We start from the raw sequence: 62,161 nt of genomic DNA, 5'->3' as shown, positions 1-62,161 counted from the left end.
TTATTGTCATTTAACACAGACTAAAGGGCAAACAATGCATTAATGTTAAATAAAATAAGACATTAAGACACCTGGAGCTCTACAGGTACATGCTTAGATTATCGTTTGCATTTATTACAGTTGTTTAAGGTGGAGGTACTAATATTCTACTTAGTGTAGTTATGAATTTAGTACCTTTCAAAAATCCAAAATTGGTTTATTTATTTTTTTACTTAGGGTTTTGGGGTGGCAAAATCAATCTCGTCTTGTTCAGATCCACAGCCAGAGCTAAGTTTTGTGGGGGTTGTGGTCATAGGGCATTGGAGGGGGTCCAGCTTGGGATATTTTGTCCATTAACTCGACGGGGGGGGGGGGTGGGAGCGAGTAATTGGCTACATAGCTATGTGTCTGGTCTTGTTTGTATTAAGTTATGCATGATCATCTCTGATTTTGGCTCAGTCAGTCACTTAGAAGAACATTTGACACTGACTTTTCCTGTCTCACACAAAAGCGCTGCTCACTAAATGGTCAGACTGGGGAAGCCCGTCGTAACCGGCGATGGGACCAGTGCCGATGCTCCCAAATGCAGCTTTTGCTTACTACTTGATACCACATCCAAAAATATGCTCACCTGTCTGTAGTAGCTAGATTAGATTTTAAGTCAAAGAACACAATTAGCACATGGAGAAAGATGTCCACACTACAACAGATCCTCTTAATGACCCCTATTTAGTTAGCAGGATAAAACTGCCCTTTCGCTCCACACCATGCCCTCCTCCTCAAATCTTCTTCCTGCGGCTACACGAGACACAGGCTCTGGTTCTCCTGGTCCACGGGCCTGCAGCTTTAGGGGTTCCGCTGTACCTGAAATGCGACATGTCAAACTTTTGTCCAAAGGATGACCTTGGTCGTGCCACTCAAAGCTGAAATCGTTTGACAGAATCCCGATCCTGGAGCGGCCACCAGTACCTATGTCCTGGCATACTGGCACACATCAGCGGCCCCTGAGCGATGGGAGAGGCCGCTCAGCTACCATGGTGGGTATGTGCACCTACATGCAGAGACTCTGCATCTGTAATACTGCCGTTCATCATAAACGAGGCCAAAACGTCATATGGTTTGAGTTCATCTGTTCTCTCTTCACTCTCCGCTCCATCATCGGAATGAACTGAGGGGAGTGAAGGACACCCTGACTCAGGTGACTCACTCGTATTTGGAGTTTGCCAATATCACCAAAAACATAATGCGAATAATGAATGCGTGTCCACTGCTGCCGTCTTATCGAAGCACTCGTCATAATGCTGCTGATCATGCCCTCTGGTGGTGGTGCCGGGGTATTGCTGTTCTTTGTTATGTAAATACACAACAAATGGCGCACAGGGGTCGCCTTGAGTGGGGACAGACCGCAGTACCATGAATTCACGGGGGTGGCGCTGTCCAAATGAGCGGTACATGCTACAGCAGGCTGCAGAAATCCCCGGCGTTCACATCACTTTCTGTGGTTACATATTAAACATGTTCAGTGTCACACTGGCAGTGTCATAGAATGCAGTTTTTATGACCTTGGAAGTATCATTATTATTACTACTATTGCTATTTAGCAGATGTTTTATCCAAAGCAACTTACACCGGTTACAGTTATATCCCTTTAAACACATTAATCATTATTATTTCAAACTGAAACTTCAGGTTCTTCAATTGCGCAATAGCACTGCTCTTCCTGCAGCTCGACCGACCATCCATGTGTCTCACCTGCCGCTGCGTTCGCACGCCTGCCGCTGCGTTCGCACGCCCGCTGGAACCCGCTAGTGCTGACAGCCCTTTACCATCAAGCTCAAGTCCATCTTTTTATACAGAAATATTATTTTGTTACGACAAATGCCTCTTCTGTGATCCAGTCAAAGTGGTTAATAACCCTACAAATGTACGGTAAACAGGAGATAGTAGGAAGAGTGATTAAAAATACAATTGAATAAATAATAAAAAAAGACAAATGGATGTTATCAGATTCTAAGCCCATCGGGCTGTTTCAGGCCTTAGCCTGAGCACTTAGAAAGTCGGAGCCATTGGTAGCTTTTGCAGTCTGTCCTGTACATTCACGAGAAAAGGGGAGAGGAGTTTGCTGAGTTTAATTGCCACACTGAAAACCAACATTCTCTTGCTCACCCAGTCAAACTAAAGGCAGCCTCCACAAAGGGAGACCCACCCATTCAGTTTAGGCTCTTCTGGCTAGCTGGCTAGCTAGGAGCCGGGATCCGGGAGCCGGGAGCCGGGCCAGAGGACAGGGAGTCTTTCAAAGCCTTGGTTGTTTAGGACGTGGACTTGGCCGTGCCTGCACTGAGCGTGGGGGTGCTGGAGTGGAGGTGCGCGCATTCAGCCTCGGCGATGCCGGGCACCCGGCAAGATGTTCTGGGGGGGGCGGTGAGGAGGACACGGGTGGGCTGGGGAGATGGACGGGAGTCGGGGGTCACTTGTTGCAGGGGCTGTTCCTCAGATTGTTGAGCTCGAGCTCCAGCTGGCGGATTTTAACGTCCTTCTGTAGCAGCTCGTCCTTGAGGCGCCGCAGCTCGTCCTGCTGCCTGAAGAACATCCGCAGGAGCTGCCAACAGCAAGAGCGGCACAGAGCAGAGTCACACGCCGCCCGCCGCGGTGCCCGCCCTGCACGGGTGACTGCTGCGGGCGGTCGCGATCTGCCAGGACGTGTGGCCATTACCTCACCCCGGCTTCGTCTTCAAACATACACACATACACACTCACATAATCAGACGTATCTATTAGGTATCTATATCTTTGTGGGGACTCTCCATTCATTTCAATGGCAGAACCCTAACCCCAACATGCTGACCTTAACCCCCACCCAGCCATAACCTTAACCATAAGTGTCCAAACAAAATACTTTTGGCATTTTTAGTTTTTTGATTGCTGTCAGGTTTTTATAAAATTGAATTTCCCCCATGTGAGGAGTATAATGAGGACATTGGTCCCCGCAATGTAATTTATATCTGACCCACCCAAACACACAGGTATACTATCTGACATGTGGCACGTCTCTATCTGTTTCTCGCACAAGCACACACACACAGACACACACATTCACACACACATACAGTCGAACCTCGTTACTACGTACAAGACGGTATATCAAAAACATGTACGTTATAAGCATAAAACGTTGTAACCACTTAGTGCAAGATGGATGAAAGAACTCACGAAATATCCATGTAAATGATAAAACTTTAATAGAACAGACCCTTAAGTTGACTACAAAACAAACGAACACATTATTACTTGTTAAATAATTCAACAAAGCTCATCTGGATCCTTGAAATTTTCCTTAAATTACTCACGATTACTTAGTGCCGGCCGGCGATAAACGGCAACGAAAATACACAACGGCTGGTCAAAATGGATTTTTAAAATAAACATTCGCATCCAAATTGGCATTTGGCCTGAAAATAGTAATGAAATATTGGTCAAATTAAATCAACGCAATAGCCAAGCAACGCAATAGACAAATGTGCATTGTCGGGCAAAGATCAGGTAGATACAAGTAGATGTAGCGACACAAGTTGTGATGGGCGGGGAGAGCGCTGTATGTTGTAACGGTGGTTAGTTTTCGTATTTTCTCTAGAAATTTGGATGTTGTATCGAAGTTTACGCTGTAAGGGTGTACGCTGTAAACAATGGCTACTATTGGAATAACACATAGGCTAAAAACGGGAATTAGAAACCTGTACGTTGAAAAGATGAAAACGTTGTATCCGGGGTACGTAGTAACGAGGTTTGACTGTACCCACACAAACACACACACGCACGCACATGCATGCACAGACCTCATTCTCTGTCCTGGGTGGCACGTTCTCCAGCAGGTCGATGCCATTGACCACCACACTCTTCTTTTCCTTCACGGGAGCCTTGAAAACCAGCTGGCTGGATCTCCGATATCCCTCCTTCAGGGACATGAGCACTGGATCTGCACCCACACAAAAGAACACCTGCAGCTCAGCCATTTGGTGTCATACCCTAGGTGAGCCTGGCCAAGCTGGGCTGAGCGTAGCCTAGGTGAGCCTGGCCAAGCTGGGCTGAGCGTAGCCTAGGTGAGCCTGGCCAAGCTGGGCTGAGCGTAGCCTAGGTGAGCCTGGCCAAGCTGGGCTGAGCGTAGCCTAGGTGAGCCTGGTATAACAAATGCTGCGGCTCAGCCATTTGGTGTCATAGCATAGGTTAGCCTAGCCAAACTGGGCTTAGCTTAGGTGAGCCTAGCCTAACAGCTGGAGCTTAGTTTCACTTTTCATATAAACCTTTTGTACCACTTGAACATCCTCATTGAAATATGAGCATAAAACAGGCAAAACTCTGGGTCCTGTTTGTGGCATGAACCAATAACCACTCGGTCTCAAGTAATATGCTGACTGCTGAAATCTTGGAAGAGAAGGGGGGGGTCGGCACCTCGGTCGATCCCGCTGAGCCACTCGTCGGCTGTGAGGGCGGGTTCTGTCCCTGCTGTCATGGGGTAGATATCTTCCTGGTACGTCTCCGACTGGGGGGATATGAATCAGGCACTGTGAGCTGCACAGCAAATCCAATCTGCACAGCCTGACCGTTAAACCCTGGATCCTGTTTTAATGAACTGGTAGTATTATTTGTGCAATGTTTAAACAGCGCGACCCAGTAGGATAAGCGGTTTGGAAAATGGATAAATGGATGGATGTTTAAACAGCCTTCCCGCTTTGTGGAAAAATGGCTGATCTCAGAAACAGCATCGCCATTGCAGGTAGGTGTGTGTGAGGGACGCCTGTGAGTATGTGTTCATTTCTAAAGAGGAAGAAAACTGGATACAATTAGGCGTTTTGTCTGAAGAGAAGAGGTCCACAGTCTGCATTCCTGAATAGGCATTAGTGCACGGACAGGAAAGCTTACTGCAGTCACAGCACCTTAAACAGTCCATTACATTCAGATTGGAAGCTGTGAAATTCATGCAAATGGACAAGTATGCTGTGATTTTCCAGAGCTGAATAAATGTTGTCTCACAAGGAAGTTCTAATCTGTACCTTGGTGGTAACTAGAGCAAAGCACCTTCTGGGACACCTACAGGTTATCTGTGTGCTTAACCGCTTTGATATTCGCTGCCTGCTTCATTCGTACATTTCGTTATATAAACCTGGCGGCAGGTTCCAAGGATCTGCTGCCAGGAAGCTGATTATTCAGGTTGGCGTTTGCCTGCCAGCTAGCCCCCTCCACAGGGACTGTGGGCAATTTGATAAATGACCTCCCAGCAGTTACGCCGAAAGAGCAGCTTTTTCAGTGTATCATGTAAGCTCCGCCCACTGCACCAGGGGCACTGTGGGAATGAGCCTGAAGGCTGTGGGCATGATGCAAGGTGCCACTCACCCTCCTCGGGACGATCATGGAAATAGGCTCAATGAGACCTTTCAGTGTCACCAGCTTGTAGAATCGGAAGACTTCACAGGCCCCCACATCCAGCCCATGTTTTGGCATCACACCTTAAAAGGGGGGGGGGGGTGATTGGTATCATTTTAGGAGATGATGCTTCGTGTCAATGCTCGGTGTCGCTATGGGAGATGATGTTTGGTGTCGCTATGGGAGATGATGCTCGGTGTCGCTATGGGAGATGATGCTTGGTGTCGCTATGGGAGATGATGCTCGGTGTCGCTATGGGAGATGATGCTCGGTGTCGCTTTGGGAGATGATGCTCGGTGTCGCAATGGGAGATGATGCTCGGTGTCGCTATGGGAGATGATGCTCGGTGTCACTGTGGGAGATGATGCTCGGTGTCACTGTGGGAGATGATGCTCGGTGTCGCTATGGGAGACGATGCTCGGTGTCACTGTGGGAGATGATGCTCGGTGTCGCTATGGGAGACGATGCTCGGTGTCGCTATGGGAGATGATGCTCGGTGTCGCTATGGGAGATGATGCTCGGTGTCACTGTGGGAGATGATGCTCGGTGTCGCTATGGGAGACGATGATCGGTGTCGCTATGGGAGATGATGCTCGGTGTCGCTATGGGAGATGATGCTCCGTGACACTGTGGGAGATGATGCTCGGTGTCGCTAAGGGAGATGATGCTCGGTGACACTGTGGGAGATGATGCTCGGTGTCGCTATGGGAGATGATGCTCGGTGTCACTGTGGGAGATGATGCTCGGTGTCGCTATGGGAGATGATGCTCGGTGTCGCTATGGGAGATGATGCTCGGTGTCACTGTGGGAGATGATGCTCGGTGTCACTGTGGGAGATGATACTCGGTGTCACTGTGGGAGATGATGCTCGGTGTCACTGTGGGAGATGATACTCGGTGTCACTGTGGGAGATGATGCTCGGTGTCACTGTGGGAGATGATACTCGGTGTCACTGTGGGAGATGATGCTCGGTGTCACTGTGGGAGATGATGCTCGGTGTCGCTATGGGAGGTGATACTCGGTGTCGCTATAGGAGGTGATACTCGGTGTCGCTATGGGAGATGATGCTCGGTGACACTGTAGGAGATGATGCTCGTGTCGCTATGGGAGATGATGCTTGGTGTCGCTATGGGAGATGATGCTCGGTGTCGCTGTGGGAGATGATACTCGGTGTCGCTATGGGAGATGATGCTCGGTGTCACTGTGGGAGATGATGCTCGGTGTCGCTATGGGAGATGATGCTCGGTGTCACTGTAGGAGATGATGCTCGTGTCGCTATGGGAGATGATGCTTGGTGTCGCTATGGGAGATGATGCTCGGTGTCGCTGTGGGAGATGATACTCGGTGTCGCTATGGGAGATGATGCTCGGTGTCACTGTGGGAGATGATGCTCGGTGTCGCTATGGGAGATGATGCTCGGTGTCGCTATGGGAGATGATGTTCGGTGTCGCTATGGGAGATGATGCTCGGTGTCGCTATGGGAGATGATGCTCGGTGTCGCGATGGGAGATGATGCTCCGTGACACTGTGGGAGATGATGGTTGGTATAATGTCTGTCCATCCATCTTAAACGATTGATAGACTCGCACTCTTGGCCAGTGTAAGTTTTTTTTTACAGCTGGTAGCCTCTTCTGCTGGAAGTTTCAAATCAATAATCCCTGAGCTACCCACTGCCACTGCACTTTGGTTAATTTGGTCTTTTTTTAATATCATTGGTTCTTTGTAACCAGTACCACATCTGCCATACCCCTGCCTCTCATTCTGTGACCTGGCGTGCCCCTGCCTCTCGCCCTGTGACCCGGCGTGCCCCTGCCTCTCGATTCCTGACCTAGCGTGTCCCTGCCTCTCGACTCGTAATCCGGCATGTCCCTGCCTCTCGCCCTGTGACCCGGCATGTCCCTGCCTCACACCCTGTGACCCGGCGTGCCTCTGCCTCACACCCTGTGACTCGGCATGCCCCTGCCTCTCGCCCTGTGACTTGGCGTGCCCCTGCCTCTCGCCCTGTGACCCGGCGTGCCTCTGCCTCACACCCTGTGACCCGGCGTGCCTCTGCCTCACACCCTGTGACTCGGCATGCCCCTGCCTCTCGCCCTGTGACTTGGCGTGCCCCTGCCTCTCGCCCTGTGACCCGGCGTGCCTCTGCCTCACACCCTGTGACCCGGCGTGCCTCTGCCTCACACCCTGCGACCCGGCATGCCCCCGCCTCTCTCCCTGTGACCGGGCGTGCCTCTGCCTCTCTCCCTGTGACCCGGCGTGCCTCTGCCTCTCGCCCTGTGACCCGGCGTGCCTCTGCCTCTCGCCCTGTGACCCGGCGTGTCCCTGCCTCACACCCTGTGACCCGGCCTGCCCCTGCCTCTCACCCTGTGACCCGGCGTGCCTCTGCCTCTCGCCCTGTGACCCGGCGTGCCTCTGCCTCTCGCCCTGTGACCTGGCTTGTCCCTACGTCTCGCCCTGTGACCCGGCGTGCCTCTGCCTCACACCCTGTGACTCGGCATGCCCTTGCCTCTTGCCCTTTGCTTCCTGGCACATGCTCCACTTTCACCATGTGCTCGGTAGGTGGTTGTGGCAGGTGGGTATTTTTACATTGGTGTTTATTCTTTGCTGGCTTGTTCAGGTGCAAAGGGTTTGGAAAAGGAATGAAAGGAGCCCGATTGCTGGTGCAGAATATGCTGGCTCTCTTACCAAGGCCTTTCTGTGGTGCCGGTGACCGGAACTCCATGAGATAATGGAGGTAGGGCTTCTCAGTGCTTATCTCATAGTATCGAATGTTCCCGTCTCCCTGTGAAGAAGCCAGTACACCCATTGATGAATGCTGTACACACACACACACACACACAGCATAGACACACACTCACACACACACACTCACACACACACTCACACCTGCAGTGTCATGCATTGGCCCTATTGGAAGCCTTGTCCACCTTTTCTATTTCCACGCGCTTGCTGTGCCCCCCCCCCCCAACACGCTACCCACGATTCACCCCCACATGCTAGTTGCGATACCCCTCCGCCCCCCACTGCACTTACACGTTCACCAGAAATCAATTTAATCCTTTCAAATTTTTATGTGAAATTAGATTTTTTTGTGAGCCCAGAGGGGATTAATCAGAATTAATGAGCATTTAATTAGAAAGTCAGACTTTTTTGGAGTGATGGATGGATGGAGCTAACCTTGCCGGCCAGGTAGAGCATGTGTGTGTCGGGGTCGTAGAAGGGAAAGAGAAGTCCGGAAAGGCCATCTATCTCCTCCTCGATGATGGGCATGGACAGGTCCTCCTGCCCCGAGAGACGAGCGATCAGTACACAGCTCAGTGTCCGAGCTCTCGCTCTCGGGGACGTGGGTGGGGGGGGGGGGGGGCACTCACCTGGTCCCACAGGGCCACCTGTCTCGTGTTCCAACGGGACACGCCTGTGGTCAGGAGTCGTTTCATGTTGCCGAGGAACACAACTCTGTTCACCTTGTGGTTCTTGCAGTTTGCCTCCTGAGAAAGAGAGACATGCATGTGAAGGATGAGCAGATGGATGGATGGATGGATGGATGGGACATTATGGGAGCTGTGGTGGCTCAGCAAGTAGCATCACTCATGTGTGTGTGTGTGTGTGTGTCTGGATTATGTGCCCTGTGATGGACTGGCACCCTGTCCAGCGGTTTGGAAAATGGATGGATGGATGGAGTTTACACTGACGATAAACTGGACTGGGTTAAAAACACAACTACACTGTACAAAAAGGACCAGAGCGTCTCTGTCTTCCGCAGCAGTTAGGGTCTTTTAACATCTGCCAGACAGTGCTCACGTTCAGTGAGAGACTAACATTACCCATATATACCCATAGACTAACATTACTACAAGTATGCACTGCACTACAAGTATACATTGCACTACCAGTATTACACCTCAATTCAGCTCTATCTATAGTTAATTTTTCTGTAATATATTAGGATATTTGTATATTGTTTGTATATTGAGTTTGTAATTTTTGATAATTTGTAATATTTTGTATTATTTAATATTGGTAATATTGGTAACTTGTTAATTATTTTCTTACTGTCTTGGAGCAACTGTAAGCACATAATTTCCTCAGGGATTAATATAGTATTCTGATTCTGATGTATCCATATCTGATGTGTCACGTAGTACATTTTTAATTTAATGCACATTTCCAGTGTGTTCAGTTCATTTGCACAAGGCTGCTGTGCTCGTACTATGACCAAGACCCCAGACAGAAAAAAAAGTTTTTTGGCTTTTTGATTGCTTTCTGTGTGCATTTTTAAAATTGATTTTTATGATCTTTATCTTACTTTGAATTATACTAATATACATGTTAATTATGCTAATGTCATCTGCATTGGTATGTATCTAGAGTAAGTATGTGTGTGTGTGTGTGTGTGTGTGTCTAGATTATGTTTATATTACATGTGTTACCAAATGTTCCCCATGTTCCCACAATGTAATAAATCCTGTTTTATTGATGTTGTGAGGACCATTTTTCTGTGAATGCAATCAAAACCTAAAAATGCTTACTTATGGTTAAGGTTAGGGCTGGACAGGGGTTCAGGTCGTCAGGCAGGGATTAGGCTTTTCCCCCACAACAATATAATTACCAACCTGTTTGTGTGTGTGTGTGTGTGTGTGTGTGCGTGTGTGTGTGTGTGTGCGTGCGTGTGTGTGTGTGTGTGTGTGTGTGCGTGTGTGTGTGTGTGTGTGTGTGTGTGCGTGCGTGCGTGCGTGTGTGTGTGTGCGTGCGTGTGTGTGTGTGTGTGGGTGTGTGTGTGCGTGCGTGTGTGTGTGTGTGTGTGTGTGCGTGTGTGTGTGTGTGTGTGTGTGTGCGTGCGTGTGTGTGTGTGTGTGTGTGTGCGTGCGTGTGTGTGTGTGTGTGTGTGTGTGTGTGCGTGCGTGCACTGCATGTGAACATGAGGGGCAGTGACTGTGACTCCTCTGGCGGTCATGTGACCCTGCAGCTCACCTGCAGCACCCGCCCAGACCGCGGCTCAATCACACGCAGCTTCTTGTCCTTGCAGCTGGTGGCCAGCAGGCTGCCATCCGTGTTGAAGGACATGCAGAGGATGACGTCCGTGTGGCAGTCGATCATCTTCACGGGCTCGCCGATCTCCAGGTTCCAGATCAGAATCTGAGGCAGGGTGGGGAACAGGGGCTCCCGTGGGCATTTTGGAAGCTAGTTGAGCACCCAAACCCATGGGTGATGGTGGCGGAGCCGCCCCCCCCCCCCCCCCCGCACTACCTTATAGTCATAGCCGGCGCTGAAGAGGATGCCGCTGGTGGTGGGGTGCCACTCGATGAGCCCCACCCTGCGGCTGTGTCCGTACAGCTCCAGCACGGCCTCCGTCATGTTCCGCTTCAGCCCCCCCTCCGGGATCTCCCAGATCCGCACCTAGGAAGCACAGCTGCACATGCTCACCCCCAGCTGCGATAACTACACCTCACGGCCTCAGGGAAAGTCATTGGTACAAGACCTGTGAGCTGGGTGATACTTATACAGCTAAACCACAGGCAGCGCCCAGGGTCCAAATGAGATCCATTCCCTAAGTCTGTCTTTAAGCTGAATTTGTAGGTAAGTCGGAACAATAAGAATACAATACGCAATAAGAGTAATAATATCACAGTGATAATAAGACTCCATGCGGTGCTGTACTGTACCTCAGCCGACAAACCACTAAAGCCACGCAATGTTTTCACGAGTGTCACAAAGTAGTGCACGCATTCGTTATTACGAGCCATAGTATTTAAGTCAAATTTTTTATAAAATAGGCTTTATGGCAGTCCGTTCGTAAGTAGGAGGTGTCCGTAAGTGGGAACGCAAAAGGCCCACCTACAGGCAGAGCTGTCAATAAACACGCTGGCCACTCACAGAGGAGTCCTCCGAGCAGGAGGCGATGATGTTTTCAATGAAGGGATTCCATTTGATGTCCAGTACGTTGCCCTGGTGACCACACACCTTGGGGTAGTGGGGGTCCAGCCGGCCCGACTGAAGGGAAGATGTGCAGGAGGCGTAGAGGGGGACACAAAAAAAGCACGAAAACACAAAGTCAGCCTGGGGGGGGTCCGTACACCCGGTCTGCCCCCCTGCTGACCTCCTGAGAAAGGAACATTTTACAGACATGCTCAGCCCCATCCGCAAACAGTTTGCGATGTTTATAAAGCAGTGGCAATGTGAGCCTCAGTGGGTCAGGCTGCTGCGACTGCGACCGCAAGGTCACTGGTTTAAATCCCCGGGACGGCAGAGTGATTTCTCCATTGAGCCCCTGAGACAGACCCTTAACCCACAGGCACTGACTGAGCCTGTAGATAAAAGCGTTTGCTAAATAACATAGAATAACATCTTTGTAAATCAATCTCTCAAAGTCTATTATGCAGAATATACGTATTATACATGGGGCTTACAGAGGGATTTGTGTGTGAAAATGCAGCATGGCCTCGCATTTAAAACATTCCCTTAGAAATGCATGGAATTTAAGACAAACAATAGCTTGTATTACATTTGACGTTCACGACTCTGCAGCCGTTTCCATTGTGTGTGGTAACCTGCAGTAGCAGCCTGGTTTTGCTGTGTGGCTGTGCGTCCACCATGTGGCGCTGCTGCGTTGCCTGTAGATGCAGAATACCGCTCGTTTCATAAATATCTGAGGCCATTTAAATCTACTGACCTCCTTCTCAGGAGCCCTGGGACACAGCAGCCCATGCAGGGAGAGATGAGGAAGCACAGGACTCACACTGTGCCACCAGCAGACCTGTCTGTCTCGCTGAAATTCACCACAGCGCACAAAGACTGCGAGTGAATGCGGAAGGACACCTCCAGGCATCGCGTCTGCATTTGCATTAAATTTAAATGCATTAAATCAGATGAGCGATCCCCAGTGTAACAGGCTCAAATGCAAGCTGCACAATAATCCAGTCAAATAAGACAAAATAATCCATCCATTCATCCAAACCAAATCTTCAAACTACTTATTTAGTATGGGGGGGGGGGGGTGCTGGAGCCTATGCCTGGCAGCACCGGGAACCAGGTGGGGGGGCACTCAGGAAGGGATGCCAGATTACTAAGGGATGCTAGTCACACAGTTTAATATCAGGGTCATCAGTTCACCTAACTGCAAGCCTTCGGAAAGTGGGAAGAAACACACCATTGGGGAAAGATTTGAACCCACAACCCTAGAGGCAAGAATCACCAGTGCCACCCACCGAGCCACCTCAAGCTAAACTAATTAACTTTCAAATTTCTGACCTAATTTCCCTGTCACTGGTTTAATTAGAACAGCAGATATCACAAATGAGATGTAATATAGACAGACAGACAGACAGACAGACAGGCAGATAGATAGATAGATAGATAGATAGATAGATAGATAGATAGATAAAGCAGACAGACAGACACACAGATAGGCAGACAGACAGGCAAGCAGGCAGACAGGCAGGATGACAGACAGGCAGGCAGATAGACAGACAGGCAGGATGACAGACAGACAGGCAGGATGACAGACAGGCAGACAGACAGGCAGGATGTCAGACAGGCAGGCAGACAGACAGGTAGGATGACAGACAGGCAGGCAGACAGACAGCACCTGAAGCACTCTGTTGTGCATCTTGGAGCACCGAGGCTATGGGTTAAGCCCTTCCTGCAGCTGCTCTTTGCTGAAAGGAGGGACCTCAGGTACTTCCAAAGAGACTAGACTCGGCCGTACGCTAGAGCTAGCTTTTGTCAGCCTGCCAGCCCCCTCCACCTTGACACAGCCCCCATGATGAAGCACTACAAGGCGTGATGGCGTGTTGCCTGCCCTGCACTTTCTGTGTAGACTCCCTGAGTGTGGTCTCAGCCCGGCACCTTCTCTACACCCTTCCTCTGGGAGTGGCAGTGGTCAGTGACTCCCTGCTCCGCCTGGCATCCACCACCAGCCCTTCCTCTTACCAACATGGAGCTGCTGACGGGTCGTCTTAACCCCCCGATGAGACTCCAGATTGCTGCATTCCTCCTTTGCCGATACGTCACATGATCGTATAAGTCAGAGAAGCTCTGCGGAGCTGTACCTGCAGTCTGCTGTGTGAATATTAAGGAGCAGTGAGAATCCAAGTGAGCATGGCGTTCTGCACCAGCACCCCCTTCAACTCCCCCCTCAAGCGGAAAGTTAGATAAGTCCAAATGCGGTGGAGAAGTGAAACCTCATAATGTGGATCATCTTGTCCAGGTGAGGGTTAGCTCTGAGAAGCAGAGGGTGGTACCTTCCTCACCTACTTCTAAACAGTATGCAGACTGCAGCATCCATCCATCCATCCATCCATCCATCCTCTATAACTGCTTAGCAAGTACAGGATGACAGGGAGGCCAGAGCCTATTCATGAAGGCAAAGGGACACCGCGGGCGGGATGCCAGGCCATTGCAGGACAGACAATCACACTTGATTTAAAGACACTAGGATTCCAAGAGGCACCCTGTTATTGGGTTGATTTGCGTGCAGATGTCGCCAAAAGATACCCGAAGTGTGATGTCCGTCAGACACACAGGATGCTGTACTGCAGAGAGACAGGCCTTTTGTTTCACAGGAAGAAAGACCTATTGAGGCGCATGAACACTAGTGTCATTGCTGGGCCTGCCTGTCGGTCGGGATGTGGCCACGACTCTGCCCAGGCCATCCTTTGTGTGTCTGGGCCATGAGGCTGGAGAGATAGCGGCGGATTGAGCTGGGCGGCTGGGATGCGAAGTTTGCCCGCGGCTCCCTGCTGCACTCCAGCGCTGAAGATGAATGAGACTAATTAGCGCACCGTGATCTCATGTGGTAAGCAACACGCAGCAGATTCCCAGCAGAGGCCCCTATTCAGGAGGAGCCTCGTCCATCCCAGAGCCATGAAATGCCATCCCATAATATGCATATTTTGCCAAGCCCTCCCCCGATCCTTAATTCACAACATAAATGGTAGCGGTAATTATCAATAGTAGTATCATTATTCGTATTATTTTAATTATCGTTGTTATTGTCGCTGAACTAGGACGCTCCTACTTGTCACTACCTCTGGATTTCTTGCAGGATTATCCTGCCAGTTCCCCAGCAGATCCACGGACGGCGCTGATCCGTGAAAGACGCCTGTGCTCCTCCTCGCGGGAAAGAGAAAGTTCCGCTCACAACGCAAAAGCCCCAAGGGCTCCTTCTGCATCTGTGTAAACAGGCTGACGGCGTCTCGCCTGAGCACGCACACGTGCACGCATGGACACACGCGCATGGACACACGCGCATGGACACACGCGCATGGACACACGCGCATGGACACACGCGCATGGACACACGCGCATGGACACACACGTGACAGATCTTACAATGAACTCCACCAGGGTTCCTGAAGGTGCCCGATTTAGAACAGCCTCCAGGGAAGTCCGGCTATAAGGGTACAGGACTCCTTTCCCTTGGGGGGCTTCAGCATGGAGGCGTATTGATTTAGGCTGAGAAAAAAGAGCCAATCACTCAGTAGGCTCCCCAACCGACTGCTCCCGCAAGTCACAGGAGACGGACCAAAGCTGCGTGTCACTGCATTATTACAAAACACACAGACATACAGGCTCTACGTCAAAGTCTGAGCCGAATCCAGGGTCATTAGTGCACTCGGATCTGTTCCTGCAGAGGAATCCATCGAAAGGAAAGTAAAAATTAGAGTAATGTGCGTTTTATAACAAGCTGTCATGGTCTCCACAGTTTGGGGCGACACTTGTGCACAGGGTCACAGACTGTGACAGCCATTTGACCTTCTAGATGTGATGCTGCTGACGAGGGAAAACAAGCCACCCACCAAATGCAACGAGATTATGGAATCGTGCTTTTGTGCGAGGGGCCTGGAACGATCAGCAGCAGGACTCTGCCGGCTGAGCTGCCCTGCGCTTCTTCTGTGGGGAATAAAAAGAGTGACTGATTGTCAATCTGTTCCCTACCTCAAAAAAAAAACAAAATAGCATTTTGAATATCAGTAAAACATCACCTTTCATATGCTTATGTGTATGAGTGAAATGACATTAACAGCTTTTACAACCATATTTATATAAAGTTATTTTTCCAAGGCGTTTCAGTTTGCACACTGCATGGCTCATGATTGAATCTCTTAGCTGTTGGACTGATTCGGATGACATTTCCAGTGAGGGTAGTTGCTATGGCTGAGCACTGCATAAAAGCACGATGAAGCACGGCCTCTCGTGGGTCCGGTGACCCGGTGAGACTTTGGTGTGGCGTCCTGGTCTGCACTGCCTCCCTGTTCCATGCAAAGGGGCCATATAACCGATTTTAAGGTTCCGTACTGCCAGGATGGTTAGTCTGTGCAGGCCTGTGACTCATTAAGTGTAACATTTTGGGGGGAGGGCAGCCCTGGAGGAAGGCAGGGGTTGGCTTTTAATCAGAATGGAAGCTCTATGGTGGGGAGTTCTCATTAACACCCCTGCATGTCCATAAGAGCCCCTCCCAGCTGGAGCAGTGCCTATTGCCCTACGTGGGCGTGGGGGTGGCCACCAGCCCACGCGCCCCCCCTTCCCCTCCTCCACTTGGTAGCCCTGATGATGTGAGGCTTGTTTTTCAAACATGGCGGTTGATCTGGCTATTTCCGGCCGGGGAGGGGGGGTATCTCTGGGGGACTGTGCCTCCCAGTGAGCTCTTTCCGGAATCTCGGGCGGGATGCGGGGCCATGCCGCCCTTCCTGCCCCAACAGCGACCCGTAACGGCAAACTGAGCTCAGGCGAAGGGCTTCACATTCAAAGCATTCAATGGAGACCCCTCCCCAGGGAAGAGGGAGGTGGAGGGAAGCCAACGCAAAACAGAACCTCTGGAAGGAACATCACCAGCGAGCTGCTATTCAGCATGTGCCAAAGAGGGGTCACAACACTTAGGATGGTCACTAATTCAACTGCTTAGCAACCTGTAAAACCCATCGGCAGATCGACAGGTCATAAATTTGATATTGTATTTAGTTATGTATTTATTTAGCTCTTTAGCTAAATATGCATCTGTTTTTAAATAGCTGTACAACATTTATTACTCAAATACTGTACTGGGGAGCTACATTTTATACAGCTACATTTACATCTTATTTATTTAGCAGATGCCTTTTCCCAAAGTGACGTAAACTTCTTGAGAAAGCAGGGTGAGATGCTTCATGGAACAAGTGAAGGTGATGGGTGCAGCAATGAAGCCACTTTGCCAAGCATGGGATTTGAACCAGTGACCTTCTGATCAGAAAAACTGTATCGTAGCCCACCAAGCCACACCTCACTCCCCCACGCCCTCATAAACAACCCGAAATATCTATAATAATGTCCTCCTGCTTTTAAATCACATCTTTACTCTCTTTGTCCAAAGCAAAAGAGAGCAGAGTTCGCCAGAATCCCTCAACGGCCCAGCGGTGATGGGGTCACCCTGCCGGTCACAAGGTTTGAACCCATGATCTCCCAAACATGAGCACAGATCTTCAGGGCTACATGTCGCCCATACTTCCTTTGCAGGGACTTTAGCATATGTTACATAACATATCAGGAACCAAATCTTTCTTCTGAAAATTTGGGCCAATTGCAGACAAGCACAGGCCACAGACAGATTCATTTCTGTTCTCTTTTTCCTGGCTGGAGCATCAGGTCATTCCCGAGTTTTCCCATTTGGGTGCCTCCTGCACCATTGCGGGGGGGGCAGCACTGTCCTTCAGGAAGAGGACAGCGGGCGGTGATTTGCATGTGAGGCTCATCAGCAAAGACGTATAAGCAAAGCAAAGCCACACTGAAGCCACAGTCTCAGGCTTTGGCAGGCAGCCGAAGGCGGACACCATAAAAAACATGAATTCATAAGAAACATTAAGGGCTTCCAGTGTTGCCTAGGCAATGAGGAGAGGCTCAATGACATTAAGTACAGTTAACAAAAGTGCAGTTTTGGGCTGATCCAAGTTCCCCATGGCGATGCCTAAGAGGGGTTTCACCATGTGGCCGGCAGTGTGGGGCAGCATACGGGGCTGGGGGGCAAGGGGGGGGGGGCAGCTGGCGGCTGCGGGGGGATGGGTGCAGAAACAGAGGGCAGACATGGGGGGGGGGGGGGGGGGGGCGGAAGAGCAGTGGGGAGAAAGAAATCAACAGTCCATCATCGCAGCTTGCTGCTGCCTGCACTCTGCTTTCAGAAATCAAGCACGACACTGCAGTCACGCTAACATTCCCCTGGGGGCCGCGGCAGAGAATTCATGGCCGAGTATAAGCTGCTCATGAGGGCCAAATCTCTCGTTCCTGTTTTATCCCCATTTTTTTTACTTTGTGCCCTGCAGAGGAGCTCTGGGCAGAACCGCCCCCCTGTCTGGCATATGAAATGCTTTTAGACACAAATGGTACATTGTAAAGTCCGAGTGGGAAATGCTTAATGTGGACATAATGTGTCTGTGTGTTTATGACAGACCTCTTCATTGGCTGTTATATTTTTTATTATTTCTACTTTTTAAGCATATATGACAAATCTGTTGGTATTTAAGACAAAATTAAGACTGGATTTGTGAACAGGATGTTCCGCTGAACCTGGGGCTCATTCCAGGAAGCACATAACACAAGCCAGGGGACACCCGGGATGGGACGCCCATCTAGTGCAAGGGACACCAGGAATGGGACTCCCATCTAGTGCAGGGGACTCCCGGGTTGGGGAGCCCATCTAGTGCAGGGGACTCCCGGGATGGGACTCCCATCTAGTGCAGGGGACACCAGGAATGGGACTCCCATCTAGTGCAGGGGACTCCCGGGTTGGGGAGCCCATCTAGTGCAGGGGACTCCCGGGATGGGACTCCCATCTAGTGCAGGGGACACCAGGAATGGGACGCCCATCTAGTGCAGGGGACACCAGGAATGGGACGCCCATCTAGTGCAGGGGACTCCCGGGATGGGACTCCCATCTAGTGCAGGGGACTCCCGGGATGGGACTCCCATCTAGTGCAGGGGACTCCCGGGTTGGGGAGCCCATCTAGTGCAGGGGACTCCCGGGATGGGACTCCCATCTAGTGCAGGGGACTCCCGGGTTGGGGAGCCCATCTAGTGCAGGGGACTCCCGGGATGGGACTCCCATCTAGTGCAGGGGACACCAGGAATGGGACTCCCATCTAGTGCAGGGGACTCCCGGGTTGGGGAGCCCATCTAGTGCAGGGGACTCCCGGGATGGGACTCCCATCTAGTGCAGGGGACACCAGGAATGGGACGCCCATCTAGTGCAGGGGACTCCCGGGATGGGACTCCCATCTAGTGCAGGGGACTCCCGGGATGGGACTCCCATCTAGTGCAGGGGACTCCCGGGTTGGGGAGCCCATCTAGTGCAGGGGACTCCCGGGATGGGACTCCCATCTAGTGCAGGGGACTCCCGGGTTGGGGAGCCCATCTAGTGCAGGGGACTCCCGGGATGGGATGCCCATTTAGTACAGGGGACACCCGGGGAGGGACAACCCTCTAGTGCAGGGTATACCCAGGATGGGAAGCTGTCTCTTGCAGGGGACGCCCATCTAGTGCAGGGGACACCAGGCATGGGACAGCCATCTAGTGCAAGGGACACCCAGGATTGGACGCCTCACCTAGTGCAGGGGACACCCAGGATGGGACACCCAGCTAGTATAGGGGACACCCAGGATTGGACGCCTCACCTAGTATAGGGGACACCCAGGATGGGACACCCAGCTAGTATAGGGGACACCCAGGATTGGACGCCTCACCTAGTATAGGGGACACCCAGGATGGGACACCCAGCTAGTATAGGGGACACCCAGGATGGGACACCCAGCTAGTATAGGGGACACCCAGGATGGGATGCCCACCTAATGCAGGGGACACCTGGGATGGGATGCCTGTCTAGTGCAGGGGACACCCTAGGTGGGACGCCCTTCTACTGCAGGGCACCCACAGAAACACATTATGAGGAATTTTGAGCTGCATTTCTCAACTCGGTCCTTGGGCACTCACAGACGGCCCATGCTTGAAGTGAGCAAAAATGTGGACTGTCTGGTAGGGGGCTGGGAGGGAGCAAAAATGTGGACTGCTTATTTTCAGTTCTCTGAATAAGCAGAGGGTTAAGTAGGAACAGGGAATGACAAAAGGCCAGGTCCGGTGTAGCCGCCAAGCAGTGGGAGGTGGCTGTGCAGGTGCCTCTGTCCCTTTTTATTCATGCCACAGTGCCCAGTCGGATTCAGGTGATGCCAGCGTAGCTCCAATTTAGAGAGCGAAGGCCTGAGATTCATATCCACTAAACCCTGCTAATAGCTTCACTTGGCAGGGACTCTGGGCAGAAAGACTTCGGTGCCACAAGCCAATCAATTGCTATGGCTGATGTCACGTTGCAGGGACAGGTACTCAGACTCCTGCTTATCACACCAGCGCCATGTTTCCCCAGTAAGATGTACAGTTTGCTGTTATAACTTTGTGGCTAAATTATCCTCCAAACTGTGCAGCTTAATTAGCCTACAAACTGTGTGGCTAAATTAGCCTCCAGTGCTTTTGCTTGTAACATTAATCCAAGACAAAGCCTCAAAGCAGCTGGAAATGTTTAAGACACCCTTGTGCAGATAAAGTCACCAAATGTGGGCATATTTAATCTCGAGTCAGGTGACGAAGCACTGAAATGGGACACCAACGCAGCAAACAGCTCAGACGCCGTCTGACATGTTAGCGTTAGCATGTGCTAGCAAGGCTTTGTGGCCAGCCTGCAGCGGGAATGGAAACTTATCCCGAGCTGCTAATTACTGTTTCATGTGCATCTGCCTCACGCCTAAAATAATGTTCCTACTACAAGGTAGTAAAAGGAAGCTGAGGTGTAACATTTTCCATTACCTTAGCTAGCGCAGTAGCTGATTTTGTCTGGAATGCTACGTCTGGGCATTTATGGACCCTGAGTAGACAGTTAATCACCACATTTACAGCTATAAAGTAATTTTTGAACTATAAAAAGACTGTAATCGAGGCTTAGATGCATGTGCGCGTCCCGTTCTTACATTGGTTTGCTTGTGTTCTTTTTTAATCCTGGGAGACCACAAGCACCTTCGCTATCAGACAAAGACCCTGTGAGGCTGTTTAGCTCCCGAAAAGCAGAGTGCTGTCTGGCCATGCGGGGGACTGTTGTGACGGTTACCTGGGTGACAGGGATGACCAGGAAGGATCCCCCTCCCGCGCTCTCTGTGACGATAGCGAGGAACTTGGCGTTGACGGCACAGAAGTGGTTGTCATGGACATTCTTGGTGATGGGAATGCCGTCGAAACAGTGCTCCCGGTTGCCGACCTTGCCGTACACATTTCGAAACTTGGAGCTTCGATATGTTGGACGCCATGACATCTGCAGAGAGGAATGCAAGGAAGGCAGGAAGTGAGGGATGAGGGACAGTAGCATAAGGCCACAAAGCAACAGCAGTGCTTAGCATCACAGCCCCTAAGCTGAATGATCCTCAGGGAATCAGCTATATAAAGGAAACAGACAGATGTTAATCACAGGCTCCTCTTCGAGTGTGCAGTGCCTTTGGGCCTCCAGCTGGGTGTGAGAGCAATTTCCTTTACAGTGATCAGCATTGTGCTCAGTGCTTCACCTCCACAGATCAGCTGCATTATTCAGTATCAGCATCACTTTATTCACCACAGCAGAGTACAAAGAATCTGTTTTGGTTTTCATAGAGAATAAAGACAAGTTGAGCACCAAGCAGTAACAGTGACAATATGGACGTTACTCAGAAAGTTGCAACGGGACAAACCAGCAGACAGGGCAGTGCAGAAAGCTGATCCTGCACTCAAATGCTGACATGCAGGCGAGTGAACCCCCCACAGCCCCCCCCCATGTGATTCTTAAGTGGAATGGCCTGAAAATAAAGAGAGAGTCTTCAGGACACGATGCATTGGAGGGCAAGGAGGGCGGCCGTCTTGCATTTAGAGAAGCCAGTGCTCTCCCTCTGTATGCTGTCCATTTTCATTAGGTAAGACGAGCTACGACGAACCGGAATGATCTTACAGCACAGACAAGCCTGAAACCTTGAGGCCTGGAGAAGCAACAAGCGAGGAGAACAAGGAAGTGGAAGCTGAAGAATGTGCCCCATTGCCCCAGTCTGACAGGAAGGAAGCTGGGCTTGATGACATCGCGGGGCATGGAGGAGCGGCCAGCGGCGCGGGCGAGGTTACGGAGATGACTGCAGGCAGATGGGGTCCCGGTGGCAATAATGCCCCTCATCTGCCACCATGTCTCCTTGGCCGAAACAGCGGCCACCTTGTGGACAATAGGGAGGCCATACAGAGGCCATGATGGGTAATGATGGAGCTCCACCGACTGGCTGATGGGCAGAGCCCTTACAGGAGCCCTCACAGGAGCCCTTACAGGAGCCCTCACAGGAGCCCTCACAGGAGCCCTTACAGGAGCCCTCACAGGAGCCCTTACAGGAGCCCTCACAGGAGCCCTCACAGGAGCCCTTACAGGAGCCCTCACAGGAGCCCTCACAGGAGCCCTTACAGGAGCCCTCACAGGAGCCCTCACAGGAGCCCTTACAGGAGCCCTTACAGGAGCCCTCACAGGAGCCCTCACAGGAGCACTTACAGGAGCCCTCACAGGAGCCCTCACAGGAGCACTTACAGGAGCCCTCACAGGAGCCCTCACAGGAGCCCTTACTAGGCCTCAGGCAGGGGCTGGATGCTCTGCACCTGACTCTGATTTTTCTAATTATGTTTTTTTAATGGATTTTCTATTATGTAGTGTTTTTTTTATTTTATTCAATTTTTTTAAACTGAGCCTTCTATCAATTTGTCAATAGTCTTACCTTTTGTAATACACACGATTCCTGCTTAGGAATTAACAATGGAACAGAGGAAAACATCCTTACTAGAACAGCAGCCCTGGAAGTAAGTTCTCCTCCCTGGAACCTGATATCAATTTGCTCACACAGCAACATGGAGCAGCACGTTCAGTTGACTAGTGATACAGTTACCCTTGAATGCCCTCGTCCTGTGGACCCTCCTGCTTAGGGGTCAGCCCAGCCCCGGGCTCATGGTGCAGGGATGGCAGACTCAGACACAGGAGCTGCTGATTAGCAAGCCTTCCACGTGTTAATCAAGCTGACGCCTTACCTTTCAGCTGCAGAGTGTGTCTCAGCACGGTATGGTCAGCGGGCTGCTCTCACATTACAGACGTCCGCCTGTCCTCGCTCTCAGCTCTGCCAGCACACTAACCCTCATCAGTCGGTCTCCTCCCAGCAGTCAGGTCTCTCTCTCCCTCTCTGCTTGCTTTCTGTCTGCTGCTTCTCCACACACTTGCTCCACAGTCTTGCTCTTTCAGCTCCCGTGATCTCTGACTCTCACATCTCTGCCTCTCTCTCCCCCCCCTCTCGCTCACCCCCTCTCTCTCTCCCTTTTTCTCTCCCATCCTGATGCACTCCAATCCTGAAAGCCATGCAATTGGCTGGGACAGAATTGGCTCCCAACTATTGACAGATTACTTTCTTGGAATACAAATGCAGATGCAAATGTGCTGTCGCTCCTTTTGGAATTCTTACTTCATTCCCTGGAAAATTTAAAGACACAGGACCACTTTCTTGTTTTCCCAGAATAGAATCTCCATCCTCTGACTCTCCTCTCTAAAATATATCACTTAAAACATACAAAGGCACATTTGCACATTCTAAGTACCATAAGGATTCATTTTCATCTTATATTTATGGTCTATAAATGAGAATGTTATCAAATTACCTTCAAAACACAGGATATCCAATGTATTTGACTAATCTTTAATTTCATCGAGTAAGACTTAGATAGGTTAAGTATTTTGTTCTTAAAAGGATACCTGGACTCTTAATTAAAAAGTAGCAAGTGGCTCTTAATCTTAATCTTAATCTTGGTCTTAGTCTCAGTCTTAGTCCAGAGGGCCCACATCCATGATTGCTCAATTCAGACCTGTTGAACACACATCAAAATGTATATTTCAATGTAACTATAAAGCTAAATGATCATTCAGTGAGATTTTCTTTACATCGACATTCACATGCAAACAGTAATGCTAACAGATCTGTTCCTCATATCAATCGGGTTTATTTGCATTATGTGTCTTTCAGTAGAGAGATGTGTACAAGCCTTGTCTTCCAAGGTAAATATATATATAAAAATAAAGCAATTAAAATTTCACTTCCTGTGTCCTTAGACTAATGTGGTAAGTGAGCTTCTAAGCCCCTCCCACATCCTGTGTGTCACAGGAAGTGAGGATGCGGTGGCTCTGTACCTGAGCTCCTTCAGCTGCAGGGACACGCACCAGCAGAGGGGAGTGAAATATGTGCTGCCAATTAGCTGAAATGAGCACAGCACAGGCCTCACAGGCCGAGGGGTGGCTGTCCTGACTGCCCGACGACTCCAGCATTTTTTGGGTCAATAATGCTTCATCATCCCTGTTCTGAGAACATGGTTTATAAGCAAAAAGACATCCGGGCAAAATGGTGCAGCAGAGCAATGTAGCAGACCCTGAGCCGCATTTAAGGATGATTCCACGTTTGGTGCATATGGGGGCAGCATCACTTTACACACAGCTCTGTTACCATGGGGGGGGGTTGATTATCACAGTAGTAATATATCTTTCATGTAACGCTAGGAACGGAAGCCACTCATCAATCCAGCATTTCTGAGCGTGTGGAATTCCTTTCACCCGAACGATGGCTTTACTTCTACACGCCTGTCGTTCCTTGGCCTGCATGAGCGTCTCCAGAGAGTCCGTGCGGGAGAAAGGTCAGCCCTTGGCCCAACCCCCGGTTCTCCTCGGAACGAGCACCGCCTCGGCCCCCGTCTCTCGCCTGAGCGAGCTTCAAAGCCTGGCCCGTCCTGGCAGCCTGCTCCTCCACCGCCTCAGCAAAATCACAAGGCTCTTTGGCTGCAGCCACTAACCCCTGCTGCTCCGGTTAATGTCCCCCACATCCCCCCCCCCCCCGCAATTATTCCCACCCCTCTCAGGCTAAAGCGATCCATTCCCATGGCCGGTTCAGAAGAGCATGGCTACGGCGCGTTTCCCACATCAAGCTTGCGATGAGATCAACACTCAGGTATATGAGAACCTTAATTCTGCTGAGAGATGTTTACATTGCACTGCGGCACTGATGAAAGACACGTATGAGCCTTTGAAGCAGAAAAATCCGGCTGATTTGCTGCTGGTTTATCGTGTCACACTGGCTGAATGGCCAGCATGACTTCCCCCGTAATGAAACACTGGAGGTTTGCCTGCCCTGACAGCCCCTTTGCGAGCAGCAGCCAGGCCAGATGCCAGACCCCTGCAGGCGACTCTCCACCTTCTCAGATGGCCCAGTTAGCCATGCTGTCGTTGTTTATCTGCTTTCAGTTTTTAATATAGTTTTGCTTCTTTTCCCTCCAGCAGACTGGCAGCAGCATCTTGCTGTGTGCTTAATATAACAGTTTATAATGCCATGCCCCCCCCCCCCCCCCCGCAAACAAGCCAGCACTACGAGTGTTTGTTTCATCCCTGTATCTGATACAGTTTGCATTCCTGTCAGCCTGCGCCTGGCATTTCCTCCTGAAAGTATTACGCCATCATTAAGGTATCTCTGCACTGGAGATTCACAGGAAATAGAGGGATGGAGATCGGATGCTGGCCGTAAGCCAGCGGGTTAGAATAAATGCAACACTACAGAAAAGTAGGAAATGTTTTCAGTAAACATGATCAAAACCAATATGAGTCTCCACCGGTTTTCAGTGAAATCTGGATAAGTAAATCTCTCCTTCTCAATTGATCATAAGTTCTGTGTTCACAGTGCTTTCTGAATGGGGTCTCTGTCTGATAATAAATAAAATACAGATGATCACATTAAGCAAGACATCCCCTTTGAAGAAAAGCATTAAATTCTAGATCGCATGACCCATTAACATAATAACACTTTGTTGGAGGGCTGCCTGCCAGCTTCTCACAAAGTATCTGCAATCTAAGATAAGTCAGCTTTCAGGCAAAAAGCTGCACTGAGAAGATGGTCCAGTGAGTGGCCAGGAGGTAGAGTGCGACCTGCATGGACGGCTTCTTCATCCTGAGGTTTCTTCCTCATCTCTCTCCTTGCTTACGGAATCTGAAGCACTATATTGGGGCTGCTTGGTCCATGTAAAGGCCCAGGAATGTGACAAACAGGGATACTCTCATCGAAGGAGCTCAAGGAAAACCACTTTCACATGTTTATTTCTAACGTGCCACTGGGCACCGGGGTGACACACTCTTCTCCTCCTGCTTTATGTTGCCCTCCGAGTCAGGATCTGAGCTTCACTGCTCTCCCAGCTTGAGAGGAGACCCTAGGAGAAAAGTCGCTGGTAACTCAAAGTCACCAGTTGCTGATCTAGCTGAAGGTCAATGTCCTGTCTGATGTCTCACATTGTGCTCCGTGCATGAATGGGGTCGCCTTGGGCCGTGTTTCACTTCATGCTAATGCACTCGCTGTACCTCTATGTAAATCACTTTGAGCAAAAGTATCTGCTAAACAAATAAATGGAAATGAGTAAAGGTTAAGAACGTGGGGGGGGGGGGCGGTCAGAGCTGGTGAATTTGGAGATGTGTGGTGTGGACATTCGCGTGATCCGCAGGAAAACGGCCTTCGACATGCAGAGACCCTGCGTTGGGTTTGTCCTTCTCACAGCAGCCTGGCCTGGTCTGCCTGTCCTTCCTTCCTAAGCTCACGGTGCCCCTTGGCGAGGGAATACGGGCAGAGCCGGTGCCTTGTTTGGCTACAGGCCGCGTTGCCATCCCCCATAGGTGCCGTGGTTGGCTGCGACTCGGCAGTCAGGGGACCGGTGCCCCTTTGGTTGGCACTTCTTCCATTTAACACCGACGACCGATATTGCTGCTCTTGGCTTGGCTCACTCTCGCAGTTCTCATTCCCCGGTGGAGTTGCTCGCTTGTTTATTTTATGATCATTTTTGTGGATTAATTATTAATATGAATGAGGAAAGGCACCAAATGAAACAGCTCGGCCTTGGTGGACATACATGTCCCACTGTGCCGGTGGCCAGCGTCATGCAGCCAGAGAGGATACTGCCTTCCTGCCTGCAAAACCAGGCGACTGATGGCAAGACTCGCAGGAAACCCTTGGACGCCACCCTAGGCAGAAAGAGCAGGCGGCTTCATTTTATAAATCCGTTTCCTGTGCACTGACTGCGGGGCGGACAGATCTGGCCAGGCGCAGAGAGCAAGGGCGCTATGTTCCCGCCGCTTTTTGAGATCCCACAATAATGTGAGCACAGCCTTGAATGCGCCCTCTTGTTCGCTGCCTCGGGCCCATGCGAGATGCACGATTCTCATGGGGATCGGGGCTCCCGGCGCTGCAGCTCATGGCTGCGAAAGGAAGTGGATTTTTTCCTTTTTGTCCAGAGAAGCCGAGGACGGGAGACAAAGGCGTTAATGGGAGGCGCAGGGCTTCTGTCTGGCTCGTCGTCTCGCCTGTGGAGCTCGTATTGTAAGCTGCCGATAGACAGCAGGCTGTTCCCCCTTCGTAGGAGGGACGCTTGTAAAGTCGGTTCCGATGGCTCTCCTTAGGCCCTCGGGAAGGGAACTGTGCCCCGGTTCCCCCACTGATCCAGTTGGCACCTTTCCAAGGGTTCTTGGGGGCTATTTCGGTGATGCACGGAGGGCCGAGGAATGAAAGAAGCCACTCCGCTGTTTAGGGGATGCTGGGGCACGGAGCAGCCGTGGGATGAGAGCCCTCTGCCCGCTCCGTACCGTACATCTGAGGGGTGGCACAATGAAGACACGCCCACAGGCAGATGGGACGTTTAAAGAAATCAGCAGATGTGAGAGATCCCTTTTCCAGCCACTAAATATACATGATGTAGAGGAGAGAAAATGTAGACGTCTCTCCCAAATGTACTTCCGCCATGGAAGCCATTCGGCGGAGGACTCTGTCACATCTGTTGCATACAAATATTCCCCGTAAGGTTAGGTCACATCCGAAAGTGTGTATAGAGGAATGCATGCCCCGAAAGTGGCTTTGGGGAATCTGGGGAAATGTTACAGAATTTATTACATTCCAGCAAGTTATTACCAGACGTAAAAGGTAAAGGCTCAGCACTATAGAGCAGACCAAGAAAACAACTGGCATTTTCATACAGATGAACGCCGCTGCGCTGAGACCGATGGGACGCTCACAGCCCCCGACACAGTGACTTACCGCATTCGACCTTATAACAACAGCTGCAGAAGAAAGAGGGTAAAAGTTAAAAGTTTGTAACTTTTTTGCATTATGAATTCAGAGTTCCAGTACTTTTCCAAATCCTCCTGAGACCCAAGAAAAAAGTGTCCTTCAATTTCGGGTTATTTGTGATTTTCTATGTTTGTGGAGGATATAAGACATCTTACAGTTTAGACTTTTTTCTAATTTATTTTTATTTTTAATTTCACAGCATGTCCTCTTTAGTGTACAACAGGAATAAATACGTTTCCTTACATCAGTGAAAAGATGGATGCAAAAACAAAATGTCCATAACAATGGACATAGATGAATGGGTGGGGATCTCAGGAGGTTATTGCATCACAGTATCTCTTAGGAAGACGACCCCGCTGAAAATAACAATGTTAAATCTCAGTCACTCTCTCTAAAATCCCTGCTTTACATCTGTACACATAAGAACGAACAGCAGGCATCAGCCAAATCCCCATCTCCGGGTGTTCTCCAAGCGTCCGGGCACCAGCGCATTTAACCTGACGTCACTCGCAGGTTCTCACAGTGGCAGCAAAGGACCTGATGTATCAGTGATTCTGCTATGCAGCTCTTAACCACCGAATATAAGCTGGCTGCAGCCGAGCGCAGAGAGCATGACGAGAGAGAATATTAGGTCAACTGGGATGAACCTTGGAACTACACGCACACAAAATGACCTTTGCAGATTGGGCTACATTGCACATAAGATGGTCCTACAGAGCAGTGTTTGAATATAGGTATGCATGAGCTGTTGATATGTGCACTGTACATGTGTGCAGTTGGTGAGTGTGGATGAGAGCCTCTTTTTATAATATACTGTAGAGCATGTCATTTCTGTATATGGCTGTGTGCCTCAACTGTGTCAAGGAAGGACAGTCTTGGTGGGTGGCTGTGAACAGGGTGACTGGAAAGCAAGAACGCGGCAGACAGTGACTCCTCAACACGCTCACAGGGGATGTAGCAGCGGCAGCTAACACTTGCCAGTTGAGCGAAGCTGAGGAAAAGCATGGCGTCTGCAATGAAATCATCTGTGGGTGACGAGGTTCTGAAAGGTCTGCAGAGCACCCTTTCGCCCTGAGAAGTGTACGTGGCCTGCAGAGTGCTCCTTCACAGTGAGAGGTCTGCATGGCCTGCAGAGTACTCCTTCACAGTGAGAGGTCTGCATGGCCTTGCAGAGCACCCCCTCACAGTGAGAGGTCTGCGTGGCCTGCAGAGTGCTCCTTCACAGTGAGAGGTCTGCGTGGCCTGCAGAGCACCCCTTCACAGTGAGAGGTCTGCGTGGCCTGCAGAGCGCTCCCTGACAGTGAGAGGTCTGTGTGGCCTGCAGAGCGCTCCCTGACAGTGAGAGGTCTGCGTGGCCTGCAGAGCACCCCCTTCACAGTGAGAGGTCTGCGTGGCCTGCAGAGCGCTCCCTGACAGTGAGAGGTCTGTGTGGCCTGCAGAGCGCTCCCTGACAGTGAGAGGTCTGCGTGGCCTGCAGAGCACCCCTTCACAGTGAGAGGTCTGCGTGGCCTGCAGAGTGCTCCTTCACAGTGAGAGGTCTGGGTGGCCTTGCAGAGCACCCCTTCACAGTGAGAGGTCTGCATGGCCTGCAGAGTGCTCCTTCACAGTGAGAGGTCTGCGTGGCCTGCAGAGCGCTCCCTGACAGTGAGAGGTCTGCATGGCCTGCAGAGTACTCCTTCACAGTGAGAGGTCTGCATGGCCTTGCAGAGCACCCCCTCACAGTGAGAGGTCTGCGTGGCCTGCAGAGTGCTCCTTCACAGTGAGAGGTCTGCGTGGCCTGCAGAGCACCCCTTCACAGTGAGAGGTCTGCGTGGCCTGCAGAGCGCTCCCTGACAGTGAGAGGTCTGTGTGGCCTGCAGAGCGCTCCCTGACAGTGAGAGGTCTGCGTGGCCTGCAGAGCACCCCTTCACAGTGAGAGGTCTGCGTGGCCTGCAGAGTGCTCCTTCACAGTGAGAGGTCTGCGTGGCCTGCAGAGCGCTCCCTGACAGTGAGAGGTCTGTGTGGCCTGCAGAGCGCTCCCTGACAGTGAGAGGTCTGCGTGGCCTGCAGAGCGCTCCCTGACAGTGAGAGGTCTGCGTGGCCTGCAGAGCACCCCTTCACAGTGAGAGGTCTGCGTGGCCTGCAGAGTGCTCCTTCACAGTGAGAGGTCTGCGTGGCCTTGCAGAGCACCCCTTCACAGTGAGAGGTCTGCGTGGCCTGCAGAGTGCTCCTTCACAGTGAGAGGTCTGGGTGGCCTTGCAGAGCACCCCTTCACAGTGAGAGGTCTGCGTGGCCTGCAGAGCACCCCTTCACAGTGAGAGGTCTGCGTGGCCTGCAGAGCGCCTCTTCACAGTGAGAGGTCTGCGTGGCCTGCAGAGCGCCCCCTGACAGTGAGAGGTGTACGTGGCCTGCAGAGCGCCTCTTCACAGTGAGAGGTCTGTGTGGCCTGCAGAGCACCCCCTCAGAATGAGAGGTTTGCGGGAAATACCGCTTGTTTGCCAGGAATGTCCCTGTCCGTCTGCCAGAGTGATGCGGATGTGAGGAGATGACTGGAAGATAACTGGGAGCCCCAGTTTGCAGTCTGCTAATCCCACTCTCACTCTCACCAGTGGACAAAAGCTACTCCTAAGGATTATATACAACTTCCAAAGATTACATGTTGCCCTCAACTGCTGGACAAATGTACAATATTTGGAATAACAACGTAGGATGACTGAGCCAGAAGACCAAGCGTATGTTAGATCTCATTTTGTAAGGGTTACAGTTCATGTACCTTTTTAGATTCTTCTAGAAATTGTGAAATCCATACATGTTTTAAAAAGTCACTATAAAAACAGAAGGGTAAGATTTAGATTGTTGTTGACAGTATTAAAATAGAGGCCACTTCCAAAAAACATTAAGTTTGCCCTGTGCTTCCTGGGAGACTCTACATGTAGTAGTTTGATTTGTTTTTGCTGCATGTCATACGGGAGAGATGAGGATGGGGGAGGAGAAAGAGCAGTGAACGGGGGAGGCAGACAGCTTCACAGGGGCATGGTTCTGCAGTAATTAGGGGGGGGGTCAGGCACCCCCCCCCCCAGGGAAATGGACCTCATGGTGTGACCCCAAAGTCGGGTGCGTTGGCGGCGGGGGCTGCAGACCCTCACGCAGCGACGCGTCAGCGGATATAATTGGATGTTTAATTCCTGTTGTGCTTTTCGGCAGATTTTGAAACTTATCGGTTCATCAGCTGTGAAAAATTGGCTTAAACGTTACCAAGATAAACAGCCAATAATAAAAATACCATTTTTTTAATGATAAGAATCTTGTCAATAATTTCTCGGATGGTTAGTGAAATTACTGTGTTGATACAAGATAAACAGCTCTTATCATAAGCTAATTAAATTAATTATGCTGAAAACAATGCAAAAGAATGGTACAGACCAGTAAGACACTGAACAATGAAAGCAGCTGAAAATTTGACACCCTCTAGCAATTGGATATTTTTGTCACATTCCATATAGGTTAAGTCAAGGTCACACACTTAAACGTGCACATACACTCATGCATGAAGTTCACCGCACACATAGAGACCCCCACATGCAGACACACACACACACACACACATAAGATTGCTTGTACAGGACATCCCCTTCAGCCAAGGACATATCATTACCTCACTCCGTGTGCTGAACAAGCTCTTTAAGGCTTCTATTTAAACTGCCCTCTACAGACCTGAATGCTTTTCATGGCATTTTAAAACTGCGTAGTAATTCCTGTGTCGTAATGTTTTTATAAAAGGGTAATATAATTTTACAGCAAATATTGTTAGAAGTATGAGGCTAACCACTGAATTAAGACTAGAAACAGGTGTGATGAGTTCACAATGCGGCTCTCTCCGTTTTCCGGGAACGTTTGGCTCCGTCTCGCTAGGGCGGGTGCATGTCAGCGGTGCATGCCCCCCCGTGGGCACCGAGAGGCCGGGAAGCTGGAGCAGAAGCTGCGGCAGAAGGAACCAGAAGCAATGCGAGTCAGATCTCTGTGGGGGTGGGGAGTGGCACCGTCTGTTGTCCAGTTGACTAGCTGCCCCGATTAGGGTTAGGGTGGGGGGGCCGGGGAAGGAGGAAGATTGGCCAAGATTGTGAATATGGGAAACTGACTTACGATTAGTGTTTTTTCAGCATTATACATATGTTGAAGGACTTGGGGGGGGGCTTCTCTGAGGCGTGTCTGCTGCATGACACAAGTCTGTGACTGTGTGCGATGGCAAGACCCCAAAGGTGCGACTGACAAATCGAAAGCCACGGCCTGAGCTGTGTGCCAGGCGCCTCAGGGGGGGTTGGAAGCCGCGCCTCAAAGAACAGGGTCAGAATTCTGATGACATCCCTCCCCCCACCCAAGGGCGCTGGTGACGCTCCACCCCACCTGAAGCACTTTTGCCACATTTTTTCCTATTGTGCCAAGCGGATGAAGCACTTCGGTTTCCGGTTCACCGCCCACATCAGGTGATATTGCCAGCGGACGGTGTGTGTTTCCTTTCTGCCGAGGCCTTGCAGAATTGTGACCCCCGCAGCGCGAACGCTGACACTCTGCTCTGCCGCACATAACCTCCCAGACAATTGAATTCGAAGCACCCAACAGAGAGCTGATCTCCTGTGACACGCAGACGCGTCTGACTGGTTAATGCTGTTTGTGGCCGGTGTAATTAGAACAGGAAGCAGATGGGTAAGTGAGCATTAAGGATGGGGGGGGTGGAGGGGGGCTCGCAGGAGGCAAGGGAAGGCAGGAGGAGGAGAAGCGGGAGGCTCTTAAAGAGCAGATGGGGCATTTCTGTGACTCGGTGGCCATCCTTAAAGATGGAGGTTCCTTTCAGGGGCAGAAACGATGCTAAGTGTTTGGACAAACGTCTTCTCGCCCTTCTGTTGTGACGACGCCTCATTGAGCTGTCTGCCTCTATAGCAGTGGACGGGCTACTCCGTGTGGGTGCACTGTGTCTTGTTGAAAGCTCATTGATTGTGACATATTTTTCGCCATTTTGTGATTTTTTTTCTAGATTATTTTTATTAGATACCAGTGAATGGAAGCAAAAAAATCATAACCTGCATGGCAGTGAAGATGCGGAGGTCTATCGCAGAAGCAGGTGAAATGTCATATTTAGCTTCAGATGAAGCTTCACTGCAGAAGCCAGTGATTAATGGCACTGGGGAAGCTGTGTTCACTATGGGCTCCACTTTAAACATGTCAGCGCAGGACCTCCCAGGCAGGTGAATGTTCCATTAGTTCTAACGGTGTAACTGATAACATTGATTTTGCTGTTTGCTTGACAAAGTCGCCGCTCTGCTTCAGTCCCTCCTATGTTAATCAAATCCTTTCTTACTTTACGACGTTCCCCACTGTCCGTGGCAAAGAGCAGCTGCCCGGTCAAGCTGTCCTGGAAGGAAGCCTGCGGATGAGGGTCTGCGCCGGTCGAGAGCAGCTGCCCAAGGCTGTGTGACAGACAGTCTGCATTACTCTGCCCCGCCCTTCTCCCTAATATCCTGCCCCCCCCCGCCGAAAGCCTGCCAGGAAGCCCCCTTTCTACACCTCACTCACCATGCCAGTGTCGCTTTCAGAATAATTTGAGTTCCAGCGACCTTTGGTGGGACGCTTGGCTCTCAAACCACCTCACTAAGCAGAGTGTTCCTCAGCATCTGACCATTGGTGGCTGGAAGTACATCTCTGCGTTTATGGTTATGGAAGCACAGGAAACGAAGAAAATAGACCTCATTTTCTAACGTGTTTACATAACCCCCCAACTTCCGATATGATTCACGCATCTGAAGTCTTATCACATGTCGAATATCATATCAGGCTGCTCTGGCTAAACTTCTGAAAGGACTCCCACCTGCGTCCTGTGACTGCTGGAGGCTTTGTTGTGTGCTGAGCTGGGGGGGGCTAAACTTAATTGTGATGTTGTCCATCTTGGCTTTTCTGTAGAAGATGGATGATTGTGCTGAAAGGTGACTAAAGCTAAGCGGGGAAAGATCTCAAGGCACTTCTGCCCTTTACTGCCTCCTGATTTTAGAGCCCGATTATGTAAATCTAAGCAGGTTTAAGCCTTGGATCTGCAAATGTCTGTGCTGCGTGGGTGGGACAGATGCAGGAAACCCCAGGATCCCAAACACCGTTTTGCTCATGGGGAGGTCATGTCGCTCCCTGAAAAGCGGGAAGCAGCCCCCACCTCTGTTTCTTTATGTTTACCGACGTTTCAATGTTTCAACTCTGTCACAACTGCCGGAAACCAGCTGTAAAGTCACTTCAGGAAAAGGCGGGGAGGGACGTGCAGTGTGTGTCTGTGTGCAGTGTGTGCCTTTGTGCAGTGTGTGTCTGTGTGCAGTGTGTGCCTTTGTGCAGTGTGTGTCTGTGTGCAGTGTGTGTCTGTGTGCAGTGTGTGTCTGTGTGCAGTGTGTGCCTTTGTGCAGTGTGTGCCTGTGTGCAGTGTGTGCCTGTTTCCCATTGACAGGTCAGTGCCCCCCCCCCCCCCCCCCCCCCCCATCAGTGCTCTTTGAATTTGTCCTCTCTTTGTACCGGTAAATTCCAGGCATGAAGCCCCTTTCTCTTTAGCTAATAATTGTTTAAAATGCGAACAATGTAGCTGCATTGCTGCTTGTTGGAGCTGCATTGCTGCTTGTTGGAGCCGCACTGCTGCTTGTTTATTTACATGTGCCGCATGGCAGCTAAGGCCTTGGGCTCATCCACACGCAGTGACATCGATTCTCCGCATTGACTTACTGTCAGTCCTTATATAGATTGTCCTGATCTGTCCTACTTCCATTCCTGGCCTTAAGGAATAGCCCTCTTTTCAAAGCTCTCTGGGGTGGGATTTTTTAATCTTGCCATTTACTCCAGAAATAGTGATTATTGCAAACCCCCCAATTGTCTTTCTCGGTTTTCCCTGGTGTTCTCTCTCTCTCTCTCTTTCACTCTCTCTCACTCACTCCTTCACTCACTCCCACTGGCATTGTGTAGATTTGCCAAACTTCCTGTGTGCTGACAGGGGGACCACGTCAGACTCGCAGCTGTACTCTTAGCCACAGGAAACATCTGCCCCGGGCTTGGAGGAACTCACAGCAGCATCTTGGTGAGTCCGGCTTCCCCCATATTATGACAATAAAGTAAATGATACAAATCAAAGTGCCTCTTGAATCACACTAAGAGCTGGGAAACTTTCTCCTCCATAAGCCCCAGAATGTAACCCCCCCACTATCAGACCCACGGGGACCCCGAGTTCCTTTCTGTTCTGTGGGTGCGTGTCCACCCTCTTCCGACCCACTCCCCAGCTGTGCACTATTCCCATGTGTCCCCAGTGGTCTGGTGGGGGGCAGGATGCCAAAAAACAGGATGTTGCAAAAGCCTCCAGACGGAAATCCCTGCAGGAAATGAGGCAGTGAATAAAAATGAAAACGCTGACGAGATCAGCAGCGGCCCCATACGTGTCTGAGAGGAGCCTCATCTCTGTCTGCGTCAGGCCTGAAACACGCTTCTAGTTGACAGCGCAGGAGATGGTTTGGGGGCTAAACAGCCCCCCTATTGTCCATGGGATGGTCCCCATCCATCCTGCAAATACATCATCGCATCGCTGAATGAATGTATGTCACATAACTAATGAAGAATGTTTCCGCCTTCCAGCCTCCTAACCCCAGTCTGTCTGTTTGTCCGTCTGTCTGCGTGTCTGTGCATCCGTCCGTCTGTGTTTGTGTCTGTCTGTGCATCTGTCTGTCTGTCCGTCTGTTTATGTGTCTGTCTGTCTGTCTGTCTGTTCATCTGTCTGTCTGTCTGTTCATCTGTCTGTCCGTCTGTCTGAGTGTCTGTCTGTCTGTCTCTCTGTCTGTCCGTCTGTCTGAGTATCTGTCTGTCTGTCTCTCTGTCTCTCTGTCTGTCCGTCTGTTCATCTGTCTGTCTGTCTGTCTCTCTGTCCGTCCGTCCGTCTGTCTGTCTGTCCGTCTGTCTGTCTGTCTCTCTGTCCGTCCGTCCGTCTGTCTGTCTGTCTCTCTGTCTGTCCGTCTGTCTGAGTATCTGTCTGTCTGCCTGTCTGTTCATCTGTCTGTCTGTCTCTCTGTCTGTCTCTCTGTCTGTCCGTCTGTCTGAGTGTCTGTCTGTCTGTCTCTGTCCCCCTTTTTATTGATTCTCCTGAAGGAGAAACTCTTGGCCACTAGCACCACAGCACATACCTCCACAAAAGCCGAGAGACAGGCCAGGGAATAGCGTATCAGGAATGTGTAGCCATATGCTGCTCGGAAGGCACCTCTCTCTGGGATTTAGCAAAGACACCCTTCTCATCTGCCCCGAATGACGACAACAGCGAGGTCACAGAGGGCTGTGCTCTGCAACCACACACAGCCAAACTGGACCTTATTCAATGAAATTCTTTACTGCTCCAACTTTTTTTCCTCAAAGGATGGAATCGGCTGTGCACTAGAGGAGCGTCTGAAAACCTGTTTCTGATCAGTGAATTTTATATGGAAAGCTGAGCTGAAGATGACATATGAAGTCAAGCTGTTTTCTTCTCAGCTGAGGGACTGACTTTTAGTGAAATGCATGAAAACTGTCAATGAAATGCGTGTTACTGTGACCCATATTTGGGCTGGTTAAACACGTATCAAGGGCAGGAGAGCTGTGATGTAGAATTGTATGCACTTAAAATAATTAAGTATGTTGGAATACATTTTTTTACAGATATCTTTGATTGTGTAACTCCAAAAACACAGCTGCATTTTCTATAGGTTTCACGGCAGTGCAGGATGTACCCTCACTCCTCTACAGTATCATGAATGATCAGAAGGGATGCCGCTGAAGGGAGGCCAGTCAGCAGGCCTTCGCCATCCATGCTACGTGATGCTCTCAGTTATGGAGACACAGTCTGGAGCAGCTGGTCCACTGTGACTGGAGATGCCTCAGTCGCAGCTTTCAGCCGCAGGCCGGGCAGGGTCCCGCTCACCTGATGGCGCGTGATCGCGCCCTGCCCGGCTGATGCCTGCGTTCCTGGGCATGCCCGTACTCCCTGGCGTGTCCCTTTGGAAACTCTGACATCTTTCTAAAGCCCTTTCAAACTGAAAATCAGCTGCTGGATGTGCACGTTGCCAAATGCCAGAAAGAGCCAGAAGGGAATAACGATATTCTCACAGATCAGTTTGCAGGATAAGCCCTCCGTGGTCAGTACAGAGCAAAGAGAATGCTTTCTTTTTGGTGCCAGATAGCAACACTATGAAATAGTCAAATTAAAATACCAGAAAGCAAAACTATTTCCACTCATTGTGACTCTGCTGGAGTCTGCTGGAGTTATTCTGCATTTATTTCATCAGTTCTGTTAAAGGTCTATTTTAAAAAGAAATCACTGTTTTATGAAATATTATAAAACTTGGGGTTATAGAGACACATTATTGGCTCCTTTTTCTCTCAGGACAGAGGCAGCTTTATGCAGATGTCTGTACCATTTCTGGGCTGCTTCCTGCCTGCGGTGACCCCTCTTTTGGTCCGGGTACTTCCCTGAATAGGCTCCTGGATAAGCAGTTGTGGAAGATGGATTTAAGGACAATAAAGATATAATACAAACATATATCACACTTATGCTACACTGGCAAAGCTGCAATCCACTTCTCTTAGTAGTAAAAGCAGTAAAAATCCTCTTTATTGTATTATTCCTTATGCAGAAGCCAGGCAGGCTGATGCAATGGAAACATTAAGCGTATCTCCCGCAACAAAACTACTGGGTCCAAGCTCAGCTTTACAGCATCCTCCCAGTTTTATATGAGGCTTCCTGACTGCTCCTGAGTTTTGGGCTCCTGTCACATCTGCCTCCGAAACCTGATCAGGTGACTCTGACGTCATGCTCAAGGTGGGCAAGGATGCCCTTCTGAGTCCATCCCCAGACTCGAGGCTTTATTGATTTGGGCCTTTAATGAAGCAGAGCTTTTTGCACAGCAGAGAGGACACTGTAAAACAGGGCAGTGAGGACACTGTAAAACAGGGCAGTGAGGACACTGTAAAACAGGGCCGAGAGGACACTGTAAAACAGGGCAGTGAGGACACTGTAAAACAGGGCAGAGAGGACACTGTAAAACAGGGCAGAGAGGACACTGTAAAACAGGGCAGTGAGGACACTGTAAAACAGGGCAGAGAGGACACTGTAAAACAGGGCAGAGGACACTGTAAAACAGGGCAGTGAGGACACTGTAAAACAGGGCAGAGAGGACACTGTAAAACAGGGCAGTGAGGACACTGTAAAACAGGGCAGTGAGGACACTGTAAAACAGGGCAGAGAGGACACTGTAAAACAGGGCAGTGAGGACACTGTAAAACAGGGCAGTGAGGACACTGTAAAACAGGTCAGAGAGGACATTGTGAGGAATCATGCGTAGTTCATGTGTAAAAATGTCTTCTTTGTCTCCTGAGCGCGTGACTGCGAGGTCCCATCCCAAGACGTGTCTCACGGATAGATATCACGTCATTTTTTTCTGGCAGCCACCAAAATCGCGGCCAAAGAACTACTATGAATGTAGTTGTTCTCTTGCCCAAATTAAACAAATGACAGCCTCAGACAGGCGCTAATCTAAACCAGAGCAGCTCCACAAAGCAGACGTCCTCCTGTTCGCTCAAGCTGACCAATCGCGTACCAGCACAGCACTTCAGCACCCGCCCCTGCTCCGGCTGTGTCTCCTTGCCATCATACCCACATGGGGATTCCTCCTTCCTGTTCGCTCAAGCTGACCAATCGCATACCAGCACAGCACCTCAGCACCCGCCCCTGCTCCGGCTGTGTCTCCATCATACCCACATGGGGATTCCCTCTTCCTGTTCATGTCGCATTTGTCTATGAAGTCTGACCCAGAAATGCTCGCAGATTCCAAACCCCACCTGAAGAGGGAGCTGTCCTCACAGCTGTGACCCAGAGCTGGCCTGCTGGGGCCTGCTACATCCCCACAGCGCACCCCTCCATTGAGGCAGACTGAAAGCAGTACAGTTGCTAACACACTGCACTGACAGCCTGGCTAAGCCATGCTCTGGCCCATCCACCCTTAGGCGGTTTGCGCTCCGAGATCTGCACGGCGGAGATAGAGGCAGAGGAGCACGCTGAAGGAGAAGCTACGTGGCAGCTCGGCCATTGGGGCCTCCTCAGGAACAGGATGAAGCCAAAGCCGAGCTGTCCCAGTGTCTGTGCACAGGCAGGGTCAGGCTTCCTGCTGAAGCTGTTTCCTGTGCAAACACGCCAGCTTCTCAGTGCGTTCAGTGCTGAAGGCCACACTGACAGATGACTCAGTAAGCTTTCGTAACTGTGCACGGACCCGTCATCTGATTCATCAGAAAAATGTGCATCTAACAGCTTTGTAGCAGTTCATGGATTATGAAGGCAAGTTGGAAGTGTGAGTATGATTATAATTGCACTTATACAGCCAACATCAGTTCTTCACTTAAAAAAATATGCCTGAAAGAGTTGATGATTTCATCGTTTGCTTTTAAATGAAATATCTTTTTAATATCTTAATAAAATCTTGATGACATCGTCACTCCGACCTTGCTCCACATCTATGTTGTTTTTCACACAAAGGCATTTGTGGTGGGGGGGGGGTGTAATCTTTATGACATGGACCCTGTTGAGTAAGCAGGGTCTCCATGTGATCCTGTGACTGTCTGTCTCGGGCCTGGTGACTCACGCATGGGGAGGGGGCGTCAAACACCGCGGCTGTGGTCTGGGGTCGCACTGCATATAGGACTCTACTGAATATGTATCATATCCCATCCGGTTTCCATGGATATGAAGTGTGATGGAAGGAATGCCTGTCACGAAGAATTACAGTGCGGGTTCGACATTGATGCGAACTAATAATTAATTTTTAATGGTGTCTTTGTCTTGTCATTTCGTTGCAGGATGACTGATAAAAGTTCTTTAGAATCTGCAGACTTTGGCGTGCGATTGTGACCCATTGTGTCTGAATTGTTTCAGCGATGCTTATGTGACTTGGGCCCACAGCTGACAGGAAGATAGCAGGAAATGCCCCCCCCCCATTATGCTGCAGAAGAGCCCTCAGTTCTTTTCAGGAAGCGTGTGACTGTGAGCTTTAGTTGTTTTATGTTTTTCTGGCCTCCACCGGCCGTCAGGGCTGGGAACCGCTGCCGACTGCCGTCCCTGAGCCAGCAGGAAATGCACACACACACACACACACAGCCCCGATAGTCACTCACACTGACTGCGCTCCCAGACTCATACTGGGAGGTCACTGGGTTACTGAAGCCCAGCTCAATAGCGCCTCACATTTCAGAATGTAAGCATTTTCTCCCCAGATGCCTGTGTCTTGCTGCAGATAAGTGTATGTGTGTGTCTGTGTATGTCTGTCTGTCTGTGTGCATATGTATGTTCGCATACTGCATACATTTAAACGTGGGTGGACACACACAGCCACACACACACACACACACACGCATACACACACACAGCCACACACACACACACACACACGGTACCTCAGTCTGCATTAATAAGATGTCAGTGTCATGTTTTCAGCCTTGACTGAACAGTGCATCTCTGTTTCACTGTCCGGACTTTTACAGTGTTACAGTGCCCATGATGGCCGCTTTCTGGTCTTCTTGGCTCATACAGCTACTCTGCTGGGCCTGTTCTCTGTACTGAGTCAGGACTCTAAGCTGAACCTGTGTCACGTCACCGTCTGGATTATTACCAGTCTCCCAAGCTTTGGGTCCCACACATAACAGGCACGGGTTTGGTAAACACGGATCAGTGAAATGTTCAGATAGCCATCTGAGAGCTCAGGGACATTGAGCATGTCGACCTGGTAATATTCTGGAACGTCTCGCCTCTCTCTGCCGTTCTTATGATGGTACAACTGCCACCAGCTGCCCTTGGGATATGACACATTCCGGAAGGCTCCAGAAGGATGAATCTCTGTCTCAGAGGTCAAGCGGTGAAGAGTGTGGTCACTCTTCCTCAATGGCCTATTCTTTCAGAAGCCCCATATCCAGAAGATCCTCCCCTTGGTAGTCATGCTTCCTCACAGAAGTTCTCCATCATTCGCTCTGCATTTTGTGGCCATTGGTTCCCTAAGGGACTCCGCCCATCTGCTGCCAGTCCTGTGCTGCTATGTACGATGACCTTGTCAGGCCATGATTAAAACAGACCCAAATTAAACGCATAAATTGCCCTTCATGGTCAACTTCTGTAACTATGCCGTCTTTGTGTCGGAAGAGTGCCTCCCCTGCCCCAGTTGGATGAGCTTACATCCTCCCAGTCAGCTGTAAGCATATGTAGTAGAACTGGGTGCTACCATCTTGCTTTTGTTTTGGGGGGGGGGGGGGGGGGCGCAATCATCTGACTATCACAGCCATCGATCACACAGACCTCTGCCCCTCACAGTCTTGGGTTCCAGGTCACTCAGCATACTTTAATACTCCTGCCATTGTGGATTCTACTCAAATCTAGCTGTGCTCCTCCGTTTCCATCCTATCTTAGAGTACATACAATGCTTCTTTCCATCTTCCAGCAGTTTGGAGGGGGCGCATGCCGGAGCCTCCCCAGGCAGCACAGGGCCACCGGCAGCTGACACACTCGGTGCGAAGCCAGCAATATGACCCCTCTTACATGAAAAGCTCATATGCTGTTTTTACTGCGTTTGCTGACTGCTCACTGTCGAACATGTAAACAGGCCTGGGGTTACCGCAGCCCCACAGCTTTAACATGGGAGCATCTTCCCTGCTCTCCTCTCCAAGGCTTCTGCTCAGAATAGCACACTAGTGATGCTGCGACCCGAAGGAGACAGGCGAGATGATGCGGGAAGAAGATGGGCCTGTAGGAATGGCTGAAGTCTGAAGTCTGAATGTCTGACTGTGAGACGTTTACCGGAAACCGGTACCTGTTTCTGGAAGAGAAGGTTTACTCTCAGCACTAATCCCTACGGCTTATTCTGCATCTACACACCATTATGCAGAGAGATTGATTTCCCACACAAGAACTGCGCTACACTCTTACAGAACAACACCCCCCCACCCTGACCACCATATCTTCGCTTTGTCCTTTATGCATGTGTGTGTATGCAGTGTGCATGCTGTGTGTGTATGTGTATGTATTGTGTCTATGCTGTGTGTGTGTGTGTGTGTGTGGATTTTGTTTATCTATGTTTTAGGTAGGTCCCTACAAAGATTTGTGACTGCAATCAAAAAACTAAAAATGTCAAAAGTCTTGAATTTGTTTAGTTGTTTATGGTTATGGTTAAGTCCATGGAAGTGAATGGAGAGTCTCCTCAAAGAAATAATTACAAACCTGTGTGAGTGTGTGTGTGTGTGTGTGTGTGTGCATGCGTGTGTGTTTGTGTGTGTGTGTGTGCATGCGTGTGCATGTGTACGCGTGTGTGTTTCTGTGTGTGTGTGTGTGTGTGTGTGTGTGTGTGTGTGTGTGTGTGTGTGTTTCTGTGTGTGTGTGTGTATCCACGGAGACAGGAGGCGGCCCTTAGGCTAAGCCGCAGTCCCACGCTGACTTGCCCCGACACTCACAGGAGATTCACACTCACTGCACGCTGACACACCTGCTGTCCAGTTAAGAAGATTTGGCCCTCTGCTAACGTCAGGCTCCATGCACAGCCCCCAACTGGGGGGGGGGGGAGGTAAACACAGACAGACATAATGATCTGCATCTGCCCTGGTGCTGCCTGCATGGTGACAGTGTCAGGGGCCAACCACACCCCCCCAGCCCCCATAATCAGCACACCCCCCTGTTCCCTGACACACCCTCCACAAAGCCACATCACATCCTGTGCACTAACACATACACACACGCGCAGGTACACACACATGCACACAAACGCACACGCGCAGGTACACATGACATGCTGCACCCAATGGCACAAGTTTGCCCCACAAAGCGAATCCAAGCCTAGACACTGAACACCCTGTGAAGTGACATCGAACCTGGGGGGCGCTGTGCTCAGGGTCCCAGGCCTTCCCTTAGCGCCTCTCTACCACAGCATCACCACACTCGAGCAAAGCGCGAACCACTAGCGACACCCCCTGCTGCCCCTGAGCGCAGGGCCGCGCCGGGCTGCGCTGCCCCCCCAGCCCTTCCCCTTACCTTTGTGACAGTCATGCAGAGGCAGAGCGTGAGGAGCCGGCCGTGTCCTCCTGACGCAGAACACTGGAGACGCTGCCTGGTAGCCGCACGTCCTCTGGCCAGAGAGTGAGTGAGATGGAGCGGGCAAGAGAGAGAGGGGGAGGTAGAGCAAGGCAGACAGAGATAGAGAGAGAGAGAGAGAGAGAGAGAGAGAGAGAGAGAGGAGGAGGAGGGAGGGCTAGATGAGATGAGGTGGACAGAGACGACCGCAAATGCTCCCTCCGAATCCGAGCGCCGCAGTAAAGTAATCAGGGCGCCTGGTTACTACAACAGCAAGCGCTTTGCTAGGATACCCCTCCTCTCAGGCTGCCCCCCGCCCCCTCACACGCCATGCTCCCTTCTCGCTCCTCCCCCTTTTCCTTGTGGTCTGATTGCCGGCGATGCTAATGCAGGCTTTCGGCACGATGGCACAGCGTTCCCGTCCTCAGCCGCAGCGCCAGCTCCCCCCTCCCGCACCGGCTTATGTCGCAGCGCAGCCCGCATGCTTCCTTCAGCCGGTGCGCGTCCGCGACTGCGCGTGCGTCGCACCGGCTGTGTGCTTTCTCCCTGAACGCGCGCGTCATTATCGTTATTCCAGGGCACCATTACATTAGAGGATTGTGCTTTTTAATACAAATGCAAGGTGTTCGTCTTTTTAATAGGCTGAATGGAAGAGCGACACGCAATAAAGTCTGCGGTTCACAAAACAAACAAACAAACAAATAATAAGAAACGCAATCACGCCGTGGCAGTGGAGACAATGCCACAGCCGTTTCAATCAACCAGAATATATTAGTGCTCATACACAAGGTTGATTATGCGGAGAAGAGCAGAAATGCCTGAAACTCAAGGCAGAATGTCCTCCCAGGGTAGGATGTGCTTCATACCCCAGTTTTTGAGAAAGAGGCTTCGAACCATTGGAGGTTTCTCTCTTTTTACAAAAAGCTGTTAATAACTTTAACATGCATCCACTCTGATGAAGCCTTCTGTGCGTGTGGTGCTCATTTAACATAGTGAATGAGCTTTTTTTTACATGCACTGTTCGCTTTTTATTCATGATATAATGCGCTGTGAGGCACCGATGCGCTCCGCGTCCTGCGCGTTCATTATTGCCCCCCCCGGCTGTCCCGTGCCTGTCATGCGGGACCCCTCGCGCCCCGCCCCCTTCCCATTTCGGGGCGAATGAGTGCGCCTGACACAATGGCTGTCTTTGAGTCTTGGGGCAAATGGGGGCTAATCAACAGGCCTTGCACTGCCACATGATATAGGCCTATATTATATGATTCTGCTGATTTGCCTTATATTACGCAATGCATTTAACCAATCAATAAAAGTTATTACAGTTACCGATCACAGTGTAATTTCCGTGGCTGTGATATTATGGCGTGATAATGTGTGACTCCCCCCCAGTGGCCATGTAGTAATTCTGCAGTTGCTCCTACTGTGTCTTTTTATCAGCTGCTGTATGGTGCAGCAGTACGCGTTCATGCATTATTCAAGATGCCTATTGACCGCACATTAGTTTAAGATTTCATTGATCATATTTTGTCGGCTTTATGAGCCTTTGAAAACAAACGATCCAGAGTTTTTGGAGTAAAAAGAGGGATGTACAACATTTTGCAGTTCGAAGGAGGAGGAAGACATTGAATTCCGTAGAAATTTGTGGGGAGTTTGATCTGAAACGATGGTGCCACTGTACCATCCGCAGACGGTGTGATTTGGTCGATCTGTGTCCCGTTTCATTACTGAAGGGTGCCCTCCGACACGGGGGGGGGGAGGAGACAGGGGGGAGGAGCCCTGGCAGTGAAGTTGTGTCAGTCGATTTAGGTAGGCACCTGCCTACCCAATATTCTGCAAAAATGTAATGTATAAATTAATTATTCGGTCAATCAATAACGTACGTATATTGACTGTGAATTATACGTCGTTAAAGTTGCAGTAAACTTGCAGCCAGGCAAATCTGGCCCCCTCCTCCGTCACACCTCATCCCTTAATCCTGTCCCCCACCCCTCACCATTGCCGTCGTCTCCGAATAACATCATCAGCGAGGTGACACGTGCTGACATTCATCTCAGCGGCAGTAAGCAAAGTTAGCTGCAACTGCTGAATGTATAACAGTTACATCAACTTACAGATCATTATTATCTGAGTATGTGTATTTTTATGTCTTGTGTGTGGGTCTGAAACGTTGCCTACCCACGCATTTAGTTGCCTACCGCGCTGATCCCTGGGACTTTGAAAGATTTTGAGAGCATCGGTTTCCTTCAGCCGTCACAGATCTTGCTTTGAATGGTCGGCACAGTTCACAGATGAATGTGAAACCCTCACGTTTTCTACAATATGTTAAGCAGCACCTGTACTAAAATTAAGCTGAAAGGAATATGTATAGGCCATGTATCCAATTTAATATCTTGGATATTTGTATTATATTATGTGAGGATAAACAGCGAACAAAAGTAACAGCAGAATGGATGGAGGTGAAGTAACAGGGCTCAGCATAAGCCTGGATTTTGTCAATCACTTGTTTGCGCAGCTACTGCGGCGTATTACTGCCACCGTGTGGCGAGTCACTTCTCAGCAACTACAGCTATTCCAGGTTAGTTTTGAAAGTTTTACAAATCCAACCTTTTTAGTCATGGTTTTTGTCCATCTCACATAGGGAACTAGGCGTAATATGTCTTAAATTATTGAATTTCAACTGAAACACTAAATGTGATTTTTTTTTTCCTCTTGACTTTACTTTTCAGATGGCTGACATCCAATGCTTAAAATTAAAAGCAGTGATTATTTGTCAGCAGTGCTCACCACAATGCACATTCTCCTTCCTTTCAGGCACGGCATTAAAACGAGTGGCACTTTTAAACTAACAAAAGTGAGACATTTGTCATTTTGCCCGTCATATGTCACACCTTAATTTAAATGTGCTTTTTTTAAAAAAGTTTCTTAATGCTTAATTGAGAAATTTGGTTTTTTTCATTAGTACTCTGGAGCAACAGGGTGGCTCACTGGTTAGCACTGCTGCCTCACACCTCTTCAGCAGGCTTCGAGTCTAATCCCTTGGTCTACATGTGTGGAATTGCGCTTAGGTGAGTGCGCCCCATCTTGGTTTGTTCCCTGCCTTGTGCCCATAGGCTCCAGACCCCCGGGACCCTCATGGATGTGTGAAATCCTTTAAGAGGCAAACTTTCTTTCTGATGTCCGAACGCTAGAGGGCAGTATTCGGGCGTTCTGGAGGCCTTTGGGTTTTTTCTGCATGAACACGTCCACATTGGCTCTGTGAACTGAATCGCCGTAGTTTTTTTTTTTTTTTTTATCGCTGACCCCACCGCAAAATCCTTACTCACGGAAACCGTTACTCTAGTGGAACTTTTAATGTGCCGTTCTTGGGTTTCAGCTCCCGCCGCACAGAACAGTGCTCCTGCCATAGTCGGGACCCAAACCACTTCCTTAGCTGCATTTTGAGAATTTGGGGGCTACTGTGGGGTAGTGGTGCTGGAGGGGAAAAGTATAGGACAATAAAGACGTGTGTAATAGTGGAGAGGGAAGCAAAGAATGGCCCATAATGATGGCTTAATTAACTGTGCTAAAAAATGGTAAGGAATTTAAGAATAAACCAAAGAAGCACATATTCTGACAACAGATGTGCTCTAAGGACACACTTTGATCTATAAACAGCATTTGGACATATTTGTATCGTGCTTCCTCAGACTGTGTCTGGATGTTGTATGCGGGTATGCGACAGGATTAAGGGAAAATATGGGAGTTCAACACCAGGGGGCACTGTTGCTGGAATGGGGTATATTTATACTCCTCTTAGTTGTGGGCAGTTGATCTGGTGTAATACTAATAAAAGTAGGTAACTAATTGCTGTGGTGTTCGGGCAGATATGTAGTTAAACCTACTTGCTTATCATACTTCAGGGGACCCGTGCTTTTATGCCCACGTCATGTAAACCTGCAGTTGTGAAATGCGCTCATTTCTGCCCTTTCTGCAGAATCCGATGCCGATCCGTAGCTTGCGAACCGGACGCCGGTCTCACACACGAGTGGGCTTTTGCTCCGTATCCTTGTCATAAAGCATCGAGGCTATTTTGAAATATTTTCCTAGCGCTTTGCTTAATGGATTTCCCCCTTGTCGCTCCCTTTCTTAAGAGTGCTCCGGGGAGCCCTGCTCTTTGCCGGCTTGTTTTTTCACCTGCCCGCGATAGAGAGGCTGATTTACGCCGACTTCAGGGTAAAATCCCCTCCGTGGCTTCACTGATCTGCTGTTACAGTCCACATGTGTCATTTTCATCATCAGCCCCTCACCTCTTTGGGGAGAAGAGGTTGCAGCAGCTGCAGACTCCAGGTAACCGCCAATTGAAGTTCTTGCACTTAAGGAGCTGTTCTAGCACAGTGCCACTGCAAAATTCTCACAGTCCATACATCTTGACAACAGAACCATGACGTTATCAGCTGAAAACAGACACAGGCTGGTACATTTCAAAGGATAGACTCCGTAAATATCAAAGATCCTTTTCTTGCGGAGAACATAAGTCCTCATATTCACTGTGAGATGCGACATGGGCACCCAGTGCACCCAGCTGTCCCACTTGCACCTCCACCACAGTGGAGAGCTGGCAGATATGACTCCCTGGTAGAGCTGGGCGATATGGCCACAGATGACATCACGGGAAAGATTATTCACAATTGTCGACAGGGGCGTTGCTAGAGATTTTGGGCTCCATGAAAGCATATCACATTGCCCCCCCCCTCCCCCCAGTCCAGACCAATCCAGTTATTTTCCAATTTCTTTTTTTAGGCCCCCTGTCACTCAGGGGCTTTTATCCTTGACCCCCCCCCCCCCCCGTGGTGCCCCAGTCTGTCAATATTGATAATTATTGTGAAAAATGTCAAATCATTACATCTTTCCAGTTTAAGGACTGATTTTTGCTGCTGGCTGAAAGTTGAAAAACCCAGATGGTTATTTGTAGTTCTAAACTGTCCTATGGTCAGAACTAGACAAACCCTTTGCCAAATGGCCTTTCGCAAATCGGAGGTTTAGCGCTGACGAAATACGCCGCTTGCAACCTTCCTGACATTCCTGAATTCTCTGTGAATTATAATTGTGTGGATCTCTCATGGACTGAGTGTCACTGTGGACTCTCGTTTGCAGTTTCGCTGAGTACCCTTACTGGACGGGCTGCTTTGGACTCAGCTGCTCTCCCGGTGAGTTGTCCTGTTATTTTGACTGTGTTGTCTTTTATCTGCCTGCCTGCGCAGTTGCATTCTCTTATATTTCAGTAAATCCCAGTTTGTGTTTTTACGGTTGTGTGCGTGTGCTCCGGTCCTGACAATCAGTCACAGAAAGTGGCGTCATTTAACTCTGATTGATCTTAAATTATATGGAACGTTTATTAAGTATTAGGGAGATTAATATTGAGTTACTCATTGTTAAGGGTGTAGATTTGGGAATGGATGGTGTGGACCATGTCCGTCCCGGTACTGGGGAAATGGCGTGTGTGTTTAGGGGGCGGGGCATGGAGCTGATTAGGTCCCACCCAACATTGAAACCAAAGCTCCACCCCTGGCATGTGGGCGGGGTGATTTAGTCCTGTATAGCGTGTCCTTATGTCATTACACAAGCCCGAGGCATCCAAATCCAGTTTGCACTTTTACCAGAGTCCTGTGTTTGTCAATAGCAGCAGGCAGCCCAGTGATCTACAGTGCACGTGCAAAGACTTATTCATGCGAAACCACAGTTTGTTATCCTCTCACACACATTTCATTCCCCGTCATGCTCCCTCACACTCATTTATGTCTCTATGGGGAACTGCCCTCAGCTCTCACTAGTACATTTAAGGATCTCTAAGAGGCAGTTGATATCTGCTCAGAAGTTTCAGTCTTTTTCGGCATGTTTGGCCAGCGTACTGGAACAAGTCCGCACTCTTAGGTGTTTGATGTAACTGGAAGTAGTCAGTCTGACTGTCTCTGTGCTGGGTGATTGGGGGGGTCCAGTGGGAGACGCCTGGCTCTGAGGCAGATCATGAAACGCGGCTTGATGCTCTGCTGGGTCCTTAAACAAACGCGGCCCCTTTCCATGTGCTCTTGGCCAAGAGCTTCTGCAGTAGATCGCAGGCACACTGGCAGTGCAGACACTGCATACAGCAGGAAATCCACCTCTGTGCATCGCCCTGAGGCCAGTCTCCCCGGTTTCAGTGTGTGCTTGATTTCTGAATTAAGCTGAGCATGCAGAGGTTGGTAGTCAGAGCCATCAGCCGTCACTTGGTTCTTCCAGGGAGTTCTCATCAGGAGCAGCTGCAGCAGAGTCTTTGCACTGACCACATGCACTGGAAACCAGTCAGACCATTTCTATTCTCGGTTCCCCATATAACTGTACATGTTGCCATGTTAATATGTAATGTGCACTTAGCATACCAGCTAAGATTTGAAATTTGCTAGCTACTCTCCTGTTTCACCTTAGCAAACTTAGCCAACTTTGAACAGGTTCGGTAAACCACTGAAATGAGTAAGAGGGTTCGGTTTGCCTTTGCACAGCCACGTGGGGATGCATTTCGGGGGTGAGGGGGGCCTGTTTGTGTTCAGGTAAAGCAGAGGGTGGGGGTCCCCTAAACGCCTTTGGGTCTGGCAGCTAAATCCCAGTTTAGCATATTAAAAGCCCAGCAATAGCCCATGAACTGGTATTTCTAACAAAGTAATTCCATTCCAGGACTCCAGCTGTCTGGCCCCCGCCAGGGCTTAGCCAGTGTTAGCACTATGGGGATATTTCAGTCCCTTTGTGAAGGTGCCTGCATTTTTTCTTTTTCCAAAGGAAATAAGTGATTTCTTATTTTGGTATCTGTAACAGTCATCAAAGGTATTTTTAGTTTTTTTTTCTTTTACTGTGGAAAAATTTACTTACTAAAGCTATGAGTTACTGTAGGTATAGTGTCTGGTTGATGACCAAATTATTGACCTTTGCTATGACTGTAAAATATGAATTTTTTGCCATTATTTATATATACTGTATTGTTTATATAGCTTCAACTGTTTTATTTGTGATCCAGTTCTCATGACTTTTTTGTTCATATAGTAATAGAACATGTGTCTTAGAGTTAATGCAGTCCAACTACACACATGCTTGCATTGTCCATCTAGACATCCCATAAAATGCATTACCTCTGGCTTTGTTTTCTAGGTGTTATAAGTATACTGTTCTACAAATCAAAACGCTGAATTTTATTGTCTTATGTCTGTTTTATTGGTCTCTTGTCACAGTATATAAGTATATAATAGTGGTATTCATGACCACTGTTACCTCTAATGTTAGGAGCAGTTTGAAGCATCTGCTTAAAAGCAGGTTTCAGACAGTGCTGCCTGGCAACCCAAATTCGTGGTTTATTTGCTATTAATATTAAAGACGTCTAGGTTATTCATTTATGTCTATATATATATATATATATATATATATATATATATATATATATATATATATATTATGTGTCTTGTTTTTCTTTTATGTGTTTTGGCAAAACCTTTTAGTTAAGCATCGTCAAAACACTAATGATTGGTTTTAAGGTTCATAAACATACTAGGGTAAACATATGGGGCAGTTTTTGACTCAAGCTGAATAAAGTATTTAATAAAGTACTTCTAAAGTACTTTAAAGACTGTAATTTTTTTTAAAGTTATGCTCTTTTTTTTTTTTAGAAGAATCAGGAAACATGCATGTTGTACCAAACAGTTTGCTTTCCAGTAAAGAGTAAAAGAAAGATTCAAATTGAATTAACTGTCAGATTTTATGCGATTACTGCACACTGACCATGCGCTGCAGTCCACTGCTTAAGCGCATCACAAGAAAATTAAAACTCAGACGGGCAGCGCCAGATTCCTGCCAGCTCGACATGATTTAATCGCAGCCCCCAGACACAGCCCCTCACCCCAAGAAAGACCGAAGTTATTCTAAAATAAACAGTTGAACCTGAGCTCTGAACAGTTGCAACACGAGAAAATAACGCTGAATGTCTCCCCCTTTCAAAGGATTTGACCACAAAATTTGATACTTTATCTTCCTAACATGTCGTCATATGGAATGTATTTGAAACCCCAGCTATGGCTTAGGTTTGTGTTTAAGTGGTCGACTCGAAATAAATAATTACACATAAGTCTCCTGAAACCTAATAATTACATGCAGAAAATCACAGGGACACGAGGTTTTCCGTAAAGATCTGGGAGAATAACTAGCATTTAAAGAGACCCCCCCCCCCAACATTTTTTCCGTCTGTCTCCGTAAGCGCATGACTGCAAGCTCGATGAAACAGGAGCACGCGTTCCCTTCTTGAAGACGCGATGAAGGAAGGCTGGGGTTCGACTCAAGACCGCATAATGACCTAATAAGACAAACAGTGACTGCCAGTTGCGACCGTGTAGTTGGTGAGAGAGACCGGTGATGCGAGGCCTGTGGTCCAGGCATGACTGATTGAACGCAGATGCTGCAGGAGGAAGAGATGCTTCCGGCCGGGAGATGCTCCCGTCTGCAGCATGCCCATGCCTGCCAGAACTATCTGCATTTGCCGGGCGTCCGCAGCACGCTGCGGGTGTGAGTCGGCCGTCACACGGCTCTGATTCGCACCCTCGCGCTGGCAGACATGCCAAACCGCTGGGTTCGTGTTCCTTTCTCCATAATTTAATCGCTTCCATTGCTCCTCTCGCAGAATCTAGTGCCAAATATCTGGGAAAAACGGCATGACTCACTACTCAGACTGGATTTATTTCTCCATTTCTTATATTTACATTTAATTCCCTCTTTCATTTTTTTCGTTGCTGAACACCTCCAGCTGTTAAATTCTTCCAGAATCCCTCGTTCTCACTTTTTTGGAGTGACAGCTTCTTGGGGTGTGGGTTCCTGGCACGCCTGTCATCGCTGACCTCCATGGTGGACCCAGGTGAGAACTGTACCAGTTCCCACATTTTCCAAGATGAGGAGCGAAAGTCACGATTTTTTTTCATCGTAGTTTCTAGGAGTGAATGTTACAAAGTGATACACAGATGATGAGAGCAAAACCTTCGGTGTTTGGTCTCAGTCTCCAAAAACATCCGGTGGTCTGATCAACATCGTCTGTGAGTGAATCAGAATGAGAATGTCATGGACCAACTTCTGTATATGTATGTAGCTTCACTTTCTTAGTGAATTTTACAAACTTTCCACAGAAACAGTAACTTAAAGAAACAGTATTTGTTGGATTTTTTCCCCACACACAACGAATGCCATTTTTTTGCAACATTATGATTTTTGGCAGAATAGCATAAACAAGATGGAATAAACTTGACTAAATATTGCCGTGTTTTTGTTTATAATAGTTAGACGGACAGTTAGGAATTACAACTCCTTCTGAAAAGGGAGGAAGAGCAGAGTAAACTCAGAAATGCACGTGTCATCACTTCTGGCTTTTTTCCAGCTTTGGTGTGAGAACATTCTGTAGATCTTTGCAGATGCGCCGGTATCACATGGACACAGAGGCCTCACGCACATCTAAACAGCAGTTTTGGGAAATTAACCAAATGCCACTGGTCTGCTGGTAGCGTGCGGGACTTTAAAAAGGTACAAACAAAATGACTTACGCTTATTCAACAATTACTTGCCGACTGCTGACCGAACCACAGAAGCTTTTACTCTGCTCTGTTAAATGCTAAAACTCGGTTTCATATTATATTTGTGAAAGACGTAACACAATATCTCACACGCTGTGCAGTGGCTCATTCCAGTCCCGGTCCAGTGAGTTTCAAATCCCTGCATGATTTCTGCAGAGCCTCCAGTTAGTGACTTTATACTGTAGATGTTTCTGAAAAGCACCAGCTGAAAAAAGGCACAACTGGGCAACTGGAGGTCAGGGACTCACCAACTGCAGCCTGGAAGACTGTCCGGGGGGGGGACGACACTGGAGGAGTACTGTACGTGGGGAGTGCCTTCACAGCAGCGCTACAGCCCCCGTTTCCAGAACCACCGCATTCCTCCAGACCAGGAGACGAGCCGTTCTGCCCAGTCTCCTCGATCCCAGGAAACGCTGCAATACTTCACCACCTTCTTATATATCACACTCTGCATCTACTCTCACTGGCCACTTTGTTCAACTAGTCATCTGTCATAATGTCAGCAGCACGATGTATAAAATCACACAGATGCAGGTCAGGAGCTCCAGTTCATGTCACATCAAACATCAGAATGGGGCAGAAAGGTGATTTAAGTGACTCTGACTGCGGCATGAGTGTTGGTACCAGACATGAGCATTTCAGAAACTGCTGATCTACTGGGATTTTAATGGATAATTATCTCTATGGTTTACAGAGCATGGGCTGAAAAATAAGCAACATCCCGTGAGCAGCAGTTTTCTTGGTGAAAATGCCTTGCTGATGGCTGATGGCAGTGGTACGAAGAATGGCCAGGCTGGTTCAGGCTGACAGAAAGGCAACAGTAACTCAAATAACCACTCGGTACAAACAGTGTATGCAGAAGAGCATCTCTGAACACACAAAACCTTGAAGCAGATGGGCTACAGCAGAAAAGAGCCCACTCCTCTCAGCTAAGAGCAGCAAACTTGGGTTACACTGGGCACCGGCTAACCAAATTTAGACAATGGAAGACTGGGAAAATGTTCCCTGGTCAGATGAGTCTTCATTTCTGCTGTGACATTCAGATGATAGGGTCAGAATTTAGTGTAAACAACATGAAAGCATGGATCCATCCTGCCTTGTATCAGTGGTTCAGGCTGGTGCTGGTGGTGTAATGGTGTGGGGGATGTTTTCTTGGCACACTTTGGGCCCCTTAGTACCAACTGAGCATCGTTTAAATGCCACAGCCTACATGAGTATGGTTGCTGACCAAGTCCATCCCTTAATGAGCACAGTGTACTCGGCTTCTAATGGCTACTTCCAGCAGGATCACGCACCATGTGACAAAGCTCTCTTCTCAGACTGCTTTCTTAAACATAACAATGAGTTTGATGAACTCAAAGGGCCTCCTCAGTGACCTGATCTCAGTCCAGTAGAGCTCATATGGGATGCGGTGGAACAGGAGATTCGCATCATGAAGGTGCAGCTGACAAATCGGCAGCAACTGTGTGATGCATCACGTCAGCATGGACCAAAGTCTCTGAGGAATGGCCAGCCCTGTGTGATGGGAATGAAGTTGATCGCATAAACGGTGCTTGTGTGGGATATACGAGATGGAAAGCTAATATTCCTCATGTGCGGTCGACATGTTCAATTCACAAAAAGTGGCCAGGGAAGAAGAAGACTTGCGTGACTTTAATCATTATGCCCAGATGACTGGCTTTGAGTATCTGGGTCAGCAGGAATGAGTACCCTCAGGCATTGGTCCGGGGAGGGGAATATCCCGGCAGGGTGTTGGGCTGGGAGCTGGGGGTTAGGGGCTATGCTCAATGAGGAACCGGACTCCAGCTCAGATGGTGCTCACCCCGGGCACCATCTGGACATATGGGAAGGAAGGCAGAGAGCTTGGTGGCCAGAACATGCATTAACACATTAATGGAAGTAGACCAGAGTAGAGCAGCAAGCAGAGTAGACTGGGCATGTACAGCAGCACTAGCAACCACAGTTATAGTGTGTTATGTGTTAAGTTGCGGGTAACCTAAACTGAAATAATTGATATTCAGTTGAGATTTAAAGGCTGAGACTGATTCAGCATCCTGAACATGAGCTCACAGACCTTTCCACAGTATTGGAGCCCTGCAGCAGGAGGGTTTACTGGCAACTGATACTTTATTTGTATGTGGGATGACAAGAAAGCCTGTGTTCTGTGATCTGACAGGACGATTCACATTGTAAACATGAATCAATTCCATTAGACAGGCAGGTACTAGACCTTTAAGTGCCTTTTATGCAAGTAGAACTTAGAAGTCGGTCCGGAACCGAGCAGGATGCCGGTGCAGGGAACTAAGAGCAAACTTCCTACTCCTGGTTTCAATTCGAGCTGCTGTGCTTTGAATACGCTGAAGATGTTTAACGTGGTTGTGTGTTCCCAGGTAACAGAGCGTCACAGTCGTCTAACCTACTGTATACAAAAGCATGAAGTAGATTCTCTGTCTTGAATAGCTTTGACTGATTGTCAGTTGATTGCTGAGGTTTCTTGTCACAAAGAATTGTTGGTCTCGCGTCCAAGTGTATCCCGATCTCCTGCTTGGTATGAGTGTGTGTTGCGTTTCCTATCTGCACGCATGCCTTCCCCACCCGCCATTCCGTGTTTGGATCCCCAGTCCCCAAACTGTCCCGTCACACTTGCTCCTGAACAACAGAACCTTGTTGTCCTTATTATATTACCTAATGGTAGCATTTAAAGTAAGAACAGTATAGGCCCAAGCTCTGATCGCTGTGGTACACCGCATTAGGCCGCTGACATTAACAGAATACGGACACTCTCCAGGTTATGAATAAGATCCATTACCTAAGTCTCCTTTTAAGTCGAATTTGTAGGTAAGATGTAAAAATAGCGAAACAGTACATAATAACAATAATACATATACAGTAATAATAAAAGTATTTACATAGAGTAAATACTGTACCTCAAGCTACTGAGACTCAGCAATGTTTTCATGAGCATCATAAAGTAGTGTGTGCATTCGTTATTATGAACCTTTGTATTTGACCTAAATGTTTAATTCAGTAGGCTTTGTGCCTGTCCGTTTGTATGTACGCGTTCACATGTTGGAGTTTCTTAACCCGGCCACTGTCTGTACAGTTATGGGACACTTGAACAACTTGATATTGATTGGTCGAACAGGACTTAAATCACAGCACCATTCTGCACAGCCCAACATCATTCAGATCTGTTTGATTAGAACGGTTAGCTATGCCAAAGGTCGCACTAAGGTCCAAAAGCATGAGCGCGTTGGCATTGCCACCATCAGTTGCCTGGTCCTGCCGTGAGCCTCAAAGTTCATGATCTGGTCTGTTTGCCTTGATCCTACAGAGGTAAGAGACCCATAAATTGATTTCATATCAACATCATATGTAGATACATAAAGCACCATGTACAGGTCAGCAAAATAGAGAGAGGAAATAAAGAAAAGCTCTGGACTAGGAAGCTGAAAAATTTTCTGAAATGACTGACTTGTTCATCAAGAGTGTCTTAATCATGGATTTAAAGCATTACACAGCAAATAGGTCACTGTATCAGTCTGTCTGGAGGTCTCATTTTTCTAGTAGACCTTCTTAACACTGGAGTATCAGAAGTAGGGGTATCTCTAGTTGTGTTCATTTGAGGGTCAAGGAAATGGACGACCCAATACGAGTCTTAGCAGAATGAGACAGTTCTGGCGAACAATTTCTCCATCCTCATGTCTCATAGTGTATGATCTCCGAGCAACTTCCTGTAGGACAGTGGTTTCCTGTTCCAGCCATTTGAATCTGCAACTCGAACCACATCACTCTCTGCCAACAGTTGCAGAGGTTTTGCAGGCTGATCATAAAAACATGTCTGTTTCATGTTCAGACACTTCATCTTCTCCTGCAGCCTCTCACTCTGTTTTGCAATTTAACGTAGTACAAAGCTTCCGATGCATCAAGAGTTCAGAGGGTGACAAGTCACACTCTTGTGGAGAGACCCGGTAAGACACAGATCAGGACCACTGCCAGCAGCCTTTTCATGAAGTTGCTTAAGGGTGTGGAGTTCTTTCGTTTTACCATTAGACTGTGGAGATAAAAACTAGGTGTAACAGTGAAAATCATACTGCATGGAAAATTCTCACTGCTCAATTCAAACATGGCCCATTGTCTGCTACACCTGCCTCTTCAGTAGGACATCCTCCAGCTTCAGTGGGTGCTATAAGGAGGGTGTCTGCAAGCAGCAGATACTTATTCAGATATTTCTTAACCATGGCAAGCGATGAACAGTGTTCTGTCTCCACAGTGAACATGGGAAACCATAAACTTAACCATGACATTTTCCCAGACTTCCTTAACCGCATGGTGGGTCTCACTGGAACTGTTTTGAACTAGTTCAGGACATATCTAGAGGGTTGAGGTAATTATATTGAAATTGATATTTATAAATCAAGGTGGACACCCATTAACTGTGGAGTCCCACAAGGACCCATCCTAGGGTCCCCCTTATTCCCCGTCGATTAGCTTCCTATAGGTGAAATTCTGCGAAATAACAATGTGAGTTACCATAGTGACAGGGAAGGTCTGTCTCTGTTACTCCCTGTTCGGTACTGTTACTCCCTGTGTCAGTGTCTTGAGGTTCCTAATTGCTGGATGCAGCACAGTTTCCTCAAGCTGAATAGAGAGACAGAAGAGGTGAATGTTTTTGGGAAGAGAGAGGAACGAGCAGAGGTTAGTGCCTGCCCGAGTCGGAGGCCATGGAGGAGCTTGCCAGAAATCCAACGTCCGGCATGATGAGGGTCTCAGTTTCAATAATCATATTAAAACCATAACTAAAGATAAGACCATAACAAAGTCTTCCTTTTATGACCTTAGGAACATCTCGAAAGGCCCAATGTCCAAGCATGACCTTGGAAAACTTATTCCTGCTTTCCGCTCCAGTCGCTTAGATTATTGTAACACTGTCCTGTACGACCCTGCGATGGGCTGGCCCCCCATCCAGGGTTGTTCCCTGCCTTGTGCCCATTGCTTCCGGGATAGGCTCCGGACCCCCCGTGACCCAGTAGGATAAGCGGTTTGGAAAATGGATGGATGGATGAATGTCCTGTACGGTCCTCTGAAAAACTCCATAGGTCAGCTGCAGCTCATCCAAAATGCAACTAATAGATTGATAATTAGGACAAAGCAGAGTGAACACATCACTCCAGTCATTCACTCCTTAAACTGGCCTCCATTTGCCTCTAGAATCCACTTCAAGGTGCTGCTGCTTGTTGGCACGTCACTCTGTGATCTCGGCCCAGTTTTCATCACAGACCTCCGGAATGAATATAAACCTAACAGGCTGCTAAGACCACTGGAGCTGGTCAGCCAATAGTGCCAAGAGTAAAAGGTCAGCAAGTCCAAATGGCATTCAGCCACTCATAACTGAGTCGTATACCAAGGCTCCTGGTAAGATCTGTTAAGAGGTACTTTATAACTCACCCACCCACCCACCCATCCATCCATCCATCCATCCATCCATCCATCCATCCATCCATCCATCCAAGCCATTGCAGACATGTTAGCTAATGAAAGAACCTTCAGAAGTCTCACTAGACAAAGATAAAAAGGCCACTTTCATAAACCCATTAAACAGTTAAGCCATGTTAAATTCTATGTTAAATTCACATACTAAAGTGTGTGACTGAGAAACTATATATATCAGCTTTAAATGATATGGGTGCTTTGCAGCTGGATTTGAAGCTGAAATTGAAGCTTTGTTTTATGCTCTTTTTACTGTGGTCAATTTTCAGTTGCCATTGGTATTGATTTAATAGTTATTGTTTCAAAGACAGCCATTCTCTTAACTGGAAGCAGAGGTTGTCTTTGGACGCGAAACTACCCCAAGGAGCGTGTAACCATGCAGATGATGTACGTGCTGTGCTGTTGTTTGGCAGAGGCAGCCTGTTTAAGCTGCTCTCATTGTGGTAAGTTTACATAATGTTATGCGTGACATTCCCCAAGCCCAGGCCAAAGCTGCGCGGCTGCATTTTAATAAGGCTTCCCTATTTATACCCATCATCAGAACTGCGGATAATTAGTCCTGTTGGACAGGATGTGTTGTTGGTGCAGCTGTTTCCCTGTGACACATATACTGGGTTTTACATGCCTTCCAGTTTGCTGAGGACAGGACACAGTTCAGATGTCAATGTGGGAGTATTCAGATGGACTGCAGTATGCTGTATCATACCATACGTGTTGTCGTAGGAATCTGTATCATACTTGTTATTACTCTAGAACCCTGTAGCATATTATGTATTACTGCGGTACTCTATGCCATACTGTCTATTACTATAGAACATGGCTGCATATTATGTTGCTGCAGTAATCTGTATCATACTTGTTATTACTCTAGAACCCTGTAACATATTATGTTGCCGCAGTAATCTGTATCATACTTGTTATTACTCTAGAACCCTGTAACATATTATGTTGCTGCAGTAATCTGTATCATACTTGTTATTACTCTAGAACCCTGTAACATATTATGTTGCCGCAGTAATCTGTATCGTACTTGTTGTTACTCTAGAACCCTGTAGCATATTATGTATTACTGCGGTGCTCTATGCCATACTGTCTATTACTATAGAACACTGCTGCATACTCTGTTAATTTCACATGAAGGCTTGGCTTCCTCTGTTGGTTTAGTCACTCTGTTCCGTTGTTTATGTCCGGTTCTGGACCAATGAATTATGCTGGGGCTGGTGAAGTTGTGTAACATATGAATAATATTCAGCTTTGCTTGTCCATAAAATTCATTGACATATTATTGTGGTCTCCATTTTTGGAATGATTACAGTGCATAGCACTTGAAATACGACTCGCATCTGCACGAGACCAAAATCCTACTTGAGGCATGTGTTTGAATTTTATCGTTTTGTGATTCACGAATTTCATGAAGTATATTCATAAGACATTCTGCCAGTGGCATGTCAGTGTAAGGCGTGTCAAACACAATGAGAGAATCTGTGACTGGGGTCTTAAATGGGTTAAATGTACGAAGGTGCTTTGGGCTTCAGATTCTTTAACGGGACTGAGACTGTACAACTGACTGTAGATCAGCAGTCGTTTGTATTCATGAATCCTACATGTGCTCAGCATTTCGCTATTGCGTCCCCTAAGCATCTGAGCGAAACCTGCCCTCCCTGTTTATGTATGAAAAGTCTAACGGAATGTTTTGCCTGTTGTGGTAGTCCCTATTTCTTGTTGCGGGTGTTCTTTGATCAGTCCTGTGTCTTTAAATTTTGTGTCTAAATACATATTGTGACTGGGGGGAGTTGTTACCAAGGGCTGGCTATTTGTTTGTGGTTTTTAATCTCGGATACTCTGCATAACATCCAGCACTGCCTAGCTGGTTGGGAAACTTTGAGCAGCATTTCTGGGCTTTCAGGTTCATATTGTACTGTGTGGGGATAGACTTGTTTGTATTGTGGGCATGAACTCATCCTTCCCATGACACCCTCTGGTTTCTGACCATTCCACATGGGCAACATCCATTCCACATGGCCAGATCTTCAGTTAGTACTTTCTGAAGGACACGTGTGGCATGAAAAAGGCTTTTTGACCATAATCTCAAGCTGCCATGATTGAAATGTCAAGAAAAGGTGGTCATGACGGAGCTTGGAATCGGTCCGTGATCAGTGTTGAGTTACTTGCTCCAGAAGTTCATGGACCACCTTAATATTTTATACAGAATACTAGGAAAGAAGGGAAACTGATACCCAGTGACTGACCTATTTGCAAATTGTAAAGGGCGATTGGCACATACTGTCTGGTTGCTATTCCGGCGGCAGTTATCAGTTTATTGCTCCTTCAGGTGGGTCTGTGTATGTGGGCTTTTTACAGTTTCTGTGAGGGGGACAGTCTTCAGCAATTCGGTGTGGCCCCCACTCACCACGAGCCATTCTACACCCCATTTTGGGCGGGCTTCGGTCTGCCCATTTTTTTGTCTCAGCCCCCCTCAAAAATTACATCCATTTGTCATGCCATGTTCGTTCATGGGGGGTGGCCACCTCTACTGGGAGTTGAGCACTACGGTGGGTCAGACCCTAGCCTCCTCTGTCTCATAGCCTAGAGTACTGAATCCTATCTTCTAGCTGTTGAACATATCCTGTGGAACATTTTCCCAGCATTTTTAGTCGGCCGACGCAGAGTCTGGAGGGATTGACCCCCCCACCACCACTACCACCAGTTTGGGGCAGTTCGACCCCTGTGCTTGGCCCCGTTCCCCCATCGAGAGAAACAATCTCATCTGTTAATGGTACATTTGTTCCCTGGGTTGGTTTCTCCAGTCCAGATACTGAGTTAGACCTCTAAAAACTGACTTTTAAAAACTCCACATTTTGGCAGGTTTTACTTCTTTCTTTTTGGAAGAGTTATGCTTAGTAATCTTGTTTCTGGATTATTTTTTATTAATTTCTTTTAGAATTAAACCATTTTCTGGAAGCCTACTTCGTAAGTTTGCTTTGGATGGGAGGGATGAATTTAACTGAATATCGCAACAGGTGATTTAGTCATTTCCGAAACAGACTGTTGCGGTAATGACATAGCATAGTTATTTTCATAAGCATTTTTATTTGTAAATATATTATACTTTGGGATTTTGTATCTTATATTAAGGTAAATTTAGCCAGTCAAAAAAGTTAAAATATTTGCTTAAATCTCCCTCAGTGTTGATCCCAGACACGCCCAATTTCAGTTTTATGAGTTACTCATGTGACCAATCAAAATCTGTGACGATGAGGTCTGAAAGTGTGATGATTTGACATAGAATGACCCATATACTATTGTCTGAATCAATGTCTAATGGAAAGGCTGAGGGTGCTGTATGTTTCAGCATATTGCTGACTGCTGGCCTAGACCTTTATCAAAGATAGTCAGTAACAGCCTAGATGTACTAAAGTTTGCTGTCTGAAATACATCTGTTGCAGTAACAGAAAAGTGTTTGCTTGCCAATATGAACTGTGTTTCCCTGCTACTTTTTATTTCCACTCACAGGATTTCTTTTTTGCCAAAACCCCTTGGTGAACTCAGGAAAGAAATGCACTAAAATGTTATCTTATCAAGGTCTCTGCAGCATTCTGCTCCTTGCTGGATTTTGCTCCAATATTGTGGAGTATCTCAGACCTATGAGAAATGTGGATTGCAGTGACTTTGAGCATGGGAGGGGCCCCCAGTTTGGGCGAATGTGCTGCACTGGGTGCAGAAGGATCACAGACCTATGGGAAATGCGGATTGCAGTGACATTGAGCATGGGAGGGGCCCCCAGTTTGGGCGAATGTGCTGCACTGGGTGCAGAAGGATCACAGACCTATGGGAAATGCGGATTGCAGTGACTTTGAGCATGGGAGGGGCCCCCAGTTTGGGCGAATGTGCTGCACTGGGTGCAGAAGGATCACAGACCTATGGGAAATGCGGATTGCAGTGACTTTGAGCATGGGAGGGGCCCCCAGTTTGGGCGAATGTGCTGCACTGGGTGCAGAAGGATCACAGACGTATGGGAAATGCAGATTGCAGTGACTTTGAGCATGTGGGGGGCCCCCAGTTTGGGCGAATGTGCTGCACTGGGTGCAGAAGGATCACAGACGTATGGGAAATGCGGATTGCAGTGACTTTGAGCATGGGAGGGGCCCCCAGTTTGGGCGAATGTGCTGCACTGGGTGCAGAAGGATCACAGACGTATGGGAAATGCAGATTGCAGTGACATTGAGCATGGGAGGGGCCCCCAGTTTGGGCGAATGTACTGCACTGGGTGCAGAAGGATCACAGACCTATGGGAAATGCAGATTGCAGTGACATTGAGCATGGGAGGGGCCCCCAGTTTGGGCGAATGTGCTGCACTGGGTGCAGAAGGATCACAGACC

At 48.7% G+C, this 62,161-nt stretch overlaps 1 protein-coding gene and 2 long non-coding RNA genes across 5 annotated transcripts; 2 read left to right on the top strand and 1 right to left on the bottom strand.

Moving 5' to 3' along the window:
- Positions 1 to 1,516: 1,516 nt before the first annotated feature.
- LOC125751359 (coronin-2B) lies at positions 1,517 to 42,974 on the bottom strand. 2 transcript variants are annotated; one of them, XM_049030052.1, is made up of 12 exons: positions 42,646 to 42,974; positions 20,510 to 20,710; positions 11,269 to 11,385; positions 10,642 to 10,791; positions 10,366 to 10,530; positions 8,766 to 8,882; positions 8,572 to 8,676; positions 8,080 to 8,176; positions 5,368 to 5,480; positions 4,426 to 4,516; positions 3,813 to 3,952; positions 1,517 to 2,578 (listed from the first exon to the last, which is right to left on the bottom strand). In XM_049030052.1, the coding sequence occupies exons 1-12, from the start codon at positions 42,658 to 42,660 to the stop codon at positions 2,447 to 2,449; spliced, it is 1,443 nt and encodes a 480-aa protein (XP_048886009.1). In that variant the 5' UTR covers positions 42,661 to 42,974; the 3' UTR covers positions 1,517 to 2,446. The 2 variants fall into 2 exon arrangements, with proteins under 2 accessions (XP_048886009.1, XP_048886010.1); XM_049030053.1 differs by lacking the exon at positions 42,646 to 42,974 and adding an exon at positions 22,477 to 22,729.
- Positions 28,723 to 29,898, top strand: LOC125751362 (uncharacterized). 2 transcript variants are annotated; one of them, XR_007400599.1, is made up of 4 exons: positions 28,723 to 28,920; positions 29,342 to 29,493; positions 29,532 to 29,607; positions 29,838 to 29,898. It is a non-coding gene; the product is annotated as an uncharacterized LOC125751362 (long non-coding RNA). The 2 variants fall into 2 exon arrangements; XR_007400600.1 differs by lacking the exon at positions 29,838 to 29,898 and having other exon boundaries at positions 29,532 to 29,627.
- On the top strand, positions 38,808 to 47,870 carry LOC125751363 (uncharacterized). Its single transcript, XR_007400601.1, has 4 exons — positions 38,808 to 38,932; positions 45,644 to 45,749; positions 46,658 to 47,010; positions 47,818 to 47,870. It is a non-coding gene; the product is annotated as an uncharacterized LOC125751363 (long non-coding RNA).
- The last annotated feature ends 14,291 nt before the right edge of the window (positions 47,871 to 62,161 follow it).

This window comes from Brienomyrus brachyistius, chromosome 11 (genome assembly GCF_023856365.1).
Source record: "Brienomyrus brachyistius isolate T26 chromosome 11, BBRACH_0.4, whole genome shotgun sequence".
NCBI classification, from domain to species: domain Eukaryota; kingdom Metazoa; phylum Chordata; class Actinopteri; order Osteoglossiformes; family Mormyridae; genus Brienomyrus; species Brienomyrus brachyistius.
Note: the sequence above shows the minus strand (reverse complement) of the source record. Positions and strands in the feature narration are given on the sequence as shown.

Coding starts and splice junctions, on each gene's coding strand:
- LOC125751359 (XM_049030052.1), bottom strand. Junction 3,953..4,425: donor GCTCAGCGGGATCGACCGAG/GTGCCGACCCCC, acceptor GTGTGGGTGCAG/ATCCAGTGCTCATGTCCCTG. Junction 2,579..3,812: donor CACCCAGGACAGAGAATGAG/GTCTGTGCATGC, acceptor TGCTGTTGGCAG/CTCCTGCGGATGTTCTTCAG.